The 72,089-nt window shown below is 47.3% G+C and overlaps 1 protein-coding gene and 2 non-coding genes across 3 annotated transcripts; 1 reads left to right on the top strand and 2 right to left on the bottom strand.

Moving 5' to 3' along the window:
- Nucleotides 1–22,387: 22,387 nt before the first annotated feature.
- On the bottom strand, nucleotides 22,388–22,493 carry LOC120705369. Its single transcript, XR_005687950.1, has one exon. It is a non-coding gene; the product is annotated as a small nucleolar RNA R71 (small nucleolar RNA).
- Nucleotides 22,494–25,937: 3,444 nt separating this feature from the next.
- LOC120705272 lies at nucleotides 25,938–26,044 on the top strand. The gene has a single exon (XR_005687861.1). It is a non-coding gene; the product is annotated as a small nucleolar RNA R71 (small nucleolar RNA).
- A 12,705-nt stretch (nucleotides 26,045–38,749) lies between these two features.
- LOC120705135 lies at nucleotides 38,750–39,408 on the bottom strand. The gene has a single exon (XM_039989641.1). It carries the CDS (start codon nucleotides 39,406–39,408, stop codon nucleotides 38,842–38,844), a length of 567 nt encoding a protein of 188 aa, XP_039845575.1. The 3' UTR covers nucleotides 38,750–38,841.
- Nucleotides 39,409–72,089: the final 32,681 nt, after the last annotated feature.

Genomic DNA, 72,089 nt, shown 5'->3' with positions numbered 1-72,089 from the left:
CTTGAAGGTTCAGTAAGTCAATATTCAGTTATTCATTTCTTTCTCAAATGACAACTTGGAGTTATGAAACAAAATAAAAATTCAAACAAAGGGTTAAATATTGGTTAAATATTCCTTTAGCTCATGATAACAAAGAGTTATACAAAATAATAATGCATCCTTGTATAGGAGTATGTGTGGATATAAAACTTGTTCCTTTAATTTTCATAAAACCTTCATGCTCAACTTGTCAAAACCATGTAGTTTAAAGGCACACTCATATTTTTGTGACACATAGTTTATTTTAAAAGACTTTTTGCAAACTCAAAATTTAAAAAATCAAATAAACAAGAGTTCAATTTTTAGTGGTAAGGAAATTCAAATAACTTTCAAACCAATGCAAACATGCATATGAAAATAAATAGGCATATGCACCATGTCATGTTAAACAAAAGTTTAGTTGAAGCCTAGGAGCAAAAGTGCCAAAATTCACAAGGAATGATAAGTATTTTAAATGCCAGTTTTTGAAATAATTAAATAACTCTCAAACCATTGCTCAAATGAAAAAGTGCATTACACGAAAGTTGTAGATCTCGAAAAACTGAACAAAAATGGTATTCAAAAGTTTTTCATTTGGAGCCAATAAGAAGGAGAAAAGTTAAAATTACAGAACTGAGTTTTGAACTTCGGATTATTTACGAGACTGCCACTGCCAGCACCTCTCTCTCTCCTCTCACGCCGTCCGTACTCCGGCGACGGAAAACCGCCCCGGGAACAGCCAAATGGGCCCACACGCCCCTGGTTTTGCTCGGAACCACGTCGCCCTAGCTCGTCCTCTACTTGCCACGCGCCCCTGCCATGCGCCAGCATGACCGCCGGCGTCGCTGCTCGCCGTCGCCTGCCTCCGGCCCCTGCCCGGCCAAATCGACCTCCCCCAGACGTTGTTTGCTTCGCCACGAAGCCTAGCACGCCTATCAAAGGAGCAGAACCCTCCCCTCGCGCCTGAAACCCGCCTTCTGCCCGCCATTGCCGCCGGCGAGCTCGAGCTCGCCGCGGACCGGCCGCTTCCGACCCGCATTGCCCGAGCGAGCCTCGCCCTCACCTTCCCAGACCTCCACTAACCCAAATCCCCTACCCCATCGTCACCGGAGCGCCGCCGAGCTGGACCAGAGCCAAAACTCAGTTCTGTAATTTCAATGGGCGAGAGGAGAGAGACCACTATAAGGTGCGGCTCGACCTCCTCTCCATTTCCCCCCACTTTCTCCCTACCTCCGGCGACTCTCCTAGCCGGGAACCGCCGCGCCAAACCTCCCCTGCTTTGTTTCAGTCCGTCCAGGGACCTCAAGTTAAAAGAAACAAACATTCCAGGGTCTAATCTGCAAAATGTGCATAAACTTCAAAACAGTGAACTTGTAAAATACATATAAAATCATAGACAAATCAGAAAAATACAAACTCAACTGTTCTGGAATCCTTAGAACAAGAACTACAACTTTTGTTACAGTCACATGTTCATATTTTGCTTCTATTTTAATCCATGAATAAAGTTAGTTTAAATAGCTCATATTTGTTCTAGGAGTTGTGCTCATCAACTATGGGCGATTTTTGGCTAGAATGTGCATCATATTGTTTATAGGGTCTGGTAAAAATATGACCTCATTTTGAAATCATTTATTTGCTCAAATCACAAAGATTCCTAGATGTACTAGTGAACTTCATATATTAATGCTGGTAAACATAGAAATGTTTTAGCTCTGAAATTTTTACTGGATCAACATGCAACTGAAATCTTTCTAATATATAAGTTTGAAATTTTCATATTTAATTTTCTATATATTTTGTTTAATGCTTGTTTTATGAGATTAATTCATGGTATATAGTTCATGTGCTTAGATAAACCTAGGTTTATATATTTTTACGGTTATAATTCATACTTGTGATATCATGCCTAGATTTGTTATTTTTGTTTTGGATGCTATAGTTCATATCTGATCATTATATTTGGACATGTTCTTACTTAATATGTGTACTCTCTGTAGTAAAATTTGGACATGCAGTACTGGTCGACTTGTATCTCGAATGAATATGCAAGTTCATAAATAGTTTAATTCATAAGTAAATGATCTAGTGGAAATAAATGCTGATATTTTTTTACTGAAGCATGTGTAAGTTTAGATCTAGCTCTGGTAAAAGTTTGGTACACAGGAACCATAAGGAACTCTCTGTAGAATTTAACTTAGCTATGCACATGCTTGTTTTGTTAAATTGGTTACTACTGTTATATGTTCAGTTAAATCATGGAAAAATTAAAGTAATAAGAATATCATTTGTAGTAGTACCTATAAAAATTTGAGCTCCAGAAACATTATAAATCATTCTATATAAATTGTGGTTGATATCAACACACTAGGTTTTAATCATTTTTCATGCTTACATGTTTTACTGTTTTTGCCTGAAATTTTTACTGTAGACTATATTTTAAGTCCAGTACATTTTGTAAAAATTTTAGAACCAGCACTTGTTTTAATTTCTCTGAATAAATACAACTTGATTAATGTAGGCGTATATTTACTTATTTACTATGCTCTGTACATTGCACTATAAAATCTGAAAATTTTACAGTAACATGAGCACGATATTTGGAACAATCTGTAAAATTTTTACAACTAATACTTGTATGGTTAGTTCTGTATAAATAGATCTTTGTTCTAGCAGTGGTTGCGTATTTCATTTTTCATATTTAATTGATTACACAAAATGAGCTGAAATTTATTTAGTAAATACTTTGTTCAGAGAAGTACCTTGTGTAAAAATTTCAACGTCAGAAACTATGTATAACTTCAGTTATGAATATCACATTGTTTCTCTAATATTAATTAGGACAAGTACATTTTCTGCACATTGATAAAATAGAAAAACAACAAACCCTTGCTTTATGAGTTAAGATAAACAACTACTCAATAAAGGATTGCCCAAGATTATGTAATTAAGAATCCTTATAACAAAAAAAAATTATGCTTTATTGGATTACAACTTTATAGTGAAATGTTTAAAGTAAATAGACTCTAAACACAACTCATGAACATGCATTTGCATATAGATGTGGATCTTCTCAGCGGCTGAAAGAGTGAATTGTTGCCGGAGCACGAGAAGGATTATTGTGAAGCTCAAGTCAATCTAACTGAATTGCTAACTGAATTTGCTGAAGACCCGAACCAATGTTCGGGAGAGTCCAAGGCTACTTTTGAACAGTGCCCAAGAAGGCAAACCCCGGAGCATAATCCCATTATTTTTCGTGTTATATTCATCTAACTATTCGTATATGTTGTAATAATTTTATTTGTGCATTTACATTCTTAGGTGTTGTTCGAAACCTTTAGATGCATGTCCCTAGGTACCTATGTTTGTTATCTGGATCTTTTTCCCGACTAGTTGCCCCGCTAACTAGGAACGGTAGCAGTCGAGTGGTTTCCTGCCTCTCGCAAGAATATAGGAGTTGACTGACTTTAACTACATACTGCAATCATAAGGATTACGGATGGGATCATGGGATGGTACTGGTGGTTGAGACCCCGTCAGTTTAGTGAAAAAGTACTAAGACCGCAGTGTGTGGTAGCTTTGTTAAGCGTTTGAACGTACTAATCACATGCCGAGAAATATGGTAATCGGTAAGCTTAAGTACCTGATCGGATCGTGGCGGGGGACATACCACCCCACCGTCTTTGAACATTGCATATTATTCTCATGCGGCCAACATGCGGGTGCAGAGTCTGCGTACTCTGTAGTCGAGGGCGGTGGGCCTGTCCCGCAACACGAGAAGAAAGGGGAAAAGTTGTGTGGGTGGCGTAGTGCCCCATATGTGTGTGTTAGGTTTCCCTGGCCAGGTTAAGAAACTCGATTCGAATCGTCCGGCTCTCACGGTTTGAGACTGCTTGTGGCGGAACCACCCAAACTAACTGGGCCCGGGTGCACTGATCTTCGTTGCTAGGCAACTCTGACCCAATTCGGCACGCACCGGTAGTTCCTCGAGTGAAGCCTCGATTCAAGCCACGCTATTACAGGATCAGCAGACAACACTCACACGAAGGTGAGCCCAGAGATTACAACATAGAACATTTCATACATCTCAGAGTGATTGCAGCGGAGGATGAATTTATTACAAACTGGGTTCAGAATAGTAAAGTACTACAGAGTTCCATCTACTCAAATTATTCAAGTGTCATAGTCTCAGCGGAAGCAATAAAACATCTAACGAAAGGAAGTGATGTATCGATAAAGCCCATATGAAATACGTCACTCAGCGGGAGGGTGGTCAGCACCAGCTGAAGGGCCATCCCACTCAACAGCCCAGCCCGGAGGCAAAGTACACGGCCAAGTAAGACTCGCAAACAGGTCTTCGAAGTTAGTACCTGAAAACAGTGCCACAAGCAAGGCTGAGTATACTAATACTCAGCAAGACTTACCCGTCACCGGATATAACATAGTCCGATAACTAGACATGCAAGGCTTTTTGGTTGGTGGGGTTTGTTTTGCCAAAAACGCCACTAAGAGTTGATCCTTATTTTCAGATTTTAACTTTACCGTATTATAGTTGAATTAACCATTCTACGTTTGCATCTAACTCTATACAAACACGGTAGAGCAATCATTTAATCAACCAGCAGTATTATCATCATCATGTTCCACTTGTTACTCTATGTGACCGAAAACGTTAAGCAATCTCATGCCGTAAGAGGCGGACGATTCCGAATCGAATTTCAACCTGGCCAGGGGAACCTAACGCACACGCATGGGGATCGACTTCGCTTTCGCCCACACTACTTTTCCCTTTTCTTTTCAGTCCGTGGATCTGGGTCACCCTCCCCGACTATAGAGTCCGACCACTCTGCACCCGTACGTCCGGACAAAAATAAAACCTACTCCTACCAAGAGGGTGAATGGTCGTTCCACTCGCCGGTCCAATCAGGTACTTCATCTTACCGATTACCATATTTCTCGGCATGTGGCTAGTACTTTCAAACGCTTAACGAAATGAGCCACACACCGCGACCTTAACCATTTTCGACTACACTAGCGGGGTATCACAACTACACAACCCCACCCGTTGTCCTTATATTTCAGCAGGAATTAAAGTCAGTCAACTCCTATAATCTCGCAAAAGGCAGGAAACCTCTCGACTTCTACCGTACCTAGTTAGCGGGGCAACTAGTCGAGAAAAAGATCCGGATAACAAACATAGGTACCTAGGAGACATGCATCTATGGTTTCGAACAACGCCTAAGAATACGTAAATGCGCAAATAAAATTATTACAACATATATGAATAGTTAGATGTAAATAACGCGAAAATAATGGGATCATGCACAGGGGCTTGCCTTCTTGGGCACTGTCAGGCAGAAAAACCTCTAGGGCTTGGCCCAGGTCTTGAGCTATGTTAGCATAGTTCGAAATAACCTCCTGATCAATACGAGAGTCCGCGGGCACCAATTCGTATTAACCGTCCGTGAGATTAACCGTTTCTATATGCAAATGCAAAGATGTGTTATTATGACATGATATGATTTTTCTTTCCTTCACGATAAAGTTGTAGTCCAACAAAAGTTAATTCAGTGATGATCTCAAAATTTCATTCCATGGGCAGTCATTTATGGAGTAGTAATCACAACTATGTTTCTTCATGAATGAGTGTGGGGTTTGATTTTCATTTTTATCATTAAAACATAGCATGCTTTCACTATTTCATAACAACAAATTTACTCATGATCTAGTGATGAAAAATTAATGTAACATAGATCAGATACTCTAGCATCTATGGTATAATTTTCAGCATCTAATCATAAAGCAATTAACCATAACAATTCATGTAAGTAGATTACTCTAGTTGCTTCACCTTTTTGCACAGAACGTTTGACATGGGCTCTGGTGCTACAAATTTTACGGAAGCATCTACATAGTATCTACTCAGTACTGTCATTTTTCCAGATTTTATATACTTATACATCAGAGGTGAAAAAATGAACAAATTTAGCAAGCTATTAAATAAGATTAATTCTACAGAGAGTTATACTAGGGATATGGTTCTCAAATTTTTACCAGAGCCTAGTCATGAGCTAAACATACTCCAGAAAAAAATTATCAAGCTTTATATCAACCAGATAAATTAGTTATGCATTTAACTTAACATGAGTTAGCATAATTTTTTTCAAAGTTCATTTGATCAGTACTGCATGTGAACTTTTTATTATAGCGAGCATATACTCTAACTAAGAACATGTCCAAAAATCATGATCAGATATGGCCTAGTTTACTCAGAACAAAAATGGTAATTCTAACCAAGAGATACTAAGCATGATTTTTATCTAAAGCAATACTCAGTAACCGTAGCTCAAAATTTTCAGGCTGGATCGCAAACTTCGGAAATAAATATAGATTTTTCTGAGCATAAAAACTATATATGATGAATTAAGTTGATTAAACAAGCATTAATCATGGTATATTGCAAAGGAACTCTAATAATTCTGAAATTTATGGATTAACATGGTATCAGTTACACATGCGTGTAGTAGAAATTCCAGAGCAAGTTCATGTATATGTTTTCCAGCATTAAATCGTGAATGTCATCAGCAGATTTGAGAATCTTGATTGTTCCAACAAGATAACAATTTTAGTTGGATGCCATCGTTTTACTGTGAGCTTAAAATTCCATTAGTGATAACATATTCAAAAATCAAGGTCGTTTGTTGAGTGGAACTTCCTGAACATGCATGGGTTGGTTTTCTTATTCTTTTCCATAGATAAATGTTGGTTGAGTATCTGCAGATTTGGTTGTTACAAAACTTGTAGATCTTGTTTTAAGGATTCCAGATCAGTTGAGTTTGCATTTTTATGATTTTTATGTGATTTGTTATGCATTTTCAAATTTCACTGCGATACTCTGGTAAACTTGCAAACACACCCTCGAACGAAAAAAATAACTTACAACTGGGTCCTTCGCCGGCCTTCTCCGCCGTTGCATCTTGCCGGTGGTGTTCTGCTAGGCAGTGCTTACCAGTGCTGCAATGGGGAGGCGTGTGAGAGAGAGGACTTCGAGGAACACCCACCCTTGTAGTCGTTCAAGTGGAAGATGGCCGGAGACGAGCTCGTCGGCGCTAATGGCGGAGAAGAAGTTCGGTCGCCGGTGGTGTGGGCGAAGCAGGGCTCGGGGTAGAGGAATGTCACGCGCACGAGCACCGCGAAAGCGTGAGGAAGCTCCTGGGGTAGCTCTCGTGCACGGTTTCCCTCTGGGTTGGCCGGTCCGCGGTGAGCCCGAGCTTGCCGGTGGCGGCGCGGAAGGGGAACGGTGACGGGGATGGGTTTGGGCTTGATTCAGCGAGCGTGGAGCTTAACTGGAGTGTGGCGAAGCTGCTGGGGTGGTTGGATGGAGGAATACGGGGCTGTGGTGGCCGGTCCGCGCGAGCTAGATCTCGCCGGCCATGGCGGACGGTGGAAGAAGGGAGAAAGAGAGGAAGTCGCGTGACGGCGGGGGTTCTGGGCCATTTATAGGCGAGAGGAGTCCTGGGCGAGGGGAGCGGCGTCTGGGGAAAGCCGAACAGGCCTGGGAAGGCTCGGCGGCGAGCTGCATGGCGGGGCGGCGTGGCGGCTCGGGAGTGCGCCGAGGACGCGTGTTAGCATGGGGAGGTGCCAAGAGGCAGGCCAGGTGGCGCTGGAGAGCTCCCTTGGGTCCACTTGGTCGCGGACGCGCCGTGGACGAGGTCCACCGGTGGCGTACGGCGGGCGGCGGGCGAAACAGAGCAGCAGAGAGGGGAGAGATGGAGGTGAGGGCCTATCTGTGATTTCTAAAAGTTCAGGGACCTCTCGGTAAACTAAAAATATCTCCTTCTTAGAGGGCTGAAATGAAAAAGTGTTGAATACCAACTTTGCATAACTTTTCAAGATCTACAACTTTTGTTTTATGCAAATTTTCATTTGAAACTCTCATTTTGAACTATTTTTAAATTTCCAAACTTGCACAAAAGGACTTTGACTTTATTTAGATTTTTGATGGTTTTTGGCTGAAAGTTCAATTGAGCACATGTCATTTAAAGTACTTCTCATGCGCCAACTAAATTTTTGTGCACATTTTTGAATTGGATTTTGAGTAGCTTTTCACTCCTTTTTCTTTCTCTTTTAACTTCTTTTGTATACTTTGACTTTTATTTGACCTCTCCTCTTTGAATTAATTTCCCATATTTTTCTTTTAAGTCTGTGGATGGTAAGCTGAACTTCGAATTAATTTAGTTCCGAGAGCCTCTTGGAGATGCTCCCAAAACCTTGGCACAAACTGAGTACCACGATCCGAGATAATCGTTTTGGGTACACCGTGTAGATAGACAATTCGATCGATATAGATTTCAGCATATTTATTGGACCAATATTCAGTATGCACTGGAATAAAATGAGCGGTTTTTGTGAGCCTGTCGACAATAACCCAAATGGAATCATGATGCTGAGAGGTATTCGGTAAGCCCACGATGAAATCCATACTGATATCTTCCTATTTCCAGGACGGAATTGGCAGAGGTTGGAGAGTTCCAGCAACTTTCAAGTGACTAGCTTTCACTCTCTGACATGTGTAACACTCTGCGACATATTTAGCAATTTGTCTCTTCATGCGAGTCCACCATAAATTTTGTCTGAGATATTGGTACATCTTGGTGCTACTCGGATGAATGGAAAATTTAGAGAGATGTGCTTCGTCCAGGATTTGTTTCGGCAGCTCATGATTTTTTGGAATGACTAGGCGATCCTCGAACCACAAGATTCCTTATGGTCCACACGGAAACACTTGTATTTATTTTCGCCTTCTAATACTTTCTGTTTGATGATACCGACACTTTTGTCATGTAATTGTGCCATGATGATTTTGTCATAAAGTGTCGGTTCCATAGAAATATGAGTCAGAGAACCCTGAAGAATGATCTCCAATTTCAGCTTTTGCATTACAGCACACAATGTGTCATTATATGACTCCACTGAAAGGCAATTGCAGTGAACCTTACGACTGAGCGCATCGGCTACGACATTAGCTTTGCCCGGATGATAATGAACTTCTAGGTCATAATCTTTGATTAATTCCAGCCATCTTCGTTGCCTCATATTCAGCTCACTTTGGGTGAAAATGTATTTGAGACTCTTATGGTCGGTATAGATATTGCAATGAGTGCCCATAAGATAATGTCTCCAAATCTTGAGAGCATGAATAACCGCGGCTAGCTCAAGATCATGAGTGGGATAATTTAGCTTGTGTGGCCGAAGAGCTCGGGAAGCATATGCTATAACCCGATTGTCTTGCATTAGAACACAACAAAGACCAGTACCTGACGCATCACAGTAAACATCGTAGAGTTCGTTGTTGTCAGGTTGAGCTAAGACTGGTGCTGTGGTTAGATGTGCTTTCAATGTATGAAATGCTTCATCGCACTTCGCATCCCATTTAAACTTGACATCCTTCTTTAGTAGTTCTGTCATGGGTTTTGCAATTCTGGAGAAGTCCCGCCAAGCCGAGAAAACTGCGAATCTGATGAACTGAAGTAGGAAGTTTCCAGTCCATCACTTCTTGTACTTTGCTGGGGTCAACTGAGATGCCTTCCCTGGATATGGTGTGACCCAGAAATTTGACTGTGTCCAGCCAGAATTCACACATGGAAAATTTCGCGTACTGCTTATGATCTCTGAGACGTTGAAGAACAATACGCAGGTATTGTTCATGTTCCACCTCGTTCTTGGAATAGATCAGAATGTCGTCGATAAAAACCATGACAAACTTGTTAAGTTCCGGCATGAATACCGAGTTCATGAGATACATGAAATAAGCTGGGGCATTGGTGAGACCGAAAGACATAACCAAATATTCATAGATGCCATATCTGGTTGAGAAAGCGGTCTTGGGATATCACAAGGCCGGATTTTAATTTGATGATACCCCGAACGAAGATCAATCTTGGAGAAGATATTTGCTCCAGCCAACTGGTCGAACAGTACATCAATGCGGGGAAGTGGATATTTATTTTTGATGGTCACCGCATTGAGAGGCCGGTAGTCAACACACAACCTCAGACTGTCATCCTTCTTCTTTATGAACAAAACTGGACAACCCCAAGGTGAAGCACTTGGGCGAATAAAACCCTTGTCCAGAAGTTCTTGCAGCTAGATTTTTAGTTCAGCCAATTCTTTAGGCGGCATTCGGTACGGCCTTTTTGAAATAGGTTCTGTATCAGGCTGCAGTTCAATAACAAATTTGATATCCCGATCGGGTGGCATACCAGGCAAGTCGTCCGGAAAAACATCTGCATATTCACGGACTATAGGAACATCTTCGAGACGAATATCCTTCATGGCATAGGCACAAGAGTTGTTGCATTGGTGATGGGGTAAATATAGGACCGAATGAACATGAGTTGGAGAATTTATTTCAACGGCTCGGGAAAAGATATCTAACAGTACCCCATGTCTATTCATCCATTCCATTCCTAGGATAACATCAATTCCTTCTAGTGGTAATAGGATTAAATCGGTTGAAATCGTTTTACTACCCAACTTAAGCGGTGCGGTTCTAACCATTTGGTTGGATGCTACTTTACCACCAGGAGTAGATATCATGTAAGAGCCTTTGGTGTGAAAAAAATCTAACCCAACTTTTTCTCCAAATTTAGAACTAATGAAGCTATGAGATGCACCGGAATCGAATAAGATAACTGCGGGGTGATGGTTTATAGAGAATGTACCCGACATAATTGGTGCTCCCTCTGGAAGGTCAGCCAAGTTGGTGAAATTAAGTCGGCCCTGCCTGACTTGAACGGTTTGTTTCGTGCCCTTGTTCTGATCATTTCTGCAAGAAGCCTGCCCCTGAGATTGTCCCACCTGGGGGCACATCTTGGCAAAGTGATCCGGACTCCCGCATTTGAAACAACGGTTATTGTTGTCAGGGCGAGCGGCTTGCTGAGTATTCGTCCTAGGGCCGGTCTGCTGCAGCTGAGGTGCAAATCAAGCTTGCTGAGGTAGCCCGAATCGAGTCTGCTGCTGCTGCTGAGGAGGACGAATAATCCAACGCCCTAGCTGAGGGGCCTTCTGAGAGGGTGCGGGTGGGTTATTCTGCCCAAGGCGATACCTCGGTACAGAGGCACTCAAGGGTCCAGCGGGTGCCTTGCGCTTCTTTTCAGCGCGGTGTGCAGAAATAAGATCCTCCTGGGAGATAGCCATATTCACCAATTCTTTGAAAGAGTCCGCATGGACAAGATTCAGCCTTTCTTGTAACTTGGTGCTAAGGCCTCGACGGAAGCGTTCACGCTTCTTAGCGTCGGTATCCACGTGATATCCAACATATTGACACAATTGATTGAATGCCTGGGCATACCGCAATAAAGTATGAGTGCCCTGAGTTAAGGCCAAGAACTCGTTGAGCTTACGGTCAAGAAGTCCAGCTGGAATATGATGAGCCCGAAAAGCTATTTTGAACTCATTCCAATTCACCACATGATCAGCCGGTAGCATCCCGTGGTAATGATCCCACCACATACGAGCTGATCCGCGAAGCTGCTGCGCGGCGTAGCGAGTCTTGTTCGCTTCTGAACAAGGAGTAGTCAAAAGAGAAAACTTGGACTCGATTGTGCGAATCTAAGCGTCCGCGTCCAGAGGCTCATCCGCTTTAGTGAGCAGCAGAGGCTGAGTATTGAGGAAATCTTGGTAGCTCGCTTCTTGTGCTTGATGAGCATGATGCCCACCCCACGGTTGTTGCTGAGCTTGAACCAACTGCCGCAAAATTTCTGTCTGGGCGGCAAGAACCTCAGCGATACCCACTGGTGGAGGAGGTGGAGGTGGATCGCCATTCCCCCCGGCTCCAAAACCACTAGGGGTACCTCGAGTTGATCCAACCATCTGAAATGTGAGTACTTTTGCATTAGGCTGAACATTATCATCATTTCAAATGGAACATACAACTCAAAGTGACATGGAAGTAATAGGAATCGCTTAAATCATGTTGTGCAGAAAAACCGGTGATATGAAATCGCGCATAACTGGAGTTCTGTACATGATATAAACCTGAAACTTTTACAGGAGATAGATAATTTCATGAGATACAACTTTGGTAGTCACCACAAAGTCAGATTCCCATAGTAGTTTAGTCGAAAAATTCATTTACTCCTCCTCTGGTTTTCTGTTTTACAGAAAACAGAGCTTCTGTAATTTGCGATTATCTCCTGCGCTACAAATTCGTTTGAGCTGAAATTTTGTGAGTATTTCAATGATGAAATTTGGAACAACTTTGGTATTCAACTCAGGAGCTAATTCGGAAAGGAAAATAGGATAAAAATTCGAACTAGCTGCTGCATTCAGCTTTTCACAGTTCACCGATATTTCACATTAGTAGCATTAGAGGTTCATTACATTCATCATCCTCTCATTTCCACTTGGTTACTTCTAACATCAGTACTAAGGGGGTTACTCAACTCTAATTTAGCCTAGTAGCCATGATCCAAAAGTAGGCTACACTAAGAGGATTCTACAAAAGCTAAGAAAACAGCGCCTCGGTCTACATATTGACCGATGTCTCACTCGCCACGGGAGTGTGAACCTCAACCAGTGCGGGCTGCGGCGCCTGGTCCTCAAAGTCCATCTCCGAAATGCCCTGGATCTCCTGAGGCTCCTCCTCCTCGCCATCCACCTGCATCGGGCTAGGTGGTGCAGGTGGATCAACCTGCATCTGGTGGAGCCGAGCCTGAGCGTCGTCCAAGTCAAGCTGAAGGTCGTGAAACTGGTCCTCCAAGAAGATGATCGTAGCGTCACGATCCGTCACCGTGTCCTGAAGCTCATGAACCTGGCCGTGGAGCTGGGTGATAAGAGCAGCTCTGCTCTCGAGCTCGGCACTAGCCTCCTGAAGCTGCTCATCTCTCAGCTGGACAGTCAGGTGCAAGGCCTGAGCCTGGTCCACCAACTGAGCGACGGCGTAACTCTGAAACGTGTGAAGTCTGTAGAGACCGTCTAAGCACATCGCTGTCGTCCAAAGTTCCCCGACCGGGTTGAGGGTAGCGACTACATCCATGTGTGCCATCCGGTCAAGCCAAAGTGGGTCTGCCGGGTCGTGTGCAGGGAACAACCTGAATGCGGTCAGAACCACCTCTAGAGGGTGCAAAGAGGAAAAAGTGGTGATCGCCCTCATGGCGGTAAGCTCCCAAGTGTTAATCAGATGGTGACCGACCATCTGAGTCACGATCGGCTCCCACCCGTTGAGCGGGTGCTGCGGGATCACCATCGTCACACTGCAGCGACGAACTCCGTCCTCCACAAAGTCGTGGCCATCGTAAATCGGTGGCTGGAGGTAACCGGCTACACTCAAAAGATCCCAAAGACGGTGAGGAAATCCATCCCAGTGCAAGCAAGCGGAGTGCACGTGCCCCTGCTCGTCAACAACCAGCAGCTCTTCCATCTGTCCCAACAAAAGACCGATGGATCAGCTGATGGTAAACAAGGAATAGCTGATTCTGGATAGTGAAAGAAATTGCCAAAACGATAGATAATATGCTCCGAAAATTCTCAAAAAATTACACAAGATCCCTATGATAATAAGGAACAATTCATATTGTCATCACTAAGATCAATTCGGACTCCAGGGGGTGATATGCTCAGGTTTTCAGAGTGACGTCAACCAGGAAAACTGGGTGTCTAGAGATGGTGTATGTTGACCATAACTCCCAAACCGGTTTTCTAAAATAATTCAAATTTTTATGGTAAGTTCATCATTTATTTATCTACAACTTTCATGTTGAATGATTTTTCATTTGAACAACTTAAGAAGGTCGACAAAAAGTCAGTTTGAAAAAAATTCGTGTTACACATGCATGTAGTAGAAATTCTAGAGCAAGTTCATGTATATGTTTTCCAGCATTAAATCGTGAAAGTCATCAGCAGATTTGAGAATCTTGATTGTTCCAACAAGATAACAGTTTTAGTTGGGTGCCTTCTTTTTACTGTGAGCTTAAAATTCCATCAGTGATAACATATTCAAAAATCAAGGTCGTTTGTTGAGTGGAACTTCCTGAACATGCATGTGTTGGTTTTCTTATTCTTTTCCATAGATAAATATTGGTTGAGTTTTTGCAGATTTGGTTGTTACAAAACTTGTAGATCTTATTTTAGGGATTCCAGATCAGTTGAGTTTGCTTTTTTATGATTTTTCTGTGATTTGTTATGCATTTTCAAAGTTCACTGCGATACTCTGGTAAACTTGCAAACACACCCTCGAACGAAAAAAAATAAATTACAACTGGGTCCTTCACCAGCCTTCTCCGCCATTGCATCTTGCCGGTCGTGTTCTGCTAGGCAGGGCTTACCGGGGCTGCAACGGGGAGGCGCGTGAGAGAGAGGAGTTCGAGGAACACCCACCCTTGTAGACGTTCAAGTGGAAGATGGCCGGAGACGAGCTCGTCGGCGCTAATGGCGGAGAAGAAGTTCGGTCGCCGGTGGTGTAGGCGAAGCAGGGCTCGGGGTAGAGGAACGTCGTGTGCACGAGCACCGCAAGTGCATGAGGAAGCTCCTGGGGTAGCTCTCGTGCACGGTTTCCCTCTGGGTTGGCCGGTCCGCGGTGAGCCCGAGCTCGCCGGTGGCGGTGCAGAAGGGGAACGGCGATGGGGATGGGTTTGGGCTCGATTCAGCGCGCGTGGAGCTTAATTGGAGTGTGGCGAAGCTGCTGGGGTAGTTGGATGGAGCAATGTGGGGCTGTGGTGGCCGGTCCGCGCGAGCTAGATGTCACCGGCCATGGCGGACAGTGGAAGAAGGGAGAAAGAGAGGAAGTCGCGCGACGGCGGAGGTTCTGGGCCATTTATAGGCGAGAGGAGTCCTGGGCGAGGGGAGCGGCGTCTGGGGAAGGCCGAATTGGCCTGGGAAGGCTCGGCTGCGAGCTGGCAGAGCGAGAAGGCGGCGAGCTGCATGGCGGCGCGGCTCGAGAGTGCGCCGAGGACGCGTGTTAGCATGGGGAGGTGCCAAGAGGCAGGCCAGGTGGTGCTGGAGAGCTCCCTCGGGTCCACTTGGCCGCGGACGCGCCGTGGATGAGGTCCACCGGCAGCGTACAGCGGGCGGCGGGCGAAACAGAGCAGCAGAGAGGGGAGAGATGGAGGTGAGGGCCTATCTGTGATTTCTAAAAGTTCAGGGACCTCTCGGTAAACTAAAAATATCTCCTTAGAGGGCTCAAATGAAAAAGTGTTGAACACCAACTTTGCATAACTTTTCAAGATCTACAACTTTTGTTTTATGCAAATTTTCATTTGAAACTCTCATTTTGAACTATTTTTAAATTTCCAAACTTGCACAAAAGGACTTTGACTTTATTTAGATTTTTTATGGTTTTTGGCTGAAAGTTCAATTGAGCACACGTCATTTAAAGTACTTCTCATGAGCCAACTAAATTTTTGTGCATATTTTTGAATTGGTTTTTTAGTAGCTTTTCACTCCTTTTTCTTTCTCTTTTAATTTCTTTTGTATACTTTGACTTTTATTTGACCTCTCCTCTTTGAATTAATTTCCCATATTTTTATTTTAAGTTTTAATTGGATACAGTGATCTGTATTTAAGTGTACTGACACCTGAGGTGTCACACTGCTTAACACTTTTGCCACATAGAGTAACAAGTGGAATATGATGATGATAATACTGTTGTATGATTTATATTTTTACTACCATGCTTGTTAGAAATAGATGCTCATCTAAAATGGTTAATTGAAGTAGAATATGGAAAAGCTAAAATCTGAAATTAAGGACCTACTCTTAGTCGCTTTTTCGGCAAAACAAACCCCTCCAGCCAAAAAGCCTTGCATGTCTAGTTAATGGACTAAGGTATATCCGATGACGGGTAAGCCTTGCTCAATATTAGTATACTCAGCCTTACTTGTGGCTTTATTTTCAGGTATTGCTTAGAAGTTGTGTTTGCTGATTTAACTGCTTTACCTTGGGTTGGTCTTTGAGGTTGGTTGTTTCCCCGGCCAACACTAACTCTGCTGATTGATGTCTCGTACGGGCTTCATCGTGATATCATTATGATGTTAGCCATTTTCATCCCTCCACTACAAATAATGATACTCTAATGAACTGTTGTAGATAAGACCTCTATAGTACTTATCTTATTTTCATAACCGTTTTATAATAATTAAATTTCCGCTGCAACTCTGAGATGTATGAAATGATCTGTGTTGTAATCTCTGGGCTCACCTTCGTGTGGGTGTTGTCTGTTTGATCCTGGAAAGCGTGGCTTTAATCGAGGCTTCACTCGAGGAACTACCGGTGAGTGCCGTTTTGGGTCAGCATTGCCTAGCAACAATGATCAGAGCACCCAAGCCACAGCTGGTATCAGAGCTCACAGACAGCTTACCAGAGATGGCAACCTCTATTTTCTAAACAACAAATCTAATTTGACTTCAAAACTACTAAGTTTTTGAAAAGTCTAGGATCTCCAAGGACAAGTCTAGAACGTAAAGCCCTAGGGGATCTTATGGGTATAATCAGGTGGTTTATATTGTATGGCTAACTTCCAGCACATTATATTTCAGTATTTAAATCCACTATTTAAATTCTGCAACTACATCGTCGCCGCGGAGGTATGCTTGCTCAGTCAGCTGAGGGAGTCTGACCTTCCCGTCGGTGATGCAAGCCGAACGCTGGAGCTCAAGCAGTTGTCTACTTGAGCTGCTGCCCATATACCAACTTCGGTTGATTATATGAGGTGTAATGGTTCGAAATTGGAATTCAATTCCCAGTCAATGACGGTACTCAGTCAATATGTTGTTTCGATGACGTATGCTTAACGTTGTTCATACGGCGGGAATTTTATGGATGCCGGTTCTATAGTGATCGGTAATGAATGGGAACGCTTTCGTGAGTGCTGGCATGGAAGGTTCATTTTATATACTTTAAGTTTTCTACAGGTACGCTAACTCGAAATTGAATCCTAGGCTAGATATCTATATCATATCGAGTAGTTATATATAGAGAGACGTATTATGTATGCCACCGAAGCTAACCGCGTAAGACCAAGGTTACTTGGCAATTGATTTTTTTTTGGTGAGGACGATTAGGATCTGCATTCATCCCTAAATCTTTAGCAAAGAAACATTTCAAAGAAATCACAATCGAAAAGTTTAAAAATCCAGTCCTACGGATCATCTATGTAATCTGTGAAATCTGGAGATTCTGGATTCCTTGAATTTTTAAAATATGAAGATAACCTCAAATCGAGTTTGGACTGTAAGATGAAATGTATATAAATAAAATTCCAACTGCTGTAAAAATATGGGAATTTTTTAAGCTTCCTACCTTAGTGTTTTCGAATTTATAGTAACCCTCTGCAAATCTGTCAAGTTGGAGCAGTCTGTCTAAACTGAATTTTTCAACTATCTTAACTTGCTCATTTGAAAAATCGTACAGCATGAAAGTTGTAGGTAACTTAATGAAGGACCTACTGTAAAATGTTGAATTATCCTGGTAAAGTGGTTTGTTATATATGGTCAAATTACACACTCTCTGGACAATCAGTTTTCTGGTCTGACATCATTGCACCATCTTGGTCATATCACCTTGTTAGGATCTAAACTGGCCATCGTATTGAGTAGATGAAATGTTCCCCACTACCCTAGGCATCTTCTGTAAATATTTGACAATTTTCGGAGTATGTTATCCATCGTTTTAGTCAATTTCTTTAACTATCCAGAATCTGTCCATATCATATTGATGCTTCCTTGAACCCATGTCTTTCCACACTTGTCCGATTGAACCACCACAGCAGTATGGATTGTTTGTAACTAAAAGCTTCCATGTTTCAGATGGTGGGAGTAACCCATAGTACTTCGAAAGATTTCAGTGCTAGTAGTAGCGGAATACAGCCACCGCCACCCAGCATCGAGGAATTACTTGCCACCCAAAATGAGTTACTTCGACAACTTCTCCAGGGACAGCTAGCAATTGGACAATTCCTGCAGCAACAATACTTTCAACCAGATGGGCACAATGTTCCCCAACCTCTGGTTGTCGGTTTACAAGAGCTCAATGAGAAGACCCAGGAAATAAGGGATGTCTACTCTGACTCACTAATGCCACCATCCCAACTTCCGATGAAACTTAAGGATGACCAAGTAAAGAGCTCAACTCTCAAGCATGGCCCAAGTGACATAGACTTGACGGGATGGGAAATTACATGCAAAGAATTTGTTCCCCGTAGGAGGAAAACCAAAGGTTGCTTCAACTGTGGAAATCCTACCCAGTTCGCTCGAAAATGCCCCTAGGTCACACAGCAAAACCAGGACCAAGGTTCTAGCCAAACCAGTAAAAGCAAGCGCAGAAGACTAAGACGGAGGAATGCGCGCAAAGAGCGAAGAAATGAGCACCAAAGATTGCGGGATGAGTGTAAGAAACAGATTGATCAGGTCAAACAAGGAAGGATCAATTCCACCACTCTTGTAGGTATTCCTGAAGGTACCTGTCATACCTTCTCTGTTTTCCCAACTCACCTGGCTCACTAGTTAGCATATCAAGGATAAATAACGTGTTGATTTGAGTAATAAATTCGGGTCAACTGAAATAGAGAGAACTAGCAAAACTATCTATGTCAGTACCCTGCATTGCAACATGTGCACCATATGCCCACATACATGGTCATCTCACTATATTATGCGCCTAAACCATGTGCACCATCAGATACACACAATGACCCGCACATCAACTAACTACCATTGGACACATGCACCAAGCCGTGTGCATCATATCGTGAAAGTATGAGTCATCGTATCTGTATGTTCCATCATCGTAAACCTATATCCCATGAATGCTTTAACTTATTCAACCCCATATCTGTACCCGCAATTGCCACATGATAAAAATTAATTTCATGGTATGTGGGTATTTCCACAACACATCATGACTTTGAACAATGGTGAATCTTTCTCCACATAAGTACCAAACTCCATCGAATAGGATCAACCTTGCACAAGGATGTCTTGAGAAAACCTTGATCTTCCGAAGAATAAGATCTCCATCCTAGAAAGCTATCAGATGTAAGTGGACCGGCAGGTACAGAAGAGAAACCCAAATTTTTAGACCTGATCAACTACCTCAAAAGAAGTTGAGCCTGTGGAACCAAATATAGTAAAACAAATCTCCTTACTTCTATAAAAGTTTGAAATTTTTTGGAGAAGTGTAACCCACAAAATTCAGCCTTTTGGTAAACCCCTATAATTCTGTAAACTTGTAGCAGTCTGGCCACATGAATTTTTCGACCCACTGAAAAGCTTTTTCTGAGAAAACGTTAAACATGAATGTTGTGGTTAACTCAGTCTAGAAGCTATTGTAAATTTTTGAGAATTTTTAGTGAAGTGGTTTGGTACTTACAATCAAAATACTAGCACTCTGTTCAGTCTGAAATCTGGGTCAACCTTTAGGCAAACACTTAAGGATATGACTATCTTAAACTCTATTTAGGAGTTGGAGTTGACTAGAAGAAATGATCACAATTATCTTAGGCACCTACAATAAAAATTGGAGAATTTTAGGACCTTGGATTCATCAGTTATGATCAATTCTATCAACTGCCCAGAATTTGTCTTGCGAAAATCGTCAAGCACAAGCTCTAAGAATGGAGAAGTCTAAATGTTTTATGGCGACAAGGATAGAGTTTTATGGTTTGAATCTCCATAGTGGATCCAATGAATCATGATCTCTGAAAACCCATTTCTTGATAGGTCACCTACTTCCAAAGCTTTCCAATTACTTGGGTATTAACGAAATATATCAAGACCCTAGGAAAAATTTCTCGCTAAAGTATATCTCATAATGCTATACCGAGACCACTTATAAATAGTCATTATACTCCAACTTTTGCCGATTATGGATTTCATGATTGGTTAGCCAAGCACCTCTCAAAGGCCTCATTCCATATGGATCATTATCTTCAACCGACACCTTTTCTTCAATTACACACTATTCGTACTATCAAGAAGTGTACTAGTATTTATCTTGATCACATTATGGTCCACATATCATACCACTGTTGATGGCCATTATCTCATGTTTTGACCGTCAACTTCTCGGGAATAAAATTAAGTTTTACACTATGTTCCATGCATATTATATTTGATTCTAATAAGTTCCACAAGTTTTGGATGAGTTGTGTTTGCAGGAATCCAGGGTCCAAAGATGGTCAAAATCAGAGAAAATCCCGACCGGCCGGCACATTCTGTGCCGACCGGCCTGACACCTCCACATACATGGGTCCAATAATTTCACTGAAGCAATGTGACATATTCATAAGGTTCCAAAACAAGGTTAGCATGTCATATCCTGTCGGTGGACCCAGAAGGCACAAGGATCAACCCAAAATCCCATTTGTCAGTGCCACGAGCGTCAAATGACGAAGACACCCAATCCAGAGGCAATGTGGAGCGTTGATATGCAACATCGGTGAAATGGAGGGCCGAGAGGCCCCGGAGCCAGGCCGCCCGGCCTCCCCCGGGCCGCCCGGCCTAAGATTCCAGCATCCAAGGAAGATACCCGAAGAACCGACCTCCTGGAGTGATCAGAAGCCGTCCACGCGAAGATGGTGGACAGGTGGCAGCAGGGCCAGGCTGGCTGGCCTAGGCTAGGCCGCCCGGCCCCACAAGTCAGTCTCTCGCCTCCCGGCTTCGCGTGGAAGTTAAGCACCACCTCTACAGTTGCGTGCACCTGGTGCCAACGGCAATACCGGCCTTCTACCGACCTTGGAAGCCTATAAATACCTCTCTCCCCCTCACTTGTAAACACACACTCAAAAGGAGCAATTCTCTCTTCTCAAGTCTAGAGCAGTTTAGTAGTTGGGAGTTAGAGTCGAGTCGAGCTTGTCTCGGGGATCCGGAGTTGTCATCGGAGCTTGGTAAAGCTCTTGTATCTTTTCCTTAGACATTTTCAATATAAGTTATCTTCTTTATTTACTTGAGTCAGCTTTACTTTCCGCAAGTTTTACCTTTCCAAGTACTTGTACTTGTCTACGGGAGTATGTTTTACCTCTAGTTCAGTTTAAGTTCCCTTTCTTGTCTGTCGGAGTTAGTCTTACGGGTTTTCTCACCCGTACTAGTGTAACTCAAGTTAGTTCACTAGGTTGAGGGGGATTTCTCTTGAAGGCCTCACGAGAAATCCTAGTATCGAGAGCAAACGTGGTGTCTGACTCAGTGCTAGCTAGAAAGTGTGTTCCACCGCACGGTACCGTAGTGGTAGGCGGAAAGTGGTGACAACCTTGTCCGTCCCTCGTAGTCCACCACGTTTGGGTGTTTTCATAGCAGTAGGATTGCCGAAAGTATGATGGGCCCCTTCTCACCCCAGTCTGCGCCCTTCGCTTAGGCCGCCGAAGTAAGCTCCTAGTTTCGACATCAAGTTAGAAGCTTAGATTAGTTCTAGTGAGGCTAGCTCAGTAGTATAAAAGTGTTTCAGGAGTCCTTTCTCGCTCGTTGTCCTCCCAGCTGCTACCTCTCTAAGGTATAGAATCTCCTGTGTGTCGCATGGTCATAGCCTGGCCACTTATCTTATCAGTTATATGGCTTACCCCTGCTGAATTAGTCGGTCGATAATTTCAGTAAAGGTTATCACTACGATTTATGATACAATTTATCATAGTGCTTCCCTGAGGATTTTCACGATACCCTAGAATACTCCAAGGTGAAATGCTACATCGGCAAATTCTGTGCGCTTGCAGAATACCTATTCAGATTGAGCATAAGAGACACCAACAAGCATTTCTGGTGCCGTTGCCGGGGAAGCAATTGGCTAAAGTTATCGTACAATTGAGTGAAAACACTTACTGTCTTATCACCGCTAATTTTAGCGGGCTTACCATTGCTCTCTCTCTTGTTTATTCGATGCAGAGCAGTGCATGATCGGTTTTGATCTACTATCCAACTTTGATCCGAATCCTCAGAGAATTGGGCGAATTGTGAGACGCCGCATCGTCCCACCCCAGAAGAAACCCACTTGGAATCCTCGTTTGTCAGTCTCAGCACCACCCATGGCCAAGACTCTCAGGCAGTACTCGGCCCTGTCCAGCAGCCACATCCCTACTGGACTGAACAATGACCAAGGCAATGATGGCTTTGAGCTCAAGTCGGGACTGGTGAACATGGTTCAAGCGAGTCCATTCTATGGAAAGGCATCGGAGGATGCCAACGCTCACCTTCAAAATTTCTTGGAAGTGAGCAGCACTATCAACCCCAGAGGTACCACGATGGATAACGTCCGTCTATGGCTGTTCCCATTCTCCTTGCTAGGCAAGGCAAAGATGTGGTTTTACACCAATAAAGCAAACTTCACGACATAGGAAGCTTGCTCCAATGCATTCCTGACGAAGTACTTTCCGGTGGGCAAAACCAATGCCCTCCGAGGAAAAATCTCTGGATTTCAGCAGCTCCCGGATGAAGCCATTTGGAAGCTTGGGCGAGATTCCAGGAATACATTGTAGCATGTCCCCACCATGGCATGGAGGAATGACTGATTATTCAGAGTTTCTTCAATGGCCTGAACACGCCAGCCAAGAATCACATTGATGCAGCATCAGGTGGATCCTTTCTTTCACTCAGCGTGCCTGAAGCAAAGGCGCTGGTAGAGAAGATTGCTTCCAACCAGAGTTGGAAAGGTGATAGGCAGCAGCAACCCCGCAAGGGAGTTCATCAGATCGACAGTATCGATATGCTTGCTGCCAAGATGGACCTTCTCCTGAAGAGACTGGAGTCTCCACACCAGGAGGCTAACCAAGTTATGGATTCTCGCATGACATGCGAGGTGTGCGGAGAAACTGGACATATGGGCAGCTCTTGCCCGGTCACTCAGGAGGAAGCTCACTTCGTTGAGCAAACAACTCCAACAGCTCAGGCTTCCGTCCTTAGCAGGGTTGGAATTCCAAGCCCAACCTCCCGTTCAGTCAGCAGCAAGGTGTGAATTTTAATAACAATTTTCAGCCTTCTTTAAAGGACCTAGTCTATGGCCAAAACAAATTAATGACAACATTAGTAAGAAATTCCTTGCTAATGATAAAATTTTGGAGTCTTTGGCCGGACAACTAGAGGGTATAAACTCTGTTATTAAAAATCAGTTGAGCTTCGATAAAATGATAGAAACTCAAGTTGCTCAACTAGCCTCATCTTGTCCTAACAACAAATTGAGAAAACTTCCGGGGCAACCAGAAGTTCTCCCTAAAGAGAGTGTTAGTGCGGTAACTACGCGGACGAGTAAGTCCATGCAAGAACCACCATACCCTAAAGATGCAGGATCTCGGCGGAAAGCCGTACCCGCCAGCAATACCTCTGCTGCAGACGAAGACCAGGAGGAGGCCGAAGAGTCCAACATCACTGCTGCCCAGGAAGAAACCGTGGAACCCCCTAGAACTTCACGGGAGTTTCATGACACTACTGCCTTACCATTTCAGGAAAGGATAAGGAAGCCAGTGGCCGACGAGCAATTCGGCAAGTTCATCGAGTTAATACGGAAGTTGTATGTCAATATACCGCTTCTTGATGCTATGCAGGTAGCAACCTATGCCAAGTACATCAAGGATATACTTGGTAACAAGAGAAGCCTGCCCACCACCGAGGTCGTGCAACTCACAGAGGAGTGTAGCGCAGCTATACTCGATCCTCTCCTGGAGAAGAAGAAAGATCCAGGATGCCCCACAATCACATGTTCAATTGGGAGTCCGCATTTCTCACACGCTTTGTGTGATCTGGGAGCAAGCGTCCGCATCATGCCCAAGGTAGTTTACGACAAACTAAACTATCATGAGCTTGCCCCTACTGCTATGTGCTTGCAGCTAGTGGACCAGAAAGTCCGTTACCCCGTGGGGATTGCAGAGAATGTTCCGGTTAAAATTCGGAACTTCTTTATTCCTGTTGACTTCATCGTCCTCGACATGGAGGTCGACACCAAGACACCTCTCATTCTGCGAAGGCTGTTCTTGAGTACCACAAATGCACACATTGATGTTGGAGCCAGAGAGATCCAACTCAACATCAATGGGAAGACAGAGAGGTTCGCCTTCCAACCGGAGGTAGAATAATGTTCCCAGGTCAAAGCATTCAACCGGAAGAAATCCGAAAAAGCGCAGGAGAAGCCATCAACACCCACCATCGATATCCTTGCCGAGCTCTTGGAACAACTAAGAATCGACAGGGAAATCAGAGTGCACAACTACAGGAATGCGAGATGATGAATCCTTTGTAGAGAATTCGAGGAATCGGAGGCGAAAGCGATCAAAACGAAACCCGCCACCAAGAAGGAATGGCGGAGAAAAGTGTCTTCATCTGGAACTCCTTCCGGCGATGACAACAGAACCGAGGTTTGGAGAGTCCCACTCAGGACTTAATACCTGAGCTATCGCCATGAGAATCATGGTACGTATCCATTCCTTGCATTTGCATATAGGATAGTTTTATTTCGTGCATAATTTTCCTTTATAAGAATCATGGCTTGTTTATTCTCTCAAACTAAAATTTAAATTTTTGTTTTGCATAAAATTTTGTTACATTGCATATAAAAAAAGAAAAAAAAAGAAAATTTCGGCCAAATAGTAGGCCGGCCGGCCCCACCTAGGCCGGCCGGCCCCACATGGTCTCCTTTGGTCAGGGGGCAGCAGGAATATGGTGCTCGGAGTGTCTACAAAGCAAAGCAAAAGGGGAGACAAGGAATGGAGTGGGGCAGGGGCGAGTGGCCATGATGATGGCCAGCTGGCCTGCCCACCTCCACGAACACAGCATCATCGGCAGCCAAAGCACTCCCACCAGCAGGTCTACAAGCTAGGCAACGACGTGGATGAAGGGAGGCCACGGGAAGTGCCGCCCGACACTGTGAAGGCCGGCCGGCCTGGCCCCTGCACCCCTCTATAAAAGCCGCCTCGTCGTCGTCGATCATCGCACCCTTGCTCTGAGTACGCAGATTCCTCTCTTGAGCACTCTCTCCCTCGCTCCCTCTCTGAGTTTTCTTGCATAACGAAGCTCTTAGGAGCTAATTAAGCCAAGTAACTCTAGTGCTAGCCCCAAAAATAGTAGTAGTGCTGAGATTAGCTCGGGACTAATCCAATAAAATTAGTAGTAACCCTCTCCTAAAAAAATGAAAACCACAAAAATACTTCCAGTAGAATAATGCTCTGAACGAAGAACATTTGTGGTGGACTGATCCCCACAAGAACGACTAACCACTAACCCCCTCCGATTATTTTTCCCTGCATTTTATTTGCACTAATCTTCTGTAGGAGCCATGTCGCTGTGGGGGAATATCAAGGGCAAGGTGAAGAAGCTAGGCTTGTCATCTCGATCCCGCAGTTCGCGAGCGTCATCAGACTCCCGGGATGACATGTCGGTGGATTCTGTCCACCGACCGTCACAGTTCCAGGAAGAAATTTCTCACTAATGTTGTCATTGATTTGTTTTTGGCCGTTCATGAAGTTTTTAAGCGAGGGCTGAAAACTATTATTAAAAATGTTACCTTGCTGTTGGCCGAAGGGGAGATCGGGCTTAGAATTCCAATCTTGCTGAGGACGGCAGTCTGTGTCATCGGGAGTGTCATTCCCAATGGATTTCTCGTCCTCTTGAGTGAACGGGCAAGATTTTCCCGAGTATCCAGTATTGCCACATTTCTCACATGTCATTCGAGACTCAGTCTGTTAAACCTCCTGGTGTGGAGATTCTAGCTTTTTCATGAGAATATCCATCTTGGCTACCAGCATATCGACACTGTCGATTTTATGTATTCCTTGTGCATGGGGCGGCTTCCTATCTGCCTTTCAACCCTAGTTGGAAACAACCTTGTCGATGAGCACTCTGGTTCCTGCAACATCGAGGGAGAGGAATGCTCCTCCCGCTGCTGCGTCCATGTGATCTTGCGATCGCTGGTTCAGGCCATGGAAGAACTTCTGATTGATAAGCCATTCTTCCATGCCGTGGTGTGGGCATGCTGCAATGTATTCTTGAAGACGTTCCCAGGCTCCCAGGATTGTTTCGTCCTGGAGTTGTTGAAAACTGGAAATCTTGTTCCGAAGGGCATTGGTTTTGCCCACCGGACCAGAAAAGCATTGGAGCACTTATCCCAAGTGTAAAATTCTTCCTTGAAGGTGTAAAACCACGTCTTTGCTTTTCCAAGCAAAGAGAATGGGAACAATCGAAGACGAATATTATCCATCGTAGTGCCTCTTGGGTTGATTATGCTGCTCACTTCCAGAAAATTCTATAAATGAGCATTGGCATCCTCTGATGCCTTACCACAGAAGGGACTAGCTTGGACCATTTTGACACGCCCAGTCTTTATCTCAAAGCCATCAGTACCTTGGTCATTGATCAGTCTAGTAGGGATATGGCTATTGGACGGGGCTGAGAATTGACGGAGTGTCATCTGAGCCATGGGTATTGATGCTGGTGTTGTCAAACCTTGATCCTAGAAAGTTTCTTCTGGTAGGACGACTATGCATCGAACAATTCACCCAATTCTTCTGGATCTGAGTTGAAGTGATACGGTAGATCGAATCTGGTCTCGCACTGCTCTGCAGAAGTCACAAAGATACCGAGAGCAATGGTAATCCCGCTAAAATTAGCGGTGATAAATTAGTAAATTTTGTCAGACTATTCAATGATATCTTTAGCCAATTGTTTCCCCGGCAATGGTGTCAGAAATGCTTGTTGGTGTTTCTTATGTTCAATAGAATATGGACTCCGCAAGCGCACAGAATCACCGCTGTAGCACTTCACCTTGGAGTATTCCAGGGTATCATAATTTTCCTCAGGGAAGCACTATGGCAAAGAGTATCGAAGAATCGAATGACAAACTTTACTAGAGATATCAACCGACTAACTTAGTGGGGGTAAGCCTCATAGATAAGATAAGATAATGGCCAACGAAGACCGTCTGACACAAGAGACTCTAATCCTTAGAGAGGTAAGTAGCTGGAAAGACTCCTAAAACACTTCTAAACTATCGAGCTAGCATCTCTAGACTAAACCTTGCTTCTAACTAGTTATCGGGAACCTAGAGCTTACTTCGGCGGCCCCAGGGAAGGACTCAGACTAGGGTGAGAAGGGAGTCCAACGGCAGTCGGCACTACTGCTATGAAAGCACCCGAACGTGGTGGACTACAAGGGACGGACAGGGCTGTCACCACCTGCCGCCTACCACAACGGTACCGTAGGGTGGAACACACTTTCTAGCTAACACTAAGCTCGGACACCACGTCCGTACTAGGTGTTAGGATTTCTCTTGTCGCGAACAAGACAAATCCCCCTCAACCTAGGGACCTAACTTGAGTTCCCTAGTCCGGGCGAGAAAACCCGTAAGGTAAGATCCTGATAAACAAGTGTCGGTGTCCCGACCCGGGGGCCTGGATCCCAACTAGTAAATGCTGCGTGTTTCCTCGTCCCAGATGATGATGCAAGAGGCAATCACAGTAACGCACAGTTTTATCCTGGTTCCAGCCGCGGGGCCGTACGTCCAGCAAGGGGGGTGTGCGAGGGCACTGTATTATCTTGCACCCGGGGTGCTTGTAGTAGGGGATACAAGCGAGGCGAGAGAGGGAGGGGAGCTCCCAGGTCTCTGCTAGGAGAGGAGTCGGTTGAGATGAGTGATCAGTAGTGCTGAGAGTTCTCTTGGGAGATAGAAACTAGAGAGACCAGCCGGCTAGAGTCTCGCGTCCAGATGAGCCCAGCCCCCCTTAAAGGGGGTCCGCCTCTTCCTTTTATAGTTACAAGGAGGGGGCGACGTACACGAGTGTAGGGCGCGGAAGTCGTCGTTTCCCCCGAATCGCGGGTACAGTGGTCGAACACTGTAGGAAGTGCACTGTGGGAAGGCGGCACACGTTGCTGTTGTCCTGGATTTCGTCCTTGGTCCCGCGGGGACGGCGCCGGTTGTCTTCCAGTGCCTTGGCGGTAGTAATGGCGCGAGTCGGCCCCGGACCCCCTGTCGGAGTGCGGGTGTGCACACTAGAAGGTCCGGGGGACACGTGCCATCGCCGGACCCCTTCCTCAGTGGGGGGCGGGTCCGGAAGGTCGGCGGGAGTTGTACCGAGCCTGTCTTGTCCCGCGTCGCAGGTCCCAAGGCGCTGCTACAGCAGTCCGGGATGGTGGAGTAATGACCAGGGTCAGCGGATGGGACCCCGGTCACATCTACTGTGGGAATGGCGGTCTGACGCCGCCCGTCCTTTGGGCCGTGGCGGAGTAGCTGGCCTTTAATGCCTTCGTATGGCGGGCGGTTGGGCAGCGGGGCCGTTTGTCCCTTGTGCTGAGAAACGGCCTCGAGCGAGGCGGAGATGAGTTACCCGCTCGAGGGTTGATCCGCTACCCTCGAGCGAGGCGGAAGTGCGTTGCGCGGTCGAGGGTCCCCGGGGGGGCCCTCGAGCGAGGCATAGAATGAATCACCCACTCAAGGGTAGGTTCGCTACCCTCGAGCGAGGCGGAGATTGTCCAGCGGGCCCGGGAGGGACCCTCGAGCGAGGCGGAGATCATTCCGCGGGTTCGAGGGGGATGTGAATGGGCCGCGTGCTGGGCTTTATTGAGTCTTTTCCTTTCTTCCGGATTGGAAGGAGGCCGTGGGCCTAGTTGATTTAACAGGCGTTTGTGTTTTCTAAAAACTGGTCTTAGTACCCCGATTAGGGTGTCCCTAATTGTGGCACCCGACAGTAGCCCCCGAGGCTTTGGTCGAGTCAATGGATTCGGCCAAAGGGTGATTTCCCTTTCGACGTGATCAGTCAATGTCGCGCACCCGCCAGGCGCGCCAAAGCGCCAGCCCAGCAGATGTGACAACACGCCAGTCGGGGTAGTATGCCCGAGGAGGGAGTGCTTCGAGGCGCGCGCCTCTTTGTTTGTTTGTTTGAAGGACAAGACGTGTCCGCGCGCTGAGGGGGGCCAGGGTGATGTTGGCGCCCGCTTCTTGGCAGCTGGTGCCCCCGTCGCGCTGGCCCGTACGTAGGGCCTTGGCCCCAGCGTTCCTGGTTGCTTTACGATGCGCCGTTCGAGGGCATCCGGCCAGAGCCGATGCTGCACCGCTTAGCATTCAGGGGCTCAGCTCCGCTTTATTTCGTTCGGTGGTGTCTCGGCGTGGGGACCGAGGACATCCTTTGCTCATGGAGCGCCGCTTCGTCACGGGCGATACAAGCCTCCGCTTTTTGATAAGCTTGAAGCTTTGTGCCTGGCGCAGCTATAAATAGGGGTCGTGGGGTTTCCCTTCTTCTCCAGCCTCCCGACTCTTTCTTCCAGTATCACCCTAATTTTGTAATGTTTTCTCTGTCCTTTTGTGACCGACCCCCAGACGAGGTGGCCTGGCTTTTTTAGGCTTTTGGCACTAGAAGGATGCTTGCGAGTGGTTGGGGAAGACCGGAGTGGGCGTGCACTCCATCCCTCAGGTTCAGTGGGATCAGCAGAAGGGCCCGTGGGGTCATGCTTCCGCGATGTCCCCTAGCCTGAAGGGGGATGGAGACGCCTGACCGGGGCGCTGGCGCCAGGTCCGGCGGCTATTTTTCGCATCGTCCCCCCCGGCGACAAGGTTGCTCTCGGGGAGACGGTGCGGAGGGCGCTGTCTGCCAGCTCGACCCCCCGCATGGTCTTCGGTGGAGGAGACGCCAGAAGAAGGCTTGCGAGGAGAGCGTCCCGCTAGACCCGTGAGGTCTGGGGGCCGCTTCTCGCATCCCTAGCAGCCTCGCTGCTGCGTCAGCTAGGGGCTCGGTGCCTTTCTTCGTCGCTCGCTCCTCCCCAAGACAGGGAAAATTGCCACGTAGGTGGCAACGTGTTTGTATCTTTCGATGGCTTCGCGCCGGTGACCCTTTGTAATCTTTTCTTGCATTTGAGCAATAAAGTCCCCTTTCCCCTCTGCGGGGAGGATTACCAAGGGTATAGGGGTGTACATAGAGTTACGACCCTCGAATATGTGAAGTCACCTTCGCGGGGGCGCGTCAGCGCACCCGCGGGTGTAGCCCCCGAGGCCTTGGAGGAGAGTTTGTGCTCGTCCAAGGGCTATAAACGTTGTCCCGCTGGGTAGCTTTACTGGGATGGCCGTCCAGCGTCTTTTTCAGTCGGCATCGGCACTTTTTCAGCTGGCCTCCGCACTCTCGGTGCTGGTACAGCGATCTGGCGTTCACCTTTAGCTGTTAGGGGAACGTACGCTAATAATAGCGGCGGGTTCGGTTTACGCATGGAGCTTCATAAGTGACGGTTGTCGATTTTTTCGAGGGTGTGGTTTTGAACCGTGGTGTGCGAGGAGCCCCCGAGCCTAGGCCCGTGTGAAGGCGTTCAGGGGAAACCTTCGACTTCGACTACGACCCTCGTTGCCCTTCCGCAGGGAGGAGGGGTGAAGCGCACCATGCTACCCATGCCCGGGCCGCGAGCTATGGCTGCTTCAGTGAGCTATTAGCGGGTTGTTCAAGCGGACGTTCGTGCCCCATTCGATAGGGGTCGGCTCGTGGTCCATAGACACGTCTCATAAAGCGCTCGCGAGGGTTCGCTAGGTGGGGCTCGAACCCATTCGGTAGGGTTCGAGGGCTCGATGCTCTCCCTCGATGGGATCCCCCTTCTAGGCACCCTCGACTGGCCTTGAACACTGCGTAGGATGTCTCGAACTCCACGCTCAAGGGTAGCTTGTATGGCACATCCCCGCAGTTCCTGACTCTGGTGATCTGGGGCGCCTGTCGAACCCCCTGAAAGGCCAGGCTTCGACCCCCTGATCAGTAAGGCCTCGAAATGCGATTCCTTCGAGGGTAGAGAGACCCCTATGAAGGAATATTCCGTCGTGGTCTAAAAACGTCGCAGAGCCGCGAGCCACGCGCACGCGGGTCTTCCGCCGGTAGCGGGCGACATGGCCCGATTTGGGCAGCACGGCATGGGCGCGCCTTTTCAGGCATCCGCCTCGGGTAAGCGAAGCAGCGTGAGCGGCGGCTGACGGATGGGATAGCGCAACAGTCGCGCCGTGCCCGCCGGTTACCGTGCCGCATTTATTGTCGCGTGCGCGCGTGGGAGACTCCGCGGTCGTGGGGCCCACCCGTCGGTGATAGCAAAATCTACCGCATTCAATGCGGTAGATTTGGGCCGCAGTTGCGGCCACGCCCGTCGCGATGAAGTAAAACGAAAAGAAATGAGTTGTTTGGGCTTACCTGACCATTTGCCTTCACCCCGCTTCGCCTTCTCCGCCTCCCCTGCTTTCTGAGACCGTAGCCAAGAGCGAAAGGAGGAAGAGGAAGGAGAGGGAGAGAAAGCGCACCATAGCCATTTCAAAGCCTTTGCTCCCGCATTCCCCCTCGGACCGAAGACATGTCGGACATCCAGGAGCCTTTGCCATGGGGGAAATCCTCCGCCACCATGGCGGTCCTGGAGCAGTTGGTGGCCGACTGACTGCTGCCACGGATCACCAACTCAGGGGCGCCGGCATGGATCTCCCCGCACCCGGACGAGACCTGAGCCGAAGCCCCCGCAAGGCTACGTCGTGAGCTTCGTACGCCTCCACGAGCGAGGCTTCGGCGTCCCTGTCAGCAGGTTTATGCGGGCATTGTGCGATCATTACGGAGCGGAGCTGCACAATTTCAGCCCCAATGCCATCTCGCAGGCGGCGGTCTTCGTCGCCGTCTGCGAGGGGTACCTGGGGATTGAGGTGCATTAGGATCTTTGGATCCATCTGTTCCGCGGCGAGCTCTTCGTTGAGAGCGGGCGGGGCCAGCCGAGGCGGTTCGCGCGCGCCGGCGGCCTGACATTCCACGTGCGCCACTCCCGGAGGAACCTCTACATCCACAGCAAGATGACGACAAACAACGCGGGGTGGAGACGAGGGTGGTTCTACCTTCGGAACTTCAATGGCGCGCTCCCGGCGTTCACCGGCAGGGTTCTTCGTGAGCGACCGCCGAAGTGGGATTGGGGGGTGTCGCCCCTAGCACAGCAGGACAGACTCGAGGGCCTCACCGACGCGCTGGCGCGTCTGGCGACGAAGGGGCTGACGGCAGTGGCCGTCATCGCGAACGTCCATCGGCAGAGGGTTATCCCTCTCGTGGAAAGGGCCCTGCTGATTTTCGAGCTCGCCCCCGGGAGCAAGGTTGAAGGCTCGAGGACGTCGAGCAAGCTTCTCTCCCACACCAACGCCGCCCTGGAGGGCGAAGTATGCGGTGGCGGATTTCCCCCAAAATCCCGAGGATCTTTGGAGGATCAAGATGCGCCCCGAGCCGGGGTACATTTCTCTGGTAAGTTTTAGTTTCGAATTCGTCATGCGTCATATAGTCCCCCTTTTCCTGACCCCCTCTTCGGGTGTGTTTTACAGGGGTTGAGGTGCGGCACCTTGAGGCCTCCCGTCCTAGAACAGCACCTGATCAATCGCCTCCACGCGGAGAAGATGAAGAGGCGGAAGGACGCGGCGGAGACAAAGGCCGAGAGGAAAAGGAAAAGGAAGGCGAGGCACGACAAGGTGTGCAAACTCGCTCGCGCGGAGGGGAAGCCGCAGGCCGCCACACCTGAGTCCTTGGAGGAGGACGAGGAGGAGGCCTCGGATGCCGAGGACCACGCTCTGAGGAGCGACGGGGAAGGTGCGCGCGCGAGCCCCCCACCGTTCTACCTATGGGACAAAGAAGAGGGAGCGACCGTGGCACCAGAGGAGCCGAGGGCCGCAGGGGGGCCATCGGCGAATCCCTCCCTCGAGGCTGCGGCGCGGGAGTCATCCCCGTCGGCGGCCGCCGAGGAGACGCCCGCGCCCCAGGTGCTGATCCGTGGCGCCGAGGCTGCGGCGGGAGAGGAATCGTCCATGCTGGCAGCCTCGAGCCGCCGGGCCGACACGAGGGGGGCGCCTTCGGGGCAGTCTTCGTGGGACGGCTCGATGGCTCGGGCTCAAAGGAGCGCCACGAGGAAGCGGAGCATGAGTGCTCGATCTGGGTAAGTATTTTGTATTTCGTTTTTTGTTGCGTATCTGGTGGATTTCTCGATCCTGCTCAACTCGCGTCTCTTGATTTTCAGCCCCGGGGCCGTTCCCAAAGATGCGGTGCAGCTCGCCCCGGCCAAGGCTCTCAAGACCGGGGCGCGCAGCACGCCGCACACGGCGCTACAGCCCTAGCCTGCTGTGGATCTCGAGGCGGCGGCCGCGAGGCTACGGGAGGCCCTGGCCCGAGGGGCCCGGGCGGCGCAGCAGGCTCGGGCACAAGAGGAAGGCGACGCCGGCCAGAGTGGCGCCGAAGCGGCTGCTCAGGCCGACGATGCCGAGGAGACCGGTGGGGGCGGTGCTGGTGGTGCCGCCCAGGCAGCCATCGACATTGAGGCCGGTCAGGGCGACACGGCCCGCGCCGCCCGACCGGATACGAAAGGAGAAGCTGGCGGGGGCCAGCAGGAGTGCCCTGCCAGCGGCGCAGAGGAGGATACCCTCGTCCATGAGCCCCCGAGGGCTGAGGGCGAGGGTGTCGCAGAGGAAGAGATGGCGCAAGAGGCGCCAGAGGTGGGAGGAGCTCCCATCTTGGAGACCGCCGAGGCCCGGGACGAGGGTATCGTTGCGGTAGTACCCGTGCCGATGGCGCAGGAGGGCGCGACGGCGGTGGTGGAGCTGCCAGACAGCAGCGAGGAGTACGGGGACTCGATGGACATCGACCCCGCTGCTGCGGCAAGTGCCGCCGCGCACATTGTCGAGTTTGCGTCGGCCGGCGCGGGCACGCTCGAGGCGGGGACGTCCGAGGGGGGCCATCTCGGGGCGATCGTTCCGTCCGGGGTCCCCTCGGAGTTCCTCTGCAAGGAGCAAGAGGAAGAGGAGGCCTGGAACAAGCAGATGGGCATCGGGCGCAAAATCTTGCAGGCCCTCGACCGCGCTTATCAGCTCCATTAGAACGCGGATTACCAGGTCAGCCAGGTAAATATTTCCCCCCAGAAATTGCTCGGATTCGGTTTTAGCTTTTACGTGTCCTCACCCATGCCCTCCCCCTTTGCAGCAGCTGAGGGAAATCTCGCGCCTAAAGGGCGTCGAGATGAACCGGCTGTACTCCCAGATGAGCCAGCTCGGGCAACACAACGCCGAGCTGGTGCTCAAAAACATCGACGCCAATACAAAAATGGCCGATCTGGGAGCGCGTCAGCAGGTGCTGGAGGAGGAGCTGGCGCGGGTTGCTGGCGAGCGAGACGTCCAGAGGACGGCAGTGGAGCAGAGGGCCCAGGAGGCCGAGGCGCAAGCAGCCGAGCTGCAGCGCCTTCGGACGGCGCTCGAGGAGAGAGCTCGCGAGGCGGAGGTGCAGAGCGCTGAGCTGCAGCGCCTCAGCACCACGCTCGAGCAGCAGAGAGCCGAGCTCCTCCATAAAGAGGTGGCCGTGGTTGCGCTCACCGGGACCCTCCGGGAAAAGGGCGAGGCCCTCTAGGGGAAGGAGGTGGCCCTCTAGAGCATGGGGGCCGCCCTTAGAGAAAAGGAAGCCTCCTTGTCCTCGCTCGAAGAGGCCGCCCGTACCCAGAGGGAGGAAGCGCAGAAGAACATGGCGGGTGAGTACCTTTGGTTTTTCGTCGATTTGTTTTCTTTGGTAACTGACATTGGTTTTCTTTGCTCAGAGCTGAGGCAAAGGGTGGCGGACGAGACCGCGGCGAAGGAAGCGGTCCACACCGTGCTTACGGCGGCACAGATGGAGTTTGCTGAGTTGGAGCAGACCGCCGTGAGCGTGTGTCAAGAGCTCGAGGGGGAGGGTGCTGTCTCGGGCAGTTCGGTGATCAGCCGCCTGCGCGCGCTAGGCGGCCGGGTTGCCGAACACGCCAAGAGCACCTTCCGTCTCGCTGTCCTGCGGGCACTCGCCGTGGCCTCGACACACTACCTCATGGATCTCCAGAGGGTGTCATCGGGGTACGTCGTTCCCGATGATGCGGATGCAGACGCCGTGTCGGTCATCATGGACAAAGCCGATGCAGCCGCGGAGGAGTTCGCCACCGTCCTCGCCAAGAAGCTCGAAGCAGACATCCCTCCCATCGCCGAATTCGACGCCCCTGAGGGCCCGCAAGGGGGGGATGATAGCTTGTAGGAAAACTGGGCCTCGAAGCCCATTGTAACTAGATTAGTGTTTATGTCATAGTCGCGCTTTGTAATCGCATTCTATGAATACAAGAGATTTTCTTGTCGTAATTTAAATGTGTGGCCCATCGAGGCCTTGTGTGTTCGAGCCTGTGTTTCTTTACTTTATTTCCGTGTTCTTCGTATGCGACTTAGATAAACATCTACGAGGAAGTTCGCGTTCATAAGCAACGTAGGCGTAGGGTGGTGAGGGGGGTGCCGTATCCCGGAGGCGTAGGCGGCCCCACGACTCGGCCAGCCCCGTACCGTAGTTGCTTACGCCTCGCGTCCGTTTTTTCCAAGGATACGAGAAGCTTAGGGTCGAGACGGAAATATTTCAAAAAAACATTGGCGACTTTTTGGGGATGTTCGGGGGTTCCCCCCGTAGTAGCCCCCGAGGGAGGCTCGGCTTTGCCGAGGGTAAGGCCGAGCGTACCTCAATGTTCATGCGCGCCCGAGCCCTCGAGGGTCGGGAAGGTTCCCAAAAAGCGATAAGTGAAGCGTGCTTCCTTATTATTTCGGGAAATTGGAAGTGCGAGTACGAACAATATAGAAATAGCATGAAACGCTAAGGATAGAAACGACGTAGCTATTGTATATTCCAAGCGTTGGTGAGGACTTCGCCTTTTTCGTTGGCCAGCTTGTACGTGCGGGCTTGAGCACCTCGGCGATTATGTACGGTCCTTCCCATGGAGGTGAGAGCTTGTGGCGGCCCCTGTTGTCCTGTCGAAGCCTCAGCACCAAGTCCCCTTCGTTGAGGTCGCGGCGCCGGACCCTCTGCGCTTGATACCTTCGCAAGGATTGCTGGTAGCGCGCAGAGTGGAGGAGCGCCATGTCTCGAGCCTCGTCCACTTGGTCCAGCGAGTCTTCGCGAGCTCGCTGGTTTTGTTGCTCTTGGTATGCCTTGAGCCTCGGCGATCCGTATTCCAAGTCGGTGGGGAGGATAGCCTCGGCGCCATAGACGAGGAAGAACGGAGAAAAGCCCGTAGCTCTGCTCGGGGTCGTCCTTAGGCTCCAGATGACCGAGGGTAGCTCTGTGAGCCACCTCCGGCCGAATTTGTTCAGCTTGTTGAAGATCCTCGGCTTTAGTCCTTGGAGGATCATGCCATTGGCACGCTCCACTTGCCCGTTCGTCTGTGGGTGTGCCCCAGCCGACCAGTCCACACGTATGTGGAAGCTGTCGCAGAACGCCAAGAACTTCTTGCCTGTGAACTGGGTGCCGTTGTCGGTGATGATCGAGTTTGGGACCCCGAACCTGAAGACGATGTCGTTGAAGAATAGAACTGCTTGCTCGGACTTGATCTTGCCGATGGGTCGAGCCTCGATCCACTTGTAGAATTTGTCGACCGCCACCAGCAAGTGGGTGAAGCCCCCGGGCGCCTTCTTCAGCGGACTGACGAGGTCCAGTCCCCACATGGCAAACGGCCATGTGATGGGGATCGTCTGCAGGGCATGGGCCGAGAGGTGTGTTTTTCGAGCGTAGAACTGGCAACCCTCGCAAGTCCGCACGACGTCAGTGGCGTCGGCGACCGCGGTGGGCCAGTAAAAGCCTTGCTGAAACGCGTTACCCACGATGGTGCGTGGCGCGGCGTGGTGGCCGCAGATGCCAGCATGGATGTCGCGGATCAGCTCCTTGCCCTCGGGGATGGGGATGCATCGTTGCAAGACACCCGAGGGGCCACGCTTGTGTAGCTCATTGTCGATTAGGACGAAGGACTTGGCCCTCCTGGCGAGGCGCCGCGCCTGAGCACGGTTCGAGGGTAAGATCCCTCGAATCATCCAGTCAAGGTACTGGATGCGCTAGTCTCGCGAAGTGGGGGCCTCGTCGACTTCCATTGCTTCGGCCTCGTCCGCGGAGGTGGTCCCGAAGTCAATGTCCATGGGCTCGACCCCGTCCACCGGGGGGTTCCCGTCGGGGGACCCGGTGGACGAGGGGCCCGGCTCGGACCGGTCCTTGAATTTGGCGGAGGGCTTGGTGATGTCGCGGGCGAAAATATTTGGGGGGACGGTGGTCCGCCCCGAGGCTATTTTGGCCAGTTCGTCAGCGTCCTCGTTGTACCTGCGCGGGACATGATTGAGCTCGAGGCTGTCGAATTTGTCTTCGAGGCGGCGCACCGCGTTGCAGTATGCCTCCATCTTCGAGTCGTAACAGCTAGACTCCTTCATTACTTGGTCGACGACGAGCTGAGAGTCACCGCACGCGTCGAGGCGTTTGACGCCGAGCTCGATGGCGATGCAGAGGCCACCGAGGAGGGCCTCATACTCTGCCATATTGTTCGAAGCAGGGAAATGCAAACGGATCACGTACCGCATGTGTTCTCCGAGGGGTGAGATGAAGAGGATGCCGGCACCGGCACCAGTTTTCATCACCGACCCGTCGAAGTACATAGTCCAGCATTCGCCCTGGATTTGTGATGGGGGTAGCTGAGTGTCCGTCCACTCAGCCACGAAGTCAGCCAAGATTTGGGACTTGATCGCTCTGCGGGGGGCGTAGGTGAGAGTCTCTCCCATCAGCTCCACAGACCATTTGGCAATTCTACCCTCGGCTTCCCGGTTGCGGGCTATCTCTCCCAAAGGGAAGGACGAGACCACGGTGACGGGGTGGGCCTTGAAGTAGTGGCGCAGCTTGCGTCGAGCCAACACTACTGCGTAGAGCAGCTTCTGAATCTGCGGATAGCGTGTCTTAGTTTCAGACAACACCTCGCTGATATAGTACACCGGCCGCTGGATGGGCAGAGCATGACCCTCCTCTTGTCTTTCAACCACGATCACCGCGCTGACCACTTGGGTTGTCGCAGCTACGTATAGATAGAGGGGCTCGCCGTCCGTAGGTGGTGTAAGAATGGGAGCACGGGTGAGCGATGCCTTCAGCCTTTCAAGGGCTTCTTGAGCTTCGGGGGCCCATGTGAAGCGCTCGGTTTTCCTCAAGAGTCGATACAGGGGCAAGCCTTTCTCGCCGAGACGCGAGATAAAACGGCTAAGGGACGCTAGGCATCCCATGACCCTCTGTACCCCCTTTAAGTCTCGGATCGGTCCCATCCGAGTGATGGCCGAGACTTTGTCAGGGTTGGGTTCGATGCCCCGCTGGGAGACAATGAAACCCAAGAGCATGCCTCGAGGCACCCCGAATACGCACTTCTCGGGGTTAAGTTTTACCCCTTTGGCCCGTAGGCAATCAAATGTGATCCTGAGATCGGCAACCAGGTCGTCCGCCTTCCTGGATTTTACAATGATATCATCGACATATGCCTCTACGCTCCGCCCGAGATGGTCTCCGAAAACGTGGAGGATACACCGTTGATAGGTAGCTCCGGCGTTTCTAAGGCCAAAGGGCATCGTAATGTAGCAGTACATGCCGAAAGGTGTGATAAAAGAGGTCGCGAGCTGGTCGGACTCTTTCATCTTGATTTGGTGGTAACCGGAGTAAGCATCAAGAAAGGATAAGAGCTCATATCCCGCAGTAGTATCTACAATCTGATCAATTCGTGGCAAAGGAAAGGGAACCTTCGGACATGTCTTGTTTAGACTAGTGTAGTCCACACACATCCGCCAGTTTCCACTCTTTTTCTTCACTAATACTAGATTAGCCAGCCACTCGGGATGGAATACCTCTTTGATGAATCCGGCCGCCAGAAGCTTCTACAACTCCTCGCCGATCGCCCGGCGCTTGAGCTCGTCGAAGCGTCGCAGGCGTTGCTTCACCGGCTTGGAGTGGGGTCGGACATCAAGAGAGTGCTCGGTGACCTCCCTCGGTATGCCAGGCATGTCCGAGGGGCTCCACGCAAAGATATCTTCGTTGGCGCGGAGGAAATCGACGATCACCACTTCCTATTTGTCGTCGAGGGTGGCGCTGATCTGCACCGCCTTGTTGTCGGAGTGGCTTGGGTCGAGGGGCACCTTCTTGATACCCTCGGCGGGTTCGAAGCTCCCGGCGTGTCGGTGTGTGGAGTCCAAGGCCTCGCTCGCCATTTTGTCGAGGGTGGCTACGAGGGCCTCGTCCTCCGCTTGAGCTTCCGCGCGCTCAACGCACTCGACGTCGCAATCGTAGGCGTGCTCGAACAAAGAGCCGATGGTGATGATGCCCCTCGGACCTGGCATTTTGAGTTTGAGGTAGGTGTAGTTGGGGACGGCCATAAACTTGGCGTAGCAAGGACGACCAAGGATGGCATGATAGGACCCTCGAAATCCCACCACCTCGAAAGTGAGTACCTCCTTGCGGAAGTTGGCTGCTGTGCCAAAGCACACAGGCAGATCGATCTGGCCGAGGGGTTGGACTCGCTTCCCCGGCGCAACGCCATGGAATGGCGACTTGCTGGGGCGAAGCTTGTCTAGTCCGATCCCCATGAGCTCCAAGGTGGGGGCGTACATGATGTTGAGGCCGCTGCCTCCGTCCATGAGCACCTTGGAGAAGCGAGTGTTGCCGATGATGGGGTCGACAACAAGTGGAAACCGTCCCGGATGCGGGACGTAGTCGGGGTGGTCCTCGCGGCCAAAGGCGATGGTATCCTTCGACCAGTCGAGGTAGGATGGCGTGGCTTTGGCGACAGAAAAGACTTCGCGGCGCTCATGCTTGCGCTGCCGAGGAGTCATATTCGTCGTCGCTCCTCCAAAGATGAAGAAGGCGTTCTCCACTGGGGGGAACTCGTCATCTCCACCTTTGTCGCCCGCATCCTTCTTCTTGTGGTAAGGGCACGGCTTCTTAAGCATGTCGTCGAACTGGCCACCGCCGCCTCGAGGGGGGCCTCGAGGTCCCTTGCGGTCTGGGGCGGCTGCGAAGGCCTCCTCGGAGTCCTCTACCTGCCCCGACCCGCGCTGGTTCGGCGGGACCGGCTTCTTTCCCTTCCTGCCTCGCTTCTGTTTCTTGGTGGGGGCGTTGGGCTTGACGTTGCCGCCCTCCGCGGGCGCATCATCCTTGCGCTTGCTTGATTTGTCGTCGAAGATGGCACCAACAGCCTCCTCGCCGGCGGCGTAGTTGGTGGCAGCGTCGAACAACTCATTGGTGTTGACGGGTCGGCTTCTGGCAAGCTCATGCACTAAGTTCCTGCAGGTTGTACCCTCGAGGAAAGCGTTGATGACCTCGACGTGGGTGACACTAGGGAGCTCGGTGCACTGCTTGGAGAAGCTTTGCACGTAGTCACGCAGGGACTCGCGGGGCTTCTGGCGACATCCTTTGAGATCCCAAGAGTTCCCAGGGCGCACGTACGTGCCCGGGAAATTGCCCACGAAGATATGGACCAAGTCGGCCCAGTTGTGGATCTGATCCGCAGGCAGGTGCTCGAGCCACGTTCGTGTGGCGTCGGCAAGATGAAGAGGGAGGTTGCGGATGATGACCGCGTCCTCCGTCGCGCCGCCTAGCTGGCACGCTAGGCGGTAGTCATTGAGCCAGACTGCAGGATCAGTCTCGCCCGAGTATTTGACGAGGGTGTTGGGTTGTCGAAAGCGCGGGGGAAAAGATGTTGTTCGAATCTCCCGGCTGAACACCCGGGTGCCCGGAGGCTCCGGTGACTCACCCCTGTCGTGCTCAGGGTCGAAGCGTCCACCCCAGTCGAGGGGTGTACCTCCTGCCGTTGATGACGTTGCGGGCGTCGCCGTCGCTAGCGTACCCGCGAGTATCACGGATTCGCTCCCTCACGGGAACTCTTCCGATGCGCTCGTGCACCGAGGGTGCCCTCACGCCGGGCGCTACGGCTGCCTTGCCCTTCCCCACTGGGGGTGTGTGCACGGAGACCTCGCGGTCCTGATGCGCAGTCCCACCACGCTGCTCCGGTGCCCTCGAGCGCATACGAGACGCAGAGCTCTCGGCCTGCTGCACGGCAGCTTGCTCGATGAGCTCCTGTGCCTCGCGGCGCAAGTTGCGGCCCGAAGGTGTCGACGGCTCGGGCATAGCTTGGAGTAGGTAGGCCGCAGCGACGAGCTTCTCGCCCGTCGTCTTCAGTTCCGGAGATTTGTCGACGTTGTCGTCGGCCAGGATGCGCTCCCGTGTAACACGTCCCGCCGCCTGGGCGTGTGCACCAGGCGCGGTATGCTGCTGCTCGAGTGCGGCGCGTAGCTCCTGGGTTTGTTGATGCTGCTCGTCGAGCTTGGCTTGAAGCTCGCTGAGCTGCGCCAGTTGAGCTTGTCTCGCCGCTGAACTTGACGAGGAAGGGGCTGCGGCCGGGACCACCGGTTGCTTTGCCCGTACGTTCGCCCCGCCGCCCTCGTCGTTGGCTGGAGTATTGTCGTCTTGCTCGTCCGCGAGGTCCGCCATGAAGCATTCCCTGGAAGGATCGAAATCCCCCTCGCTGGAGTCTTCAGAGCAGGTGAGGCAGTAGGCCGTCGCCAGCTGGAACGCGCGGAGAGCGCCGGGGTCGCGGACCCCGGAGTAGTCCTCGGCCTCCTCGGCTACGAAGTTGTTCATGAAGAAGTCGATGTCGTCGGCGATCGAGCTCGCCGTCTAGGGGTAGGATTCGTCAGGAGATGACGCGATGGGGTTGCGAATCTTCCGAAGATGACGACCCGGCATATCCTCATGCTCGATGAAGCTAGCGCTGGTTGACGAGGCGTGAGCAGCAGCGTTGCGCATCCCGAAGGGGAAAGGCGACGCCGAAGTCAAGCCCCCCCTGGGAGGCACCAGTGCCGCAGCAGGTGACGATGTCGGCACAGATGACGCCGAGGTACGTGATGATGAAACGGTGGCCCCGTTGGCCGTGATGCTGAGTTGCGACATGCCAGCCTCAACCCACGTGGGGGAGCTGTGGCGTGCCACACGACGCCGCTCCGCGCGTGCTTGTCGCGAACGCTGACCCGAGCGCCTGTTGCGCCGGGCTTGCGAAGTCGGAGCGATGGGGTTGCGTCCAGGAGAGAGGAGCTGCATAAGGTAACCGTTGCCGGTTGCCCTGAACTCGAGACTCCCGAATGAGATAACGCGTCCCGCTGGGAATGGATCCGAAACACCCATAGGGTATGGGCTGGATCTGCTCGCCATTCCTGGAGATCAAATGGGAAAAAGAGAGAAAAAATCACGCAGCGCCCCTACGTGGCGCGCCAACTGTCGGTGTCCCGACCCGGGGGCCTGGATCCCAACTAGTAAATGCTGCGTGTTTCCTCGTCCCAGATGATGATGCAAGAGGCAATCATAGTAACGCACAGTTTTATCCTGGTTCCGGCCGCGGGGCCGTACGTCCAGCAAGGGGGGTGTGCGAGGGCACTGTATTATCTTGCACCCGGGGTGCTTATAGTAGGGGATACAAGCGAGGCGAGAGAGGGAGGGGAGCTCCCAGGTCTCTGCTAGGAGTAGAGTCGGTTGAGATGAGTGATCAGTAGTGCTGAGAGTTCTCTTGGGAGATAGAAACCAGAGAGACCAGCCGGCTAGAGTCTCGCGTCCAGATGAGCCCAGCCCCCCTTAAAGGGGGTCCGCCTCTTCCTTTTATAGTTACAAGGAGGGGGCGGCGTACACGAGTGTAGGGCGCGGAAGTCGTCGTTTCCCCCGAATTGCGGGTACAGTGGTCGAACACTGTAGGAAGTGCACTGTGGGAAGGCGGCGCACATTGCTGTTGTCCTGGATTTCGTCCTTGGTCCCGCGGGGATGGCGCCGGTCATCCTGCAGTGCCTTGGCAGTAGTAATGGCGCGAGTCGGACCCGGACCCCCTGTCGGAGTGCGGGTGTGCACACTAGAAGGCCCGGGGGACACGTGCCATCGCCGGACCCCTTCCTCAGTGGGGGGCGGGTCCGGAAGGTCGGCGGGAGTTGTACCGAGCCTGTCTTGTCCCAAGGCGCAGGTCCCAAGGCGCTGCTACAGCGTCCGGGATGGTGGAGTGATGACCAGGGTCAGCGGATGGGACCCCGGTCACAGCTACTGTGGGAATGGCGGTCTGACGCCGCCCGTCCTTTGAGCCGTGGCGGAGTGGCTGGCCTTTAATGCCTTCGTATGGCGGGCGGTTGGGCGGCGGGGCCGTTTGTCCCTTGTGCCGAGAGACGGCCTCGAGCGAGGCGGAGATGAGTTACCCGCTCGAGGGTAGATCCGCTACCCTCGAGCGAGGCGGAAGTGCGTTGCGCGGTCGAGGGTCCCCGGGGGAGCCCTCGAGCGAGGCGTAGAATGAATCACCCGCTCGAGGGTAGGTTCGCTACCCTCGAGCGAGGCGGAGATTGTCCAGCGGGCCCGGGAGGGACCCTCGAGCGAGGCGGAGATCGTTCCGCGGGTTCGAGGGGGATGTGAATGGGCCGCGTGCTGGGCTTTATTGAGTCTTTTCCTTTCTTCCGGATTGGAAGGAGGCCGTGGGACTAGTTGATTTAACAGGCGTTTGTGTTTTCTAAAAACGGTCTTAGTACCCCGATTAGGGTGTCCCTAATTGTGGCACCCGACAACAAGAGAGATACAAAGTCTAAGCTAAAGGAATTACTTCCGCACACAAGTATGATAACTTGGGAAGATAAATAAATGCGGAAAGTAAAGCTGACTCGAAAAGATAAAGAAGATAACTTATATTGATAAATGTCAAAGGAAAAGATACAAGACCTTATACCCGACTTCCGATGACGACTCCGGAATCCCAAGACAAGCTCGACTCGACTCTAACTCCCAGACTACCTAACCTACTGTAGAAAGGAAAAGTGAGAAGAGAACTCCTTTTGGTGTGTGTACAAGTGATGAATGGAGGTCCTATTTATAGTGGTTAGAGGTCGGTAATTGACCGGTAGCTGCAGTTGTAAGCAACCCCTAACTGGGCTTCAACTCCACGCGAAGGGAGGACGCCAGAGGATGCTAGGTGGGGCCGGCCGGCCTCCCCTAGGCCGGCCGGCCTGGGTATGCCGCCTCTCGGGCACCGCCTTCGGATGGACGCTCCTGATATCTCCTAGATGTCGGTTCTCCTTGCTTAGCTCCAACGCAGACAAGGCCAGGCCGGCCGGCCTAAGGGAGGCCGGCCGACCTCTCCATGGCACATGATGGCCCTCGGTTCCACCAACATTATGACTTGACGCTTGTGATTGCTCCAGGGTATTGGATCACTGGCTTGTTCTCAATGTTGCACTGACTTGTGGGTCCTTTCATCCATGGATAAGCCTTTCGGTCCATTCGATCAAACCGACCTCCAATTCATGTCGAAAATTTAACTCGTGAGATCACACAAAGCGTGTGAGAAATGCTGACTCCCAATTGAACATGTGATTGTCGGGCATCCTGGATCTTTCTTCTTCTCCAGGAGAGGATCGTGTATAGCTGCGCTACACTCCTCTGTGAGTTGCACAACCTCGGTGGTGGGCAGGATTCTCTTGTTACCAAGTATATCCTTGATGTACTTGGCATAGGTTGGTACTTGCATAGCATCAAGAAGCGGTATATTGACATACAACTTCCGTATTACCATGACAAACTTGCCGAATTGCTCGTCGGCCACCGGCTTCCTTAACCGTTCCGGAAATGGTAAGGCAGTAGTGTCATTAAACTCCCATGAAGTTCTAGGGGGTTCCACGATTTCCTCCTGGGCAGCAGTGATGTTGGACTCTTCTGCCTCCTCCTGGTCTTCATCTGCAGCAGAGGTATTGCTGGCGGGTACGGCTTTCCGCCGAGATCCTGCATCTTTAGGGTATAGTGGTTCTTGCGTGGACTTACCCGTCCGCGTAGTTACCGCACTAACACTCTCTTTCGGGGGAACTTCTGGTTGCCCAGGAAGTTTTCCCAATTTGTTGTTAGGACAAGATGAGGCTAGTTGAGCAACTTGAGTTTTTATCATTTTATTGAAGCTCAACTGATTTTTAATAACAGAGTTTATGCCCTCTAGTTGTCCGGCCAAAGACTCCAAAATTTTATCATTAGCAAGGAATTTCTTACTAATGTTTTCATTAATTTGTTTTTGGCCATAGACTAGGTCCTTTAAAGAAGGCTGAAAATTGTTATTAAAATTCATACCTTGCTGTTGACTGAAGGGGAGGTTGGGCTTGGAATTCCAACCTTGTTGAGGACGGAAGCCTGAGCTATTGGAGTTGTTTGCTCCAACGAAGTGAGCTTCCTCCTGAGTGACCGGGCAAGAGCTACCCATGTGTCCAGTTTCTCCGCACACCTCGCAAGTCATGCGAGAATACATAACTTGGTTAGCCTCCTGGTGTGGAGACTCCAGTCTCTTCATAAGAAGGTCCATCTTGGCAGCAAGCATATCGATACTGTCGATCTGATCAACTCCCTTGCGGGGTTGCTGCTGCCTATCACCTTTCCAACTCTAGTTGGAAGCAATCTTCTCTACCAGCGCCTTTGCTTCATGCATGCTGAGCGAAAGAAAGGGACCACCTAATGCTGCATCAATGTGATTCTGGGCTGGCGTGTTCAGGCCATTGAAGAAACTCTGAATAATCAGCCATTCCTCCATACCATGGTCGGAACATGCTGCAATGTACACCTAGAATCTCTCCCAAGATTCCGGAATGGCTTCATCCGGGAGCTGTTGAAATCCAGAGATTTTTCCTCGGAGGGCATTGGTTTTGCCCACTAGAAAGTACTTTGTCAGGAATGCATTGGAGTAAGCTTCCCATGTTGTGAAGTCTGCTTTATTGGTGTAAAACCACATCTTCGCCTTGCCTAGCAAGGAGAATGGGAACAGCCGTAGACGGACGTTATCCATCGTGGTACCTCTGGGGTTGATAGTGCTGCTCACTTCCAAGAAGTTTTGAAGGTGAGCGTTGGCATCCTCTGATGCCTTTCCACAGAATGGACTCGCTTGAACCATGTTCACCAGTCCCAACTTGAGCTCAAAGTCATCATTGACTTGGTCATTGTTCAGTCCTGTAGGGATGTGGCTGCTGGACGGGGCCGAGTACTGCCTGAGAGTCTTGGCCATGGGTGGTGCTGAGACTGACAAACGAGGATTCCAAGTGGGTTTCTTTTGGGGTGGGACGACGCGGCGTCTCACAATTCTATCAATTCTCTTAGAATTCGGATCGAAGTTGGATGGTAGATCAAAACTGGTCATGTACTGCTCTGCATCGAATAAACGAGAGAGAGAGAGAGAGAGAGAGAGAGAGAGCAATGGTATGCCCGCTAAAATTAGCGGTGATAAGACAGTAAGTATTTTCACTCAATTGTACGATAACTTAAATCCAATAGTGGCGCTCAATTCCTACCATACTTTTGGGAAATCCCTTGCAATCTTTTTCCGGTATCAAACTGATCCGAAGTTCAGCTTATCATCCTAGAACCGACGGCCAAACTGAAAAGTGGACCAAATCCTAAAAGACATGCTAAGATCTTACATCATTCATTATGACAACCTTGAAGACAAATGCCCGTTTTTAGCAGAGTTCTCACCCAGCTATCAAGCAAGCTTGAAAATGGCACTATTTAAAGCCTCGTATGGTCAAAGGTGTCGAACTCCTCTGAGTTTGTCGCAAACCGAAGACCACTAAATATTTGGACCAGACTTGATAATCAGGAAAAATAACCAGCAAGAATAATACCCAAAAATCTTAAAGCTACCCACTCTAGCCAAATGAGTTATTCTGGCAAAAAGAAGAAACCCTTTGCAACTTGAAATTGGTGATTATGTCTACTTTTTGGTTTCACCAACCAAAGGCACACACACTATCCACACTTAGCATATTTACCTGAATCTCGGGACGAGATTCTTTTTAAGGGGGGTAGGCTGTGACACCTCTGGTGTCAGTTTAATGAAAGCCAGGCAATTAACATAACTTCACACACAAATGAGCTAAGAAAACTCAAATAAGAATCCTATATCTAGTTTTTATAAACTTGTGTGTAAATGTATGTGTGCATGTGTTTGAGTGCAGAGTTCTTGAAAAATAATGTTTGATACACTTTTAAGCTTGACTTGACATGAGTGGTAATATGGCAATAAAATACACCTTTCATAATGAGCTATAAACTTTCTATGCAAATCAAATTTAAACTGAAAAAAACCATCGGTTGAAATGATTATTAGAACCATTCTTTGATTTTTGAAGAGCTACTAGTTCAAATAAAATAATAAAATAAGACCACAAATATTCAACAAACAAGTAGTTTTGAATCTTGAAAATCTTTTTAAAGAAAAGAAGACATAAAACATACTTACCTTGAAGGTTCATTAAGAAAATATTCAGTTATTCATTTCTTTCTCAAATGACAACTTGGAGTTATGAAACAAAATAAAAATTCAAACAAAGGGTTAAATATTGGTTAAATATTCCTTTAGCTCATGATAACAAAGAGTTATACAAAACAATAATGCATCCTTGTATAGGAGTATGTGTGGATATAAAACTTGTTCCTCTAATTTTCGTAAAACCTTCATGCTCAACTTGTCATAACCATGTAGTTTAAACGCACACTCATATTATTGTGACACATAGTTTATTTTAAAAGACTTTTTGCAAACTCAAATTTTAAACAAATCAAATAAACAAGAGTTCAATTTTTAGTGGTAAGGAAATTCAAATAACTTTCAAACCAATGCAAACATGCATATGAAAACAAATAGGCATATTCACTATGTCATGTTAAACAAAAGTTTAGTTGAAGCCTAGGAGCAAAAGTGCCAAAATTCACATGGAATGATAAGTACTTTACATGCCAGTTTTTGAAATAATTAAACAACTCTCAAACCATTGCTCAAATGAAAAAGTGCATTACACGAAAGTTGTAGATCTCGAAAAACTGAACATAAATGGTATTCAAAAGTTTTTCATTTGGAGCAAATAAGAAGGAGAAAAGTTGAAATTACAGAACTGAGTTTTGAACTTCGAATTATTTACGAGACTGCCACTGCCAGCACCTCTCTCCTCTCACGCCGTCCGTACTCCGGCGACGGAAAACCGCCCCGAGAACGGCCAAATGGGCCCGCGCGCCCCTGGTTTTTCTCGGAACCGTGTCGCCCTGGCTCGTCCTCTACTTGCCACGCGCCACAGGCCACTTGGCCCGGCACCACGCTGTGGCGGAACCACCCAAACTAACTGGGCTCGGGTGCACTGATCTTCGTTGCTAGGCAACTCTGACCCAATTCGGCACGCACCGGTAGTTCCTCGAGTGAAGCCTCGATTAAAGCCATGCTATTCCAGGATCAGCAGACAACACTCACACAAAGGTGAGCCCAGAGATTACAACACAGAACATTTCATGCATCTCAGAGTGATTGCAGCGGAAGATGAATTTATTACAAACCGGGTTCAGAATAGTAAAGTACTACAGAGTTCCATCTACTCAAATTATTCAAGTGTCATAGTCTCAGCGGAAGCAATAAAACATCTAACGAAAGGAAGTGACGTATCGATAAAGCCCATACGAAATATGTCACTCAGCGAGAGGGTGGTCAGCACCAGCTGAAGGGCCAACCCACTCAACAGCCCAGCCCGGAGGCAAAGTACACGGCCAAGTAAGACTCGCAAACAGGTCTTCGAAGTTAGTACCTAAAAACAGTGCCACAAGCAAGGCTGAGTATACTAATACTCAGGAAGACTTACCCGTCACCGGATATAACATAGTCCGATAACTAGACATGCAAGGCTTTTTGGTTGGTGGGGTTTGTTTTGCCAAAAACGCCACTAAGAGTTGATCCTTATTTTCAGATTTTAACTTTACCATATTCTAGTTGAATTAACCGTTCTACGTTTGCATCTAACTCTATACAAACATGGTAGAGCAATCATTTAATCAACCATCAGTATTATCATCATCATGTTCCACTTGTTACTCTATGTGACCAAAAACGTTAAGCAATCTCATGCCGTAAGAGGCGGACGATTCCGAATCGAATTTCAACCTGGCCAGGGCAACCTAACGCACACGCATGGGGATCGACTTCACTTTCGCCCACGCTACTTTTCCCCTTTCTTTCCAGTCCGTGGATTCGGGTCACCCTCCCCGACTACAGAGTCCGACCACTCTGCACCCGTACGTCCGGACAAAAATAAACCCTACTCCTACCAAGAGGGTGAATGGTCGTTCCACTCGCCGGTCCAATCAGGTACTTCAGCTTACCGATTACCATATTTCTCGACATGTGGCTAGGACTTTCAAACGCTTAACGAAATGAGCCACACACCGCGACCTTAACCATTTTCGACTACACCAGTAGGGTATCACAACTACACAACCCTGCCCGTTGTCCTTATATTTCAGCAGGAATTAAAGTCAGTCAACTCCTATAATCTCGCAAAAGGCAGGAAACCTCTCGACTTCTACCGTACCTAGTTAGCGGGGCAACTAGTCGAGAAAAAGATCCGGATAACAAACATAGGTACCTAGGAGACATGCATCTATGGTTTCGAACAACGCCTAAGAATACGTAAATGCGCAAATAAAATTATTACAACATATATGAATAGTTAGATGTAAATAACGCGAAAATAATGGGATCATGCGCCGGGGCTTGCCTTCTTGGGCACTGTCAGGCAGAAAAACCTCTGGGGCTTGGCCCAGGTCTTGAGCTACATTAGCACAGTTCGAAATAACCTCCTGATCAGTACGAGAGTCCGCGGGCACCAATTCGTATTCACAGTCCGCGAGATTAACCGTTTCTATATGCAAATGCAAAGATGTGTTATTATGACATGATATGATTTTTCTTTCCTTCACGATAAAGTTATAGTCCAACAAAAGTTAAGTCAGTGATGATCTCAAAATTTCATTCCATGGGCAGTCATTTATGGAGTAGTAATCACAACTATGTTTCTTCATGAATTAGTGTGGGGTTTGATTTTCATTTTTATCATTAAAACATAGCATGCTTTCACTATTTCATAACAAAAAATTTACTCATGAGATAGTGATGAAAAATTAATATAACACAGATCAGATACTCTAGCATCTATGGTATAATTTTTAGCATCTAATCATAAAGCAATTAACCATAACAATTCATGTAAGTAGATTACTTTAGTTGCTTCACCTTTTTGCACAGAACGTTTGACATGGGTTCTGGTGCTACAAATTTTACGGGAGCATCTACATGGAATCTCCTCAGTACTGTAATTTTTCCAGATTTTATATACTTATACACCAGAGGTGACAAAATGAACAAATTTAGCAAGCTATTAAATAAGATTAATTCTACAGAGAGTTATACTAGGGATATGGTTCTCAAATTTTTACCAGAGCCTAGTCATGAGCTATACATACTCCAGAAAAAATTATCAAGCTTTATATCAACAAGATAAATTAGTTATGCATTTAACTTAACATGAGTTAGCATAATTTTTTTCAAAGATCATTTGATCAGTACTGCATGTGAACTTTTTATTATAGTGAGCATATACTCTAACTAAGAACATGTCCAAAAATCATGATCATATATGGCCTAGTTTACTCAGAACAAAAATGGTAATTCTAACCAAGAGATACTAAGCATGATTTTTATCTAAAGCAATACTCAGTAACCGTAGCTCAAAATTTTCAGGCAGGATCACAGAGCCAAAGTGAGACTTCAGAAATAAATATAGATTTTCTGAGCATAAAAACTATATATGATGAATTAAGTTGATTAAACAAGCATTAATCTTGGTATATAGCAAATGAACTCTAATAATTCTGAAATGTATGGATTAACATGGTTTGAGTTACACATGCATGTAGTAGAAATTCCATAACAAGTTCATGTATATGTTTTCCAGCATTAAATCGTCAATGTCATCAACAGATTTGAGAATCTTGATTGTTCCAACAAGATAACAGTTTTAGTTGGGTGCCATCTTTTTACTGTGAGATTAAAATTTCATCAGTGATAACATATTCAAAAATCAAGGTCGTTGATTGAGTGGAACTTCCTGAACATGCATGGGTTGGTTTTCTTATTCTTTTCCATAGATAAATGTTGGTTGAGTTTATGCAGATTTGGTTGTTACAAAACTTGTAGATATTGTTTTAAGGATTCCAGATCAGTTTAGTTTGCATTTTTATGATTTTTCTGTGATTTGTTATGCATTTTCAAAGTTCACTGCGATACTCTGGTAAACTTGCAAACACACCCTCGAACGAAAAAAAAATAAATTACAACCGGGTCCTTCGCCGGCCTGCTCCGCCATGGCATCTTGCCGGTGGTGTTCTGCTAGGCAGGGCTTACCGGGGCTGCAACGGGGAGGCGCGTGAGAGAGAGGAGTTCGAGGAACACCCACCCTTGTAGATGTTCAAGTGGAAGATGGCCGGAGACGAGCTCGTCGGCGCTAATGGCGGAGAAGAAGTTCGGTCGCCGGTGGTGTAGGCGAAGCAGGGCTCGTTGTAGAGGAACGTCGCGTGGACGAGCACCGCGAGAGCGTGAGGAAGCTCCTGGGCTAGCTCTCGTGCACGGTTTCCCTCTGGGTTGGCCGGTCCGCGGTGAGCCCGAGCTCGCCAGCGGCGGCACGGAAGGTGAACGGCGACGGGGATGGGTTTGGGCTCGATTCAGCGCGCGTGGAGCTTAACTGGAGTGTGGCGAAGCTGCTGGGGTGGTTGGATGGAGCAATGCGGGGCTGTGGTGGCCGGTCCGCGCGAGCTACATCTCGCCGGCCATGGCAGACGGTGGAAGAAGGGAGAAAGAGAGGAAGTCGCGCGACGGCGGGGGTTCTGTGCCATTTATAGGCGAGAGGAGTCCTGGGCAAGGGGAGCGGCATCTGGGGAAGGCCGAACTGGCCTGGGAAGGCTCGGTGGCGAGCTAGCAGAGCGAGCAGGCGGCAAGCTGCATGGCGGGGCGGCGTGGCGGATTGGGAGTGCGCCGAGGACGCGTGTTAGCATGGGGAGGTGCCAAGAGGCAGGCCAGGTGGCGCTGGAGAGCTCCCTCGGGTCCAATTGGCCGCGGACGCGCCGTGGACGAGGTCCACCGGCGGCATACGGCGGGCGGCGGGTGAAACAGAGCAGCAGAGAGGGGAGAGATGGAGGTGAGGGCCTATCTGTGATTTCTAAAAGTTCAGGGACCTCTCGGTAAACTAAAAATATCTCCTTCTTAGAGGGCTCAAATGAAAAAGTGTTGAACACCAACTTTGCATAACTTTTCAAGATCTACAACTTTTGTTTTATGCAAATTTTCATTTGAAACTCTTATTTTGAACTATTTTTAAATTTCCACACTTGCACAAAAGGACTTTGACTTTATTTAGATTTTTGATGGTTGTTGGCTGAAAGTTCAATTGAGCACATGTCATTTAAAGTACTTCTCATGAGCCAACTAAATTTTTGTGAACATTTTTTAATTGGATTTTGAGTAGCTTTTCACTCCTTTTTCTTTCTCTTTTAATTTCTTTTGTATACTTTGACTTTTATTTGACCTCTCCTCTTTGAATTAATTTCCCATATTTTTCTTTTAAGTTTTAATTGGGTACAGTGATCTGTATTTAAGTGTACTGACACCTGAGGTATCACAACCTACCCCCTTAAAAAGAATCTCGCCCCGAGATTGGATGATTGAATTTAGGGAGGGAAAATAAGATACCTGGGGTAGAGCTAAGAAAACCCGGATATTGTCGATTGAGATAATCTTCCGTCTCCCAAGTGGCCTCTTCTTCAGTGTGATGCGACCACTAAATTTTATATATTTTCACCACTTTTCGATGGGTGCCTCTCTCTTTTTGATCCAGAATTTTGAGTGGATATTCAGTATAAGATAGGTCGGGCTCCACTAAAATTTCCTGTTGATCGATGATTTCGGTCGGAACTCGGACACATTTCTTGAGTTGGGATATGTGGAAAACATCATGGATGGCTGCAAGTCGCGAAGGAAGTCGCAGACGATAAGCCACGGGTCCACATTCTTCAATGATCTCATATGGTCTGACATAGCGAGGTGCTAGCTTGCCCTTGACTCCGAAACATTGAACGCCTCGAGTTGGTGATACTCGTAAATAAACATGGTCACCAACCCTGAACTTCAAAGGATCCCTTCTTTTATCAAAATAACTCTTTCGCCGAGATTGGGCTGCTCGGAGATTTGTTTGTACTATTTTTACCTTTTCCTCCGCCATGACCACTAATTCGGGTCAAATATTTTGCGTTCTCCAGTCTGGGACCAACTCAAAGGAGTTCGACACCGTCGACCATACAAGGCCTCGAATGGTGCCATCTTCAGACTGGCCTGATAGCTGTTGTAATACGAAAACTTAGCCAAGGATAAACATTTGTCCCAGTTCTTGTCATAATGGATGACACATGCTCGAAGCATGTCCTCGAGAATTTGATTCACCCTCTCGGTCTGTCCGTCAGTCTGTGGATGGTAAGCTGAACTTCGAATTAATTTAGTTCCGAGAGCCTCTTGGAGCTGCTCCCAAAACCTTGCCCCAAACTGAGTACCACGATCCGAGATAATCGTTTTGGGTACACCATGTAGACAGACAATTCGATCGATATAGATTTTGGCATATTTATTGGCCCGATATTCAATATGCACTGGAATAAAATGAGCGGTTTTTGTGAGCCTGTCGACAATAACCCAAATGGAATCATGATGCTGAGAGGTATTCGGTAAGCCCACGATGAAATCCATACTGATATCTTCCCATTTCCAGGACGGAATTGGCAGAGGTTGGAGAGTTCCAGCAACTTTCAAGTGACTAGCTTTCACTCTCTGACATGTGTCACACTCTGCGACATATTTAGCAATTTCTCTCTTCATGCGAGTCCACTAGAAATTTTGTCTGAGATCTTGGTACATCTTGGTGCTACCTGGATGAATGGAAAATTTAGAGAGATGTGCTTCGTCCAGGATTTGTTTCTGCAGCTCATGATTTTTGGGAACGACTAGGCGATCCTCGAACCACAAGATTCCTTTATGGTCCACATGGAAACACTTGTATTTATTTTCGCTTTCTAATACTTTCTGTTTGATGATACCGACACTTTTGTCATGTAATTGTGCCATGATGATTTTGTCATAAAGTGTCGGTTCCACAGAAATATGAGTCAGAGAACCCTAAGAAATGATCTCCAATTTCAGCTTTTGCATTTCAGTTACAATGTGTCATTGTACGACTCCACTGAAAGGCAATTGCAGTGAACCTTACGACTAAGCGCATCGGCTACGACATTAGCTTTGCCCGGATGATAATGAACTTCCAGGTCATAATCTTTGATTAATTCCAGCCATCTTCGTTGCCTCATATTCAGCTCACTTTGGGTGAAAATGTATTTGAGACTCTTATGGTCGGTATAGATATTGCAATGAGTGCCCATAAGATAATGTCTCCAAATCTTGAGAGCATGAATAACCGCGGCTAGCTCAAGATCATGAGTGGGATAATTTAGCTCGTGTGGTCGAAGAGCTTGGGAAGCATATGCTATAACCCGATTGTCTTGCATTAGAACACAACCAAGACAAGTACCTGACGCATCACAGTAAACATCGTAGGGTTTGTTGTTGTCAGGTTGAGCTAAGACTGGTGCTGTGGTTAGATGTGCTTTCAATGTATGAAATGCTTCATCGCACTTCGCATCCCATTTAAACTTGACATCCTTCTTTAGTAGTTCTGTCATGGGTTTTGCAATTCTGGAGAAGTCTGGAATAAATCTGCGGTAATATCCCGCCAAGCCGAGAAAACTACGAATCTGATGAACTGAAGTAGGAGGTTTCCAGTCCATCACTTCTTGTACTTTGCTGGGGTCAACTGAGATGCCTTCCCTGGATATGGTGTAACCCAGAAATTTGACTGTGTCCAGCCAGAATTCACACTTGGAAAATTTCACGTACAACTTATGATCTCTGAGACGTTGAAGAACAATACGCAGGTGTTGTTCATGTTCCGCCTCGTTCTTGGAATATATCAGAATGTCATCGATAAAAACCACGACAAACTTGTCAAGTTCCGGCATGAATACCGAGTTCATGAGATACATGAAACAAGCTGGGGCATTGGTGAGACCAAAAGACATAACCAAATATTCATAGAGGCCATATCTCGTTGAGAAAGCGGTCTTGGGAACATCACAAGGCCGGATTTTAATTTGATGATACCCCGAACGAAGATCAATCTTGGAGAAGATCTTTGCTCCAGCCAACTGGTCGAATAGTACATCAATGCGGGGAAGTGGATATTTATTTTTGATGGTCACCGCATTGAGAGGCCGGTAGTCAACACACAACCTCAGACTGTCATCCTTCTTCTTTACGAACAATGCTGGACAGCCCCAAGGTGAAGCACTTGGGCGAATAAAACCCTTGTCCAGAAGTTCTTGCAGCTGGATTTTTAGTTCAGCCAATTCTTTAGGCGACATTCGGTACGACCTTTTTGAAATAGGTGCTGTACCAGGCTGCAGTTCAATAACAAATTCGATATCCCGATCGGGTGGCATACCAGGCAAGTCGTCCGGAAAAATATCTGCATATTCACGGACTACAGGAATATCTTCGAGACGAATATTCTTCATGGCATAGGCACAAGAGTTGTTGCATTGGTGATGGACTAAATATAGGACCGAATGACCATGAGTTGGAGAATTTATTTCAACGGCTCGGGAAAAGATATCTAACAGTACCCCATGTCTATTCATCCATTCCATTCCTAGGATAACATCAATTCCTTCTAGTGGTAATAGGATTAAATCGGTTGAAATCGTTTTACTACCCAACTTAAGCGGTGCGGTTCTAACCATTTGGTTGGATGCTACTTTACCACCAGGAGTAGATATCATGTAAGAGCCTTTGGTGTGACAAAAATCTAACCCAACTTTTGCTCCAAATTTAGAACTAATGAAGCTATGAGATGCACCAGAATCGAATAAGATAACTGCGGGGTGATGGTTTATAGAGAATGTACCCGACATAATTGGTGCTCCCTCTGGAAGGTCAGCCAAGTTGGTGAAATTAAGTCGGCCCTGCTTGACTTGAACGGTTTGTTTCTTGCCCATGTTCTGATCATTTCTGCGAGAAGCCTGCCCCTGAGATTGTCCCGCCTGGGGGCACATCTTGGCAAAGTGATCCAGACTCCCGCATTTGAAACAGCGGTTATTGTTGTCAGGGCGAGCAGCTTGCTGAGTATTCGGCCTAGGGCCGGTCTGCTACTGCTGAGGTGCAAATCGAGCTTGCTGAGGTAGCCCGAATCGAGTCTGCTGCTGCTGCTGAGGAGGACGAATAATCCAATGCCCTGGCTGAGGGTCCTTCTGAGAGGGTGCGGGTGGGTTATTCTGCACAAGGCGATACATCGGTGCAGAGGCACTCGAGGGTCCAGCGTGTGCCTTGTGCTTCTTTTCAGCGCGGTGTGCAGAAATATGATCCTCCTGGGAGAGAGCCATATTCACCAATTCATTGGAAGAGTCCGCACGGACAAGATTCAGCCTTTCTTGTAACTTGGTGCTAAGGCCTCGATGGAAGCGTTCATGCTTCTTAGCGTCGGTATCCGCGTGACATCTAGCATATTGACACAATTGATTGAATGCCTGGGCATACTGCAATACAGTACGAGTGCCCTGAGTTAAGGCCAAGAACTCATTGAGCTTATGGTCAAGAAGTCCAGCTGGAATATGATGAGCCCGAAAAGCTATTTTGAGCTCATTCCAATTCACCACATGATCAGCCGGTAGCATCCCATGGTAATGATCCCACCACATATGAGCTGATCCGCGAAGCTGCTGCGCGGCGTAGCAAGTCTTGATCGCTTCTGAACAAGTAGTCAATAGAGAAAACTTGGACTCGATTGTGCGAATCCAAGCATCCGCGTCTAGAGGCTCATCCGCTTTAGTGAACAGCGGAGGCTGAGTACTGAGGAAATCTTGGTAGCTCGCTTCTTGTGCTTGATGAGCATGATGCCCACCCCGCGGTTGTTGCTGAGCTTGAACCAACTGCCGCAAAATTTCCGTCTGGGCGGCAAGAAAATCAGCGATACCCACTGGTGGAGGAGGTGGAGGTGGATCGCCATTCCCCCCGGCTCCAAAACCACTAGGGGTACCTCGAGTTGATCCAACCATCTGAAATGTGAGTACTTTTGCATTAGGCTCAACATTATCATCATTTCAAATGGAACATACAACTCAAAGTGACATGGAAGTAATAGGAATCGCTTAAATCATGTTGTGCAGAAAAACCAGTGATACGAAATCGCGCATAACTGGAGTTCTGTACATGATATAAACCTGAAACTTTTACAGGAGATATATAATTTCATGATCTACAACTTTGGTAGTCATCACAAAGTCAGATTCCCAGATTAGGTTAGTCGAAAAATTCATTTACTCCTCTGGTTTTCTGTTTTACAGAAAACAGAGCTTCTGTAATTTGCGATTATCTCCTGCGCTACAAATCTGTTTGAGCTGAAATTTTGTGAGAATTTCAATGATGAAATTTGGAACAACTTTGGTATTCAACTTAGGAGCTAATTCAGAAAGGAAAAGAGGATAAAAATTCGAACTAGCTGCTGCATTCAGCTTTTCACAGATCACCGATATTTCACATTAGTAGCATTAGAGGTTCATTACATTCATCATCCTCTCATTTCCACTTGGTTACTTCTAACATCAGTACTAAGGGGGTTACTCAACTCTAAGTTAGTCTAGTAGCCATGATCCAAAAGTAGGCTACACTAAGAGGAGTCTACAAAAGCTAAGAAAACAGCGCCTCGGTCTACATATTGACCGATGCCTTGCTCGCCACGGGAGTGTGAACCTCAACCGGTGCGGGCTGCGACGCCTAGTCCTCAAAGTCCATCTCCGAAACGCCCTGGATCTCCTTAGGCTCCTCCTCCTCGCCATCCACCTGCATCGGGCCGGGTGGTGCGGGTGGATCAACCTGCATCTGGTGGAGCTGAGCCTGAGCGTCGTCCAAGTCAAGCTGAAGGTCGTGAAACTGGTCCTCCAGGAAGATGATCGTAGCGTCACGATCCGTCACCATGTCCTGAAGCTCGTGAACCTCGCCGTGGAGCTGGGTGATAAGAGCAGCCCTACTCTCGAGCTCGGCACTAGCCTCCTGAAGCTGCTCGTCTCTCAGCTGGACAGTCAGGTGCAAGGCCTGAGCCTGGTCCACCAACTGAGCGACGGCTTAACTCTGAAACGTGTGAAGTCTGTAGAGACCATCTAAGCACATCGCTGTCGTCCAAAGTGCCCCGACCGGGTTGAGGGTAGCGACTACGCCCACGTGTGCCATCCGGTCAAGCCAAAGCGGGTCTGCCGGGTCGTGTGCAGGGAACAACCCGAACGCGGTCAGAACCACCTCCAGAGGGTGCAAAGAGCAAAAAGTGGTGATCGACCTCATGGTGGTAAGCTCCCAAGTGTCAAGCAGATGGTGACCGACCATCTGAGTCATGATTGGCTCCCACCCGTTGAGCGGGTGCTGCGGGATCACCATCGTCACACTGCAGCGACGAACTCCGTCCTCCACAAAGTCGTGGCCATCGTAAATCGGTGGCTGGAGGTAACCGGCTGCACTCAAAAGCTCCCAAAGACGGCGAGGAAATCTATCCCAGTGCAAGCAAGCAGAGTGTACGTGCCCCTGCTCGTCAACAACCAGCAGCTCTTCCATCTGTCCCAACAAAAGACCGATGGATCAGCTGATGGTAAACAAGGAATAGCTGATTCTGGATAGTGAAAGAAATTGCCAAAACGATAGATAATATGCTCAAAAAATTCTCAAAAAATTACACAAGATCCCTATGAGAATAAGGAACAATTCATCTAGTCATCACTAAGATCAATTCGGAATCCAGGGGGTGATATGCTCAGGTTTTCAGAGTGACGTCAACCAGGAAAACTGGGTGTCCAGAGAGGGTGTATTTTGACCATAACTCCCAAACCAGTTGTCTAAAATAATTCAAATTTTTATGGTAAGTTCATAATTTAGTTATATACAACTTTCGTGTTGAATGATTTTTCATTTGAACAACTTAAGGAGGTCGAAAAAAATTCAGTTTGTACAGACTGTTCAGGGTTGACAGTTTTACACAGGGTTGATCTAAATTCACAAATACCAATCAAGAAGGCTTCAAAAATTCTCAAATTTTTACAAGAGTTTGGTAACTTAGGGAACATCATTTCATCTTACTAACCCAGGTTGATTTGAATAATTTAACAGTGGTTTAAAATTCGTGGAAACCAATTTCCCTGAATTTGCAGACTATCTAGATGCTCCTTAGGATAGGGTTTTAGCCGATTTGATTGCGATTTCTTCCAAAGATTTCCTTGCTGACAATTTTGAGGATGAATACAGAACCTATCCGTCCTCACCAAGGAAAAGAATTGCCAAGTAACCTTGGTCTTACGCAAATGACTTTGGTGGCATACATATTACATATCTCACTATGTAGCTACTCGATATAGCTAGATAGCCTAGGATTCGATTTCGAGTTAGCATACCTGCAGAAAATTGACAGTATATAAAATGAACCTTTCGTTCCGGCACTCACGAAAGCATTCCCATTCATTACCGATCACTATAGAACCGGCATCCATACAATTCCCACCGTATGGACAACGTTAAGCATACGTCATCGAAACAACGTATTGACTGAGTACCGTCTTTGATGGGGAATTGAATTCCAATTTCGAACCATTACTCCCCATATAATCAACCGGAGTTGGTATATGGGCAGCAGCTCAAGTAGGCCACTGCTTGAGCTCCAGCGTTCGGCTCGCATCACTGACGGGAAGGTCAGACTCCCTCAGCTGACTGAGCAAACATACCTCCGCGGCGATGAAGTAGTTGCCGAATTTAAATTACAGAATTTAAATACTGAAAAGTAATGTGCTGGAAGTTAGCCATACAATATAAGCCACCTGATTATACCCATAAGATCCCCTAGGGCTTTATGTTCTAAACTTGTCCTTGGAGATCCTAAACTCTTTCAAAAACTTTAGTAGTTTTGAAGTCAAGTTTTGATTTGTTGTTTTGAAAACCAAGGTTGTCATCTCTGGTAGGCTGTCTGTGAGCTCTGATGCCAGCTGTGGCGGAACCATCCAAACTAACTGGGCCCGGGTGCACTGATCTTCGTTGCTAGGCAACTCTGAACCAATTCGGCATGCACCGGTAGTTCCTCGAGTGAAGCCTCGATTAAAGCCATGCTATTCCATGATCAGCAGACAACACTCACACGAAGGTGAGCCCAGAGATTACAACACATAACATTTCGTACATCTCAGAGTGATTGCAGTGGAAGATGAATTTATTACAAACTGGGTTCAAAATAGTAAAGTACTACAGAGCTCCATGTACTCAAATTATTCAAGTGTCATAGTCTCAGCGGAAGCAATAAAACATCTAACGAAAGGAAGTGACATATCGATAAAGCCCATACGAAACACGTCACTCAGCGGGAGGGTGGTCAGCACCAGCTGAAGGGCCATCCCACTCAACAGACCAGCCCGGAGGCAAAGTACACGGCCAAGTAAGACTCGCAAATAGGTCTTCGAAGTTAGTACCTGAAAACAGTGCCACAAGCAAGGCTGAGTATACTAATACTCAGCAAGACTTACCCGTCACCGGATATAACATAGTCCGATAACTAGACATGCAAGGCTTTTTGGTTGGTGGGGTTTGTTTTGCCAAAAACGCCACTAAGAGTTGATCCTTATTTTCAGATTTTAACTTTACCGTATTATAGTTGAATTAACCATTCTACGTTTGCATCTAACTCTATACAAACACGGTAGAGCAATCATTTAATCAACCAGCAGTATTATCATCATCATGTTCCACTTGTTACTCTATGTGACCGAAAACGTTAAGCAATCTCTTGCCGTAAGAGGCGGACGATTCCGAATCGAATTTCAACCTGGCCAGGGGAACCTAACGCACACGCATGGGGATCGACTTCGCTTTCGCCCACACTACTTTTCCCTTTTCTTTTCAGTCCGTGGATCTGGGTCACCCTCCCCGACTATAGAGTCCGACCACTCTGCACCCGTACTGTCCGGACAAAAATAAAACCTACTCCTACCAAGAGGGTGAATGGTCGTTCCACTCGCCGGTCCAATCAGGTACTTCAGCTTACCGATTACCATATTTCTCGGCATGTGGCTAGTACTTTCAAACGCTTAACGAAATGAGCCACACACCGCGACCTTAACCATTTTCAACTACACCAGCGGGGTATCACAACTACACAACCCCGCCCATTGTCCTTATATTTCAGCAGGAGTTAAAGTCAGTCAACTCCTATAATCTCACGAAAGGCAGGAAACCTCTCGACTTCTACCGTACCTAGTTAGTGGGGCAACTAGTCAAGAAAAAGATCCGGATAACAAACATAGGTACCTAGGAGACATGCATCTATGGTTTCAAACAACGCCTAAGAATACATAAATGCGCAAATACAATTATTACAACATATATGAATAGATAGATGTAAATAATGCGAAAATAATGGGATCATGCACCGGGGCTTGCCTTCTTGGGCACTGTCAGGCAGAAAAACAGCCCAGGTCTTGAGCTACGTTAGCACAGTTCGAAATAACCTCCTGATCAATACGAGAGTCCGCGGGCACCAATTCGTATTCACCGTCCGCGAGATTAACCGTTTCTATATGCAAATGCAAAGATGTGTTATTATGACATGATATGATTTTTCTTTCCTTCACGATAAAGTTGTAGTCCAACAAAAGTTAATTCAGTGATTATCTCAAAATTTCATTCCATGGCAGTCATTTATGGAGTAGTAATCACAACTATGTTTCTTCATGAATGAGTGTAGGGTTTGATTTTCATTTTTATCATTAAAACATAGCATGCTTTCACTATTTCATAACAACAAAATTACTCATGAGCTAGTGATGAAAAATTAATGTAACACAGATCAGATACTCTATCATCTATGGTATAATTTTCAGCATCTAATCATAAAGCAATTAACCATAACAATTCATGTAATTAGATTACTCTAGTTGCTTCACCTTTTTGCACAGAACGTTTGACATGGGTTCTAGTACTACAAATATTACGGGAGCATCTACATATCGTCTACTCAGTGCTGTAATTTTTCTAGATTTTATATACTTATACATCAGAGGTGACAAAATGAACAAATTTAGCAAGCTATTAAATAAGATTAATTCTACAGAGAGTTATACTAGGGATATGGTTCTCAAATTTTTACCAGAGCCTAGTCATGAGCTAAACATACTCCAGAAAAAATTATCAAGCTTTATATCAACCAGATAAATTAGTTATGCATTTAACTTAACATGAGTTAGCATAATTTTTTTCAAAGTTCATTTGATTAGTACTGGATGTGAACTTTTTATTATAGTGAGCATATACTCTAACTAAGAACATGTCCAAAAATCATGGTCAGATATGGCCTAGTTTACTCAGAACAAAAATGGTAATTCTAACCAAGAGATACTAAGCATGATTTTTATCTAAAGCAATACTTAGTAACCGTAGCTCAAAATTTTCAGACAGGATCACAGAACCAAAGTGAGACTTCAGAAATAAATATAGATTTTTCTGAGCATAAAAACTATATATGATGAATTAAGTTGATTAAACAAGCATTAATCATGGTATATAGCAAATGAACTCTAATAATTCTGAAATTTATGGATTAACATGGTTTCAGTTACACATGCATGTAGTAGAAATTCCAGAGCAAGTTCATGTATATGTTTTCCAGCATTAAATCGTCCTGTGCCATTTATAGGCGAGAGGAGTCCTGGGCGAGGGGAGCGGCGTCTGGGGAAGGCCGAACTGGCCTAGGAAGGCTCGGCGGCGAGCTGGCGGAGCGACCAAGCGGTGAGCTACATGGCGGGGCGGTGTGGCGGCTCGGGAGTGCGCCGAGGACGCGTGTTAGCGTGGGGAGGTGCCAAGAGGCAGGCCAGGTGGCGCTGGAGAGCTCCCTCGGGTCCACTTGGCTGCGGACGCGCCGTGGACGAGGTCCACCGGCGGCGTACGCGGGCGGCGGGTGAAACAGAGCAGCAGAGAGGTGATGGCCTATCTATGATTTCTAAAAGTTCAAGGACCTCTCGGTAAACTAAAAATATCTCCTTCTTAGAGGGCTCAAATGAAAAAGTGTTGAACACCAACTTTGCATAACTTTTCAATATCTACAACTTTTGTTTTATACAAATTTTCATTTGAAACTATCATTTTGAACTATTTTAAATTTCCAAACTTGCACAAAAGGACTTTGACTTTATTTAGATTTTTTATGGTTTTTGGCTGAAAGTTCAATTCAGCACATATCATTTAAAGTACTTCTCATGAGCCAACTAAATTTTTGTGCACATTTTTGAATTGGATTTTGAGTAGCTTTTCACTCCTTTCTCTTTCTCTTTTAATTTCTTTTGTATACTTTGACTTTTATTTGACCTCTTCTCTTTGAATTAATTTCCCATATTTTTCTTTTAAGTTTTAATTCGGTACAATGATCTGTATTTAAGTGTATTGACACCCGAGGTGTCACACACGCGCCCCCGCCTTGCGCCAGCACGACCGCCGGCGTCGCCGCTCGCTGTCGCCTGCCTCCGCCCCCTGCCCGGCCAAATCGACCTCCCCTAGACGTTGTTTGCTTCGCCACGAAGCCTAGCACGCCTATAAAAGGAGCAGAACCCTCCCCTCGCGCCTGGAACCAGCCCTCTGCTCGCCATTGCCGCCGGCGAGCTCGAGCTCGCCGCGGACCGGCCTCTTCCGACCCACATTGCCCGAGCGAGCCTCGCCATCTCCTTCCCAGACCTCCACTGACACTCCTCGACCAAAATCCCCTACCCCATCATCGCCGGAGCGCCGCCGCGCCGGACCAGAGCAACCGCCGGCCGCCCCTCTCCGCGGACCCGCCTCCTCCGGCCCTCTCCCGACGAGCCAAGACCACCATAAGGTGCGGCTCGACCTCCTCTCCATTTCCCCTCACTTTCCCCATACCTCCGGCGACTCTCCTAGCCGGGAACCACCGCGCCAAACCTCCCCTGCTTTGTTTCACTCCGTCCAGGTGTAGCGAAAATGGCCTCTCATGCCAAATTTCAATATAATGTTTTGGTGATTGATATAGACAACACAACACTTAGACTAATATGATTGTCAAGATGACCATCTCAGGCTTTTAGGTTCAAGTGATGACAAAAGAGAAGATAGGCGTATCTAGGCCCGAAGAGACCATGAAGAAATCCAAGTCGAAAAGATCAAGACGATGACAATTTGCTATCACCGGTTAAACCGATAACGAGCAAATTGCACTCATCGGTGCAATAAACACAGAAGCTGCGAGCTAGGGTTTGGCACCGGATTAACCGGCGTTGGGTGTTTTACACTCACCAGTGTAATGGACTTGGAGGCCGAAGAAGCAGTAGGAGTTTTATAGGCACCGGTTAAACCGGCGATCAAGGCAAAGTGAGCGTCGGTGCAGTTGTCCAGAGACTCCATTTTTCGGGGGGTTTCTGAGCTTGCACTCACCGGTTAAACCGACGATGATTTCAAGAGTGTCGGTGCAATTGATCAAGTAGCCGTTGGAGTAGTAACGGCTAGTTGCTGGGAAAATACACTCACCGGTTAAACCGGTGATGACAAAAACTGAGCGTCGGATCAACCAGCGTTAAGGGATTTCGTCAGCCTTTTCCCAACGGCTAGTTTTGGATGTGTGGCTATATATACCCCTAAGACCGGGTCATTTGGTGAGTGTTGGAGACTAAGGAAGCATATAACACTTGAAAAACACCTCCAACCACCATAGAGCTTCATTGTACATCATATAGGCTTAAGCACACTTGTGAGAGTGCTTAGTGCTTGTAATAGGGATTAGTTCTTGCGAGAGCTCCCTTGAGAGAAGCCTTGCTGCGGCAAGCATCTTGTGTACTCATCGTGTGACCCTCCGACTTGGTGTGGAGAGGCAACGATACTTTGTGCGGGGAAGGAGACCCCTGTTGGTGAGAAGCTCCAATAGTGAAGACGGTGCCGTTGGTGACGCTTTGAGAGAGACGGTGGCGGTGGCCTAGTCTTGGTGATTTGGCGCCACTTAGCCTTTGCTTGCCGGAAGCCTTGGTGGCGAACGCAAGACGGTGATCAAGCGAATAGACTTGGCATCACACTTATTCTTATTGGACAAGTGGCCGTGGACGTAGGGAGGGACTTGGTGTCCTAACTTAACCACGTTAAATCGTGTGTCTTGGTGTCTTCACGGGAGTTTGCATATTCTCTCCTTACCTCTTTACTTACCGTATTACGTTTCTGCATTTACTCTATCTTGCGTGCCTTTACTTTCCTAGTTAGTTTGATTAGGATTGGCTATAGGTTGCAAGTCTTTTAGGGGTAAGTAGAGAGTAGCATAGATAAACCTTAGTCATAACTAGCATGTGTAGACGTGTTAGGTTTATCTCATGCAAATAGATTGAGCCCGAGGATAGAAAGCGATTAACGACCCTATTCACCCCCTCCCCCTCTAGGGTCGGACACCCCGGTGATCCTTACACCAAGGACCTCAAGTTAAAAGAAACAAACATTCCAGGGTCTAATCTGCAAAATGTGCATAAACTTCAAAACAGTGAATTTGTAAAATACATATAAAATCGTAGAAAACTCAGAAAAATACAAACTCAACTGTTCTGGAATCCTTAGAACAAGAACTACAACTTTTGTTACAGTCACATGTTCATATTTTGCTTCTATTTTAATCCACGAATAAAGATATTTTAAATAGCTCATATTTGTTCTAGGAGTTGTGCTCATCAACTATGGGCGTTTTTTGGCTAGAATGTGCATCATACTGTTTATAGGGTCTGGTAAAAATATGAACTCATTTTGAAATCATTTATTTGCTCAAATCACAAAGATTCCTAGATCTACTAGTGAACTTCATATATTAATGCTAGTAAACTTATAAATGTTTTAGCTCTAAATTTTTTACTGGATGAACATGCTACTGAAATATTTCTGAAATATAATTTTGAGAATTTTCAGATTTAATTTGCTATATATTCTGTTTAATGATTGTTTTATGAGATTAATTCATGGTATATAGTTCATGTGCTTAGATAAACCTAGGTTTATTTCTGGAACTTTGTTTTAGTCTTGGAATCGTGCCTGCAAAGTTTGAACTCCATTTACTGAATATTTTTACAGTTATAATTCATACTTGTGATGTCATGCCTAGATTTGTTTTTTTTGTTTTAGATGCTATATTTCATATCTGATCATGATATTTGGACATGTTCTTAGTTAGTATGTGTACTCTCTGTAGTAAAATTTGGACATCAAGTACTAGTCGACTTGTATCTCGAATGAATATACAAGTTCATAAATAGTTTAATTCATAAGTAAATGATCTAGTGGAAATAAATACTGATATTTTTTAACTGAAGCATGTGTAAGTTTAGATCTAGCTCTGGTAAAAGTTTGGTACACAGAAACCATAAGGAACTCTCTGTAGAATTTAACTGAGCTATGCACATGCTTGTTTTGTTAAATTGGTTACTACTGTTATATATTCAGTTAAATCATGAAAAAATTATAGTAATAAGTATATCATTGGTAGTAGTTCCTGTAAAAATTTGAGCGCCAGAAACAATATAAATCAATCTGTATAAATTGTGGTTGATATCAACACACTAGGTTTTAATCATTTTTCATGCTTACATGTGTTACTGTTTTTACCTAAAATTTTTTACTGTAGACTCTATCTTAAGTCTGGTACATTGTGTAAAAGTTTGAGAACCAGCACTTGCTTAAATTTCTCTGAATAAATACAACTTGATTAATGTAGGCGTATATTTACTTATTTACTATGCTCTGTACATTGCACAATAAAATTTGAACATTTTACAATAACATGGACACGAGATGTAGAACAATCAGTAAAATTTTGAGAACCAATACTTGCATGGTTAGTTCTGTATAAATAGATCTTTGTTCTAGCAGTGGTTGCATATTTTATTTTTCATGTTTAATTGATTGCACAAAATGAGCTGAAATTTATTTAGTAAATATTTTGTTCAGAGAAGTACCTTGTGTAAACATTTCAACATCAGAAACTATGTATAACTTCAGGTATGAATATCACATTGTTTCTCTAATATTAATTAGGACAAGTACATTTTCTGCACATTGATAAAATAGAAAAACAACAAACCCTTGCTTTATGAGTTAAGTAAGATAAACAACTACTCAATAAACGATTGCCCAAGAATATGTAATTAAGAAACCTTATAACAAAAAAAAATTGTGCTTTATTGGATTGCAACTTTGTAGTGAAATGTCTAAAGTAAATAGACTCTAAACACAACTCAGGAACATGCATTTGCATATAGATGTGGATATTCTCAGCTACTGAACGAATGAATTGTTGCCGGAGCACGAGAAGGATTATTGTGAAACTCAAGTCAATCTAACTGAATTTGTGGCAGAACCGCCTAAATTATCCCGGCTCAAGTGCGTAAACCATCACCATAAAGGCAACATTAGCTTAAATGCACTTCAAACGGGACAATTTTTGGTCTGTCGGGTAACGTCCCGATACAACCACCGATTCTCGGATCGAACAAGCATACCCCGCACGAAGGCGAGTCCAGAGATATTACAACCACAATTTTACAACACAGGCATATTAAAGATTACACACCAGTTCAAAAGATTATTACAAAACCAACTTAAGTAAAACAGTTATACAAAACATAAGTGTAGAATCAGAGTTTAAACAGCGGAAGATAAAACACGATAACTACAACACGTCGCAAAAGTATACCAAGCTAGCCCAAGCATGGTATTACTCGTCACAGTCATTGCCGGCCGAAGACGTATCCCATTCTACGGACCAGCCAGGAGGCAACGAGCAAGGATAGGTCAAGCTAGCGATCTGATCCTCAAAAGTCATACCTGAAAAAGGGTTTCAACAGCAAGGCTGAGTATTCTAATACTCAGCAAGACTTAACCGACAACGGGTATAAGTAGCCCACCTTAGCTAGACTATGCAAGGCTTTGAAAGGCTCTGGTTTTCCTTTGCTGAAAAGCAATAAAGAGTAGGTCCTTACTTTCAAGTTTTAGCTTCAAGATTCTAGTTGATTAACCATTCTATGTAAGCATCTACTAACCAAACATGGTGGAACTTCTAAGCAAACATCAAGATTAATAAGAATATTGTTGCTCTTATTACTCTGTGTGGCAAAGAGATCAAGCAGTCTCATTTCATCGTGAGAGGCGGACGATTCTGAATCGAAATTCAACCTTGCAAGGGTAACCTAGCACACACATCTGGAATACCGTCGGGTCATTCCCAAACAACCGTTAACCTTTCTTTCCGGCTTGTGGATAGTGCCACTCTCCCCGACTACAGGGCTCCAAGGCCGAACCTTGTCCCTAGAAGTCGTAGTGTTGCGCAACATATAATAAAACCTATCCCTACTGAGAGAGTGGGAGGTATATCCACTCCCCGGTCCAATCGGCTACTAGGCTTGCCGCGTACCATATTTACGGCATGTGACTAGTACTTTCAAAAACTTAACCAGCACTACCACACACCGCGACCTTAGCAAGTTCATCAACACAGACGGGGTCTCACATAGGACATGATATCGAACACAACCCCGTCCGTCGTCCTTATATTGATAACAGAAAGTAAACAAGCAATTCCTACAAAGCTCGCGAGTGACAGGCAATCACTCGACTTTTACCGTTCCTATAAGCTTAGCAATTACTCGAACTCAAGTCTAGTGTTCAGTACATAGGTTCCTAGGATTATGCATCTAGGGTTTCAATCCAAATCTTAAGAACTGTAAATGCACAAGTACGTAATAATACAGTAAATGATATTAATTTGAAGTATAGGTTATGTCCGGGGCTTGCCTTCTCGGTAGTTGCTAACTATTTCAGCTCTAGGCTCTTCCGAACTTTGGTCCGGGGCTTCAGTTAGTTCCGCAGTGTTTACTTGAGCTTCTAGATCACCTCTGTCAGATTCCGGGATCAGCTCGTACGTCCCGTCCGATAAGGCAGTCGTGTCTATATGTAATGCAAGAACAACATTATAAACAAACATGGGCAATCGTTTATAGAGTAATTAAATAACAAATTTAACTACACAAGGCATCATGATCAACAGCACAAAATAAGTTAACTAACTTCATAAAATGAGTGGGGGTGATTTTTCTATACAATTAAGTCATGGTTTGTAAATAAATCAACAAATCAGAGTACAAATAGTAATAAAATCTACCAAAATTACACGAAACAGAACGTGAACAAAGTAATCTACCCTGTAAAAATCATGCCAAGACATTTAAACATTTAAACACAATAAATCATTTACTCAGATAACATCTAGAACAAGCAAGAATTACACAGGTCAAACTAAAGAAGATCAGAAGCTCAAAATTTAACATGAGATCTACACAGGTATGATCTAGCTACTGTGAATTTTTCATGATTTTATCTACACCGAAATAATTCTGAGAAAATAAATAAAACAGACAACAGATTAGCAAGATTTATATTTTAGCCCCTGATCTAGCCATGAACTAAGGCTCAAACTTCCTGGACAAGCTAACATACTCCAGAAGAACACTCAGGAATATTTTCATGATTTATCAAGAACAGAAACTATTTACCATGAATAAAGTCTATGAAACAAAGATTAAATCAAATAAATAGCTACAACAAAGAACTGATCATGAACTTTTAATAGTAAAGCTATTGTAACAAGAGTAAACTACCACCAAAATTTCAGAGCAATACAAGCTTTCAAGCATCAGATAAGAAAAAGATTAAAGAACAAGTATTTATACACCTAGTAACACAAAACAACATCTACAGCAAAAACTTGCAACTAAAGCCTAACATATTCTGGTTCTACTGCATAGAGCTCTTCAAGAGGATTCCAAAACATCCAGATTTGCTATTTTACGAATTTTCTACGAATTTATACTGAATTTCAAAGTTTACAGCAAATCCTAGCAAACAAGTCCCTGAAGGCACTATTCATATGTGTCTTGGGTTTGCAGACAGCCCCCTGGGCTTTTCCAAATTCAAACACGCGGTCCTTGGGTCGGGTCAGAGAGGGGAGGCGAGGTTTGACCGGCGGTTTCCCGGCGAGGGGCTCACCGGCGGCGAGGGTGGAGGGGTGCGTGAGCCTCACAGGTTCAAGGCGCACCTCTGGGTGCTTGGAATCGAGGCTAGGGCGGTCGGAGAGGGGGTGTCGACGGTGAGCGGCGGCTTGCGGGCTCGGAGCACGGCGGCGGGGTGGCTCCGGTGGTGTTCGGGTGAGGGAAAATGGCCTGGGAGCTGCGCGAGGTCGAGGCGGTGCTAATGGTGGGGGATGTAGGGGTGGAGCGGGTCTGGGTTGGCGGCTCCGCGGTGGGGTGGAGCTCGCCGGGGTTCAAGCGGGGCGGCGATGGTGTTCTGCAGCGTGGGAGCGAGGAGAGAGCAAAGGAGCGAGTGAAATCGAATCCTGGGGTTCTTGTAGTGCTCAGGCGCGCGAAAGATCGAGAGCTGGGCCTCTGGTTTGGGCTCTCCACGGCGGCGTCGCGGTGGCGGCCGCCGGGGAGGTTCTGGGCGCGGCGGGGGTGCGTGGCGAGGGGTGGGGGCTCCAGCGCGAGGCAACAGGAGGGGGAGGAGCTCGCCGGCGACGCGTGGGAGCCAGCGCACGGCGAAGTAATGGCCGGGAAAGCCGGGAAGGCGCTCCACGGCGGCGCTGTCGGTGGCCGGCGGCGAGAAGCAGAGCAGGGGGTTGAGGTGGAAGAAAAGGTTCGTTTTGCAATTACCAAAAGTTCCAGGGACCCCACTGTAAAACAGCGATAACTTTTAAACCAAAGCTCAAATGAAAAAGTGCCCAACATGAAAGTTGTTCAATTTTTCAAGAGCTACAACTTTGATGTTGTGCAAAAATTTATTTGACCAAAGGATAGAGAGCTAAATTTGAAAACACAAGAGGGATTTTAAACTCTAGGAATTTTGTCTTTTTCAATGCAAAATCACTTCAAAAGTAGACTTACAAGCAAAATGACTACCATGCATTAAATGCACTGAAATTTTGCACAAACACCCTCCACTAAAACTATAATTACACAACCCATTCAACACAACTGCAAAAAAAGACCTTGCATAGAATCATAATTACACATATAACCTTTCATAATTACAAAAAGATCCTTTTTACGCATTTCAAGCACAAGATGCATAGCAACAAACACAATTACTGTGCAGACACCTATTTAATTACTGTGTAAACACCCGGGGTGTTACAGCCTTCCCCCCTAACAGGAATCTCGTCCCGAGATTATAGTAAGAAAAGGGTGCAACGACTTGGTACGTGGACTGGTTCTAAGAAAGTCGGGAAAGTTTCTTTGGAGAAAATTTTCAGTTTCCCAAGTAGCTTCTTCTACAGTATGCTGATTCCACTGGATTTTGTACATTTTAACTTTCTCCCTTCTAGTACTTCTTTCTTTTGTGTCAAGAATCTTGATTGGATACTCCGTATAAGATAGATCGGATTCAATCTCGATATCCTGTGGTTCAAGGATTTCAGTAGGTACCCTGGTGCACTTCCGAAGTTGTGATACATGGAAGACATCATGAACGGCGGCCAACTGAGATGAAAGACGAAGTCGGTAGGCAACGGGTCCACAAGTTTCGATAATTTCAAATGGTCCGATGTATCGGGGTGCTAATTTCCCTTTTAAGCCAAAGCGTTGAACACCTTTAGTAGGAGATACTCGCAAATATACAAAGTCTCCTACCTCGAATTGTAAAGGATCTCTCCTTTTGTCTGCATAACTTTTTTGTCTTGATTGAGCTGCTTTAAGATTAACCTGGATAATTCTGACTTGCTCCTCTGCCTCCGAAACTAAATCTGGCCCAAAAATTTTGCGTTCTCCAGCTTGTGACCAATTCAAAGGAGTTCGACACCTTCGACCGTATAATGCTTCAAATGGTGCCATTTGCAAGCTGGATTGATAGCTGTTATTGTATGAAAACTCTGCCAGTGCTAGGCACTTAACCCAATTCTTGCCATATTGAATAACACATGCTCTCAACATGTCTTCAAGGATTTGATTGATTCGTTCAGTTTGCCCATCTGTTTGTGGATGATAAGCTGAACTACGAATCAATTTTGTTCCAAGGGATTCCTGCATTTGCTCCCAGAAACGTGCTATAAACTGAGGCCCACGATCAGAAATAATCGTCTTTGGAATGCCATGTAAACGAACAATCTGATCGAGATAAATCTCTGCGTACTTCTTGGCAGAATAAGTGGTGTGTACTGGAATAAAATGAGTGGTCTTGGTGAGTCTATCAACGATTACCCAAACAGAATCATGCTTATGA

Source organism: Panicum virgatum, chromosome 4K (assembly GCF_016808335.1).
Source record: "Panicum virgatum strain AP13 chromosome 4K, P.virgatum_v5, whole genome shotgun sequence".
NCBI classification, from domain to species: domain Eukaryota; kingdom Viridiplantae; phylum Streptophyta; class Magnoliopsida; order Poales; family Poaceae; genus Panicum; species Panicum virgatum.
This window is presented reverse-complemented; position numbering and strand designations above follow the sequence as displayed.

Coding starts and splice junctions, on each gene's coding strand:
- LOC120705135 (XM_039989641.1), bottom strand. CDS start 39,408: ATGGACGGAGGCAGCGGCCTCAACATCATGTACGCCCCCACCTTGGAG.